Here is a 72,089-nt window from a genome sequence, read left to right on the forward strand (position 1 = left end):
AATTCTAAACGGAGAAGAGTCGTAGCCAGCAAACCGAACGGTTGGGCTAGTCAAGCGCTCCCAATTTGGGAGCCCTTCAGGGCCTGATGTTATGATGGGAACTAGCCTGTGTTAATGGGAACTCTGTGACTTTACTGGTCTGGTCTTACATCATTCACTGCTATAGTCAGTCACTTCAAATTAGACAGTAGTTGTTATGAAGTAATGAAAACAATAGTTTGTTGCTGTTATAACCCGGAGTTATGTTTGTTGTGGTGAGGACTCTTGATTTTGCTGCAAGCTGCAAGGACCAGCGGAGTGATTGATGTACCCAGAGACTACCTACACATGGAAAGAAAGATGATTCGATCGAGAGGAAAAGCGCCCCTCCATGAAAACACCATCAGTAAGGACGATCAACAGGCCAACTTGTAACGAGACAAGGTACGATCAAGGGATACCTGCCACATCGGGTGGAATCCGACGAGGTTAAGGACGCCCGGTGTGGCCGGTGCCATATCGGTACAACGTTATATCAACATGGGGAGTGGAAGGTGTTTTGTACCTATTCTGTACTTTAACCTTACAATTGAATAAAAAAACATATAATAAAACTTTAATTAAACGTGGAAATACGATTTAAAAAATAGTGCGGATCACTCTCGGCATTAGCACCCAAATAAATAAAACTGATTTATTTTTTTATTATAAATAAAAGCAAATAAAAAAAAATTCAGTTTATTTAGCAGCGTGCGGGTTTCATATTCTTTTTAGTTTCAGTCAGTTCCCGTTTTTACACACAACTCCATTTTGAACTCCATTTTGTTTCTGTCGCCAGAAAGTATCAACTAGTGATGGGACGATTCCAATATTTTTCCCGATTCCGATACAATCACCGATTCCGATTCTTTATAAATCTCTAATAATTAAAACTATAAGATTGTAATTTTCCCCGATTTTCGTAGAAAACATGTTAAATATGCAGATATTTTCCTCAACGTCAAAATACATTTTTAGGGAGCGATCTTTCGATTTTAGCTTTACTGGTATTTTAAAAATCAATAAATATTTATAGTTTTATCATTATTAGGAGCAATGGAAGATTTTACTTTAAACGAAATCAAATTCACCCCCAACCCACCCCTGGGAAAAATGGGGTGTTTATTCCGAAAACTGTTCTTAATATGGGGAGGTTCGAGGGGGGGGTATTCCGAAAGCCGTTCTTTCGTTATCAACATGGGGAGGTTGGAGGTGTTTATTCCGAAAGGTGTTCTTAACATGTAATTACTTAAAAAGCTATAAAACAAAAGTCGTAATTATTTTTATTTATTTTTACACGCATCCGTATTATTACTCAGGTGTGAAAAAAATGTCTAACATTAGCTTTTATGTTGGATGTAAAATGTTTTCATATCTGATAACCTGAAAACCTTCAAAAAGTCGATATTTTGAATGTGAATGGTGAATTAAAGTAAATGAAATGTAAATTAAAAAAATAACAATTCTTTTTTTTTTTTTTTTTTTTTATGAAACTGCTCAATTTTGAAAGTGAGCAAAAACCGGAAGTTATCTTCCAACAAACACGTGAGTCACGTGATCAAGTTTTAGACTTCCGGTTCCGGTTTTTCAAAAAAAAAAAAAAAAAATTCAAAAATAAAGCAACAAAAAAGAAAACATCATGGCCAAAAATGCTGAAAGCGAGCTCAGTTTTCTGCCAATTATTTATGAGATAATTCGGAGGTAAATATTTATTTTTTCTCATTCTTCTTAAAATCAAGCACACTTGTGATCACCATTTATTTTTTTTGCTTTTAATTTTGTTAGTATTTATCCTACATTATAGCATCGCATTAATCACAATCGTACGTAAAACAAAAATATTTTAGGTACGAAAATCTGGCATAAATAGCGCCTCTCCGCGGTTGTTCACATTTTCTTCTAATAAATTCAAGTTAGATACTTTTTAATTAATTAAAAATACCAGATTTTATTTCCACTATTTCTCCGTTTAATTCTGCAAAATAATTGTCGAAAATAACAATCCTATTTTTAACAAAAATCTATTGTAATTATGTTTTCTTCTTTACAGTTTTTTTTTTTTTTATTTTCTTTATTTAAAAGAGAATGCCTTGTTTCAAATAAGTTAAAACACAAAACTTCTTCAGATAGGTAGAAGAGTAACTTATCCGGCGCACGTATGGAAGCGATACTCCCTCTATTTTTTTAAAAAGTTTTCGTCTTTTATTTCTTCGCACGCGAAAACAAACATGGCGATCAGCGAAAACAATACGGAATACAGACCCGAATGCTCCTAAAAATCAATTTTTAAAAAGGTAAGTCTTTAGTTGATACTCTTGCGCACAGTCATTGCTCTTTCTGGTGACACAACTTGAAGAATGCGTGTTTAAAAAAAAAAAAAAAAAATCCTCTGTGTAAAACCTTTCGGCAAATGTGTAGTCTAACAGCGTAAATTATTTGACAGAAAAAATTATAAACTGTTTATTTTTATATAAAACACATTATTAGACCTTAATGCTGAAATAAAGCCCCCCCCCCAAAAAAAAAAATTTCGTTTTTATTTTTTATCGAAGCCTCTGTATTGCTTTTAAGGGTTTGTATTACTGTACACATAGATTCGAAAAAGTTGTCAAAAAAACAAATATAGAACAAATAAATGTTATCAAAGGCAAGATAATTTACTTTTCTACCTAACTGGATATATTTTTTGTGTTTTTATTCAGTGTAACATGTTTATTCAGCTCGAAAAACATGCAGTGTTTACCGATGTATTGGAAAATTCAAAATGGCAGCCAACTCTCTCTCGGAGAGGGTACGTTTGGGAAAAGGTATTATAAATAATAAACTAGACAAAATACTGTTAGAAATTCGCTCAATATATGTTACCGTGACATAAGTTGACATGTAATCGGTTGTTTTCTAACAGTATTTTGTCTAGTTTATTATTTATAATACCTTTTCCCAAACGTACCCTCTCCGAGAGAGAGTCGGCTGCCATTTTGAATTTTCCAATACATCGGTAAACACTGCATGTTTTTCGAGCTGAATAAACATGTTACACTGAATAAAAACACAAAAAATATATCCAGTTAGGTAGAAAAGTAAATTATCTTGCCTTTGATAACATTTATTTGTTATATATTTGTTTTTTGACAACTTTTTCGAATCTGTGTACAGTAATACAAACCCGCTTTTAAAATTTGGCCTTTTTTACATTCTTTCATGAAGTATGTTTTGGGCCGCCATATTTTTTTTGGGGGGGGGGGTAGATTTTTAGATTAGGTCCACCTGAGCCACCTCCACAATTTTCTTTTATATGATGACTTTTAAAGGTTTTCGACTATGCTGAATACGGAAATCGCATTGAAATTTTGCAGAAATAAGTAGTTATCGAGATATAAAAACTTGTTTTATGCATTGTATTCTTTGGCGGCCATCTTTGTTACGCACGTGCGTGCGCCATAAACAAATCTACGCGTCATCTAAAAGAAAATTGTGGAGGAGTTGGACCTAATCTAAAAAAAAAATACCCCAGTTTCGATTGTCGTACAGTTAGTTTAATAAAAAATTGATGAAAAAATAATAAAAATGAAGTTTTTTTTTTTCTGGTTTTATTTCAGCCTTTGGGACTGATGTTTTATATAAAAAGTTTTTATAGATTTGTTTGTCAAATAATTTACGCCGCTAAACTACACATTTACCAACCTTTCTAAATGTCGTGTGACGAAACTTCAAGATAATCATAAAAATGTATATAAAATAATTGGAAAAAGCGAGGGGGAGGGCAAACTGTTTATAAAAAAAAAAAAAGGCTAAATTCGCAAAATTTGGCTTAAAAACATGAAGTGGTTTTGGTTTGGTTCTCAAATGGATGATCGAACTGCTTTTTGATAATCGAGTAGACTAGTTTCCATTCGATAATAATCCACTCGATTTAAAAAAAAATTTTTTTTATTAGTCGAAAATAACAAAATACAGAGGGGGTACCATTTCCATATGTGTGCCAGTGCCACCTATCTCGCCTTTGGTAGCATTTATGCCTTGTATTACGTTAACAACCAGCAACGCTCAGCTCAGTAGTTAGAATTCGATGAAGCTCCACGATACTTCCCGAAGCCAGAGTTGCACCAAAAGAAGGTCATGCTGACTGTTTGGTGTGCGACCGGTCTCGTCCATTAGTTTTTTTAATGCAGATGAAACCATTAAAAAGTACCGTCAACAAATGGATGAAATGCATCAGAAACTTTAACACCCAGCATTAGTTGACAGAAAAGGCCCGATTCTCCTCCACGACAATGCCCGACTGCACGTTGCTAAACTGACCCTGCAGAAGTTGGACGAATTAGGCTACAAAACTCTGCCTCATACGCCGTACTCTCTAGATCTCTCACCTACTGACTACCACTTTTTCAAGCATCTCGACAACTTTCTGCGTGAGAAATGCTTCAAAAACCTTGGCAATATGAAAAACGCCTTGAGTGACTTCGTCACCAGAACACAAGATTTTTGCTGTACTTACATAAATACACTTTTTTTTTTTTATTGGTAAAAGTGTGTTAATTCTGATGCTGCGTATTTCGATCAATAAATTTTTGTTTAAGCCGGGATATATTCATCTGAATTTAAGTAAAAGCTGCGAGAACTTTCTTGTCAAGCTTATATTTGTATTGACCTTTGTAGCGCGATAATATTTGAGTATTAATACTTATCAATTTATCATTTGGGTCTATGGTCAAATTAGCATTAAAAAAAAATATATATAGAAAATATATATTGCCATAAATTTTTGTTTGAGCAAAGATGTTTTCATCTGAATTTGATTTAAAAACCCACAGTATTTTTCTTTTTCACCTCACCCCCTTTCTTTTTTTTTTTTTTTTTTTTTTTTTTTTTACATTTTCACCCCAAACAAGGCAAATTGCCACTTTGGTGTAGGGGGCTACTATCAGGGGAAACAACTACTGGGATACTATGTAGGGATTTGGGCAGCAAGGTGTCGGTTCACGTTACACTTGAACTTCTGCACGTCAGTACTGTTGGGGAAGCAGGGACCTGGAATGGAATTCCAGAGTCTTGCGGTTCTGGGGAAGAAACTATTGGAGTAAAAAGATCTTTTACATCTAGGGATCTCTACAGTGTGGGGGTGGGATCTAGTAGCCTGTCGGGTTTGTCGAGGGTGCTCGCGTCGTGGGGGCACAAGTGATTGCAGTTCGTCAGATCATTCACCACTAAAATACTTGTAGAAAAGGCAGAGGGATGCAACATTTCGTCGATGGGACAGAGGCTGAAGCTTAGATGCCAGTTCAGGGCCTATCAGGTTTGCGACTCTCTTTTGAACCTTGTCAAGGAGCGAGAGACTAGTAGCAGATGCACCAGCCCAGATGTGGCAGCAATACTCCATACATGGGTGAATGGTGGCCTTATAGAGGTACAGGATACTTTCGGGTGTTAGTAGTTTTCTAGCACGGTAGAGAGAGCCTACCTTTCTTGCAGCGGCCCTGGCAATGCCTTCAATGTAATTGTTCCAACTCATGTTTCCTGTGAACGTTAGGCCAAGGAGTTTGAAAGATGGACTCTCAGATAAAGAGTCGTTGGCCATTGCTATGGGTGGTAGAGAGGGTTTCTTGTAATTATTGAATGAAACTAGTTTAGTCTTGGCAGCATTGAACGCGACCAACCACTTTTGTCCCCATTCCACTACAGATTGGAGGTCTTCCTCTAGTGTTTCTGCCATTTCTTTAGAAATGTGTTCATTCGTCTTCCTGTCGTGTCTGCCATAGAGTGTAGTGTCATCAGCATATATACCCATCTCAGAGGCAATATTGTCGGGGAGGTCATTTATGAATATCAGGAACAATAGAGGTCCAAGGATAGAACCCTGGGGCACTCCCGCATTTATATCATATTGTTTAGATGTGCGACCGTCGAGGACTACCTGGATTTTTCTCTTATCTAAGAAGGATTTAATTATGTTAAGTATTCTACCAGTGATACCGTATGATCTGATTTTACTGAGGAGACCCTCATGCCATACCCTGTCAAAAGCCTTAGATATATTTAGAGCTACCACTCTGCCTTCCCCCGCTTTGTCCAGTGAATGGTATATACGTTCAGAGATCACAGTGAGGATGTCTGCTGTGGAACGGGCTTGTCTAAATCCATATTGTTTGTCAGTCAGTAGTTTAGCATCTGTAAGATGATGGACTAGAGCATGGTTAATTATGGTCTCAAATATTTTGGCAAAAAGTGGGAGGAGGCTAATGGGGCCATAATTTGATGGGTCTGTCCTTTCGCCAGAATTCTTGAATACTGGTACAACAGAAGCAGTTTTCCAACAGCCCGGAAAGCAAGCTTCATTAAGACATTTGTTGTAGAGTTTGGAGAGAACTGGAGCTACTTCGGCTGAGCACTTTTTTAATAGCACAGCTGGGATAAGATCGGGTCCACATGCTTTTGAGGTGTCAAGGTTTTTTATGATAGCATGCACCTGAGCAGGGGTGGTTTTCAGATCGTCTAGTGTGGCGTCTGTCCGCATAGGAAAGTCAGGTAGGGGGTGGTTGGAAGGGTCCAGTGTGGAGTTTGAGGCAAACCGACTGGCAAGCATGTTAGCCTTGTCGGTTGCTGAGGAGACAACCTCGTGATTGTTGGTTAGTGGAGGGAATTGTTGATTGCCCATTATTTACTACATAGTTGTAGATTTTCCAGAAGTCTCGAGTTCCTAGTTTTTGTGCTTCGATGCGCTTTTTAGTGGTTTCCGTAAATTCTCTCTTAGCTGTCGCTATTTCTTTCTTAACGTTATTTCTAGCTTCTATATACTTCAGTCTGTTTGAACTGGACTTATGTCGGTTAAACCTACGGTATGCATGCTGCTTTTGAGTAATGGCAGTTGCACAAGTCGACGTAAACCATTGGGGAGAGTGGGGCTTACTATAAAATTTCCGCATGGGAACATGCGCTTCGATTGCAGTTTTGAACCAGTCAGTGGTCTCGTTTGCACATTGTTCAGCAGGGAGAGAGAAAATATTTTTCCATGGAGCATCTCTAATTAGTTCCCTGATGGCTTCCCAGTCAGCCTTATTATAATATCTCGTTGTTTTGAGCACTGGCTCTTCAGTTTTGGGTCTAGAGTTTAGGGCGATTTCAACCATTATCACTGCATGATCAGCGTTCCCGAGTGGGCTGTGGGCCTTCGTTATGCAGTCATCGGGAACTGTGGTCAAAAACAGATCTAGAAGTGATGCGTGTTGTTCTTCCTGGTCAGGGAAACGGGTTGGAAACGTAACAATTTGTGATAGGGAGTGAGATATAGCGAAGCTATGGGTTGTGCTGCCCGCTGCATCTGTGTGAGTAGAGAATCCAAGCCAGTTTTTGTGGTGGACATTAAAGTCACCAAACACATGTATTTGTGCGCTAGTGTCGAGGGACAGTGCCGTGTCTATGCTGTCAGATACTTTGTTTATTATGGAGCAGTCCTGAGTCGAGGGAGAGCGGTAGAGAAAATAATAGTAGCTAATACTGTGTTGCACGTTTAGTCTAAAGCACATAAAGGCTTGATCATCTGTTTCTAGGTTTGTTTCTCTAGTCAAGGGAAGGGTATTACGAATGTAAACTCCAAGTCCGTGCATATGTCTGTCAGAGTCCTTACGGCAGAGTGGGAGATATCCAGGCATGTTGAAGTGGTTAGAGGGAATGGAGGAGTGTAGGTTAGTCTCACTTAGTGCTAAGATATCCGGGGTATTTGTTAAGAGAAATGCTTCAACATCAGCTAAGTTAGTTCTAAGCCCACGGATATTTGTGAATGAGAGCCTCAAGGGAGGAGGCAAGTTGAATTTGTTGTTGGTAATATCTTGCTTCTTCATTTAGCTGACATGAACATGTAATGTTATCACTAAATTTTAAGAATTATAACGAAATAATATTGAATTTCAAGTGAATAAAATGATACATACGCAGTTGTCAGGTCTCAAATAGTAACATATCTAAAAATTACAAAAAATAACGTAAAATAAAATCTCAGGTTTCTTTTACAGTCCACAGAGGTACAAAAAAGTTGTCAAAAAACAAATATATAACAAATGTTGTCAAAGTTACTTTTCTGCCTAACTGGATTAGTTTTTAGTGTTTTTATTTAATGTAAAATGTTTATTCAGTTCAAAAAACAAGTAATGTTGAACGCTGCCAGAGAACAAGAAAAGATGGCCACGGTGTCTTTTTACATCTTTTGAGGTTTCTACAATTACTCCAAAATATGAAATAAATCCAAATGGTGGTAGAAACCCACACAATAAGTTACCGTGACATTTATAGGGTGGGTTTTTATCACCATTTTTTTTTTTATGTCTTATTTGAAATAAGATGTCTTTTCATTATTTTTTATTTTTCAAATTGTAATTTTTTAAATTGGAAAACAAGAAATTAAGTTAGGCTATCAATGTTTTCGTTCATTTATTTTAAAAATACAATTAGACAAAAAAAAAAATTGTTTCATTTTGCAGCTAACAGCTCTGCAGAGAGCCTTTTGCAGGGAGACTGAACTTGAAGATAACCTATAAATAAAAACAAAGAGGTATAACAAGTTTCATTGTACACTGAACCAGAAAATGTTGTCACCATCATAAAGTTATAGCATCAATATTTTTTTTTTTTTTATGATGGGTATTATGTCAAGGAGCGGATATAAATATTAATTCTATTATATATTTTTCAAAAATCTTTCTCTTCTGGTCAGAATTTAGACTTTTTTTTTACACAGTAATCACCATGTATGAAGGCCCGGAGGCCACTTGAGTATAAGGGTTAATGGTATACATTAGTCAATGTGATTATAGCGTAGTAAACATAAGTAGTGGAAATTTTGTAAATTGGATTACTTAAGAGGGAAGGTTCATCAAGAATTTGTTTATGTTGAACTTGAAGACAATCAGATTGTAGTCAGTTGGAAAGCAGGCAATCGGAAGAGAGTTCCACAGTGTGCAGTTCTAAGAAAGAAGCTTTGTTCATGGAATCTACGTTTAGGTTTAGGTACAGATATAGAGTGTGGGAAATTATTGATAGTAGTTTCAGCTAGACAAGTGTGTTTTATGAAAGTTTGACGAGTGGGGCATAGATTAAAGCTCAGCTGAGCACTTACCATGAAAATAACAAAGCAGAGACAGGCTCGCAACTGGTTTCAGATTGCCATGTTCATGTATTGTATTGTCTACATTTATATCTAGTGGCTCTCTTTGAAATGCTTCGATAAGAAAACTCGATTGCATATAATTTAATGTTGGTACCATATAATTCTGATAAGTTACCTTTTTGATGTGTTCTATGCAATCCTAAAAAAAAATATTTACTTTTATTTTATTTGGCACGTGTACAGTTTAATGAAAACATTAAAAAATGAAAATATCGAAAAAAGTTTATATTGTACATATCCGTTTTGGATTGAAGATCTCCGGAAAAAAAATTCCACTTAATTTGATAGAGTATTTTTTTTTTTTTTACAATGGAAAAACATGTTTTTATGACAGTGCGTTGAAGGAAGACATCTCGGAAATTTTTGAACACGCCACAGATAACTCAATTTAAAGTGCCGACACTCCCTTCCCGTATTTAATACTAGCTTTTCTTCCTAAACATCGACCCTTTTGCTTGATATCATAAATCGTTTTTTTTTTTTTTTTTTTTTTTTTTTCGCTGTAAAAAAAAAAAAAAAAAAAAATGATAAAATTGAGTGAAAGTTTTTTTTTTTTTTTTTCCGGAGAACTTCATTCCATAACGGATACGTACAATTCAAACTTTTTTCGATATTTTCATGTCTCATGTCTTGATTAAACTGTACAAGTATACATTAAAATACTTGAAAAATATTTTTCTTTGTTTTTTTTAAAAAAAAAAAAAAAAAAAAAAAAAAAGCCGCATTTTTCTTTTCTTAAAATTAGCATCTCAAATTATCACATGAAAAAAAACTTTTTAATGAAAGTGGAGTTACGTCCCTTAGATGAATCGGTCTTCATGATTGTTGGTAAAGATAGAAATTGACATACTCAGATACTGTATCAACACTGCTCAAGGAGCTATTATAAACTAGTGTTTTATGTTCAAAAAAAAAAAATGAATAAATTTTAACCCAAGTTTTCTCCTGAATTTGCAAATTTATTTTTTATGGTCAGAATCTGAATCATTGATTTAAAAAAAACAAAAAAAAACCTAAATGTGGTTTTTGTTGACATTTAACATTAACCTCAAGATCTGACCTACAGAAACCACTGGACAATTAACAGGTGTGAACTGGTTTTAGTTTGCCATGTTCATGTATTATATTGTCTACATTTATATCTCGTAATTCTCTTTGAAATGCTTCAATAAGAAAACTCGATTGCATATAATTTAATGTTGGTACCATATGAATCTGATAAGTTACCTTTCTGATGTGTTCTATGCAATCCTTTAAAAGTTTAAGACATTGGCAGGATGTAAAGTTTAGATCTTGATTCCTCTTCCTTCGGTCGGACAAATTTCTATTTTGATTTAATGAGTTTACTATTGATTATATAATTTTTTAAGGGATATTTTTGTAAAAAAAGCATTTTAGTTTATTTCCTAAATTGTTTTTTAAAAGAAAATTGACGATTGTTTTAATTGCAATTTAGTGATATTTTTAGATTATTCAAATTTGTCAAAATTTAAATGAATTGATACGGAAGTTATTTTTATTTATTTATTTGTGGACTGCTATCCTCATCTTCATAGTTGTTGTTTCACTACGTTTCGGCAGTAATTGATGCCTTGGATTTTTCTACAACTTTCTGAAAAGTTGTAACAAACTGATTTCTATATAATTTGTTTGCCTATACTTCAACTCTTGGGTGTACGCCAGGGTCTCTTTTAGGGCTAATAAAAACGCTCCGTTTTTGGGACTATTTTACCATAATTTGCCCAACGTTTTCTGTGTGTCTATTTAGCAATTTTGCATAATGCTTAACTCAAATTTAAATATGTTAAGACTTTGGGGACTTTTCGGGCAAAATGGGGGGGGGGGGGAATGATGGACTTAGTCATTTGTTTTTTTTGTTTTTTTTTTAACAGGATTTGAGGTCTAGGGACTTTTGGGGCTAAATGGGCATACTGAACTTGGTCATTTTTTATGCCTCGTTCACTGTGCACTCACGGGGCACCATGCATGCTTCACTTGTTGACTTTGATTTCTCATCAACAAATCTTGCTGGTGTATTATAAAGAAAAGTCTCTTGATTAATATTTACGTAATTCCAGTTTAATTTTACAACTATACAAATTTAGTATTTACTTTAAATATTTTAAAGTTTATATAAAATTTTGTCTACTTTTAAAGATCTTGTAGTAAAAATATTGTTAATTAAAAATGTTTTTGAAATTATTTTTCATGTAAAGATTAAAAAAATTTCGTGCAAGATATTTGAAAAAATATTTTGCTGTTTTTATTACAAGATATAAAACAATGTTTAAAAGTGAAGACTATAAATTTTAAAAATATATAAAACCATTTTAAAAATTCAAAGTAACGACTAAAAGATATATTTCGGTTATAGCTTTTTATTAAATAAAATCAATCTGAAAAATATTTGGTGCTTATAATGACAAACAAAAATAAAGAAAATCTTTTATGTTGTACCTTCATGTAATGGAACGAAGATTTTATATTCCAAAAATCACAAAAAATGATCAAGTAGTTTTATTTTATTTTTGAACTTTTTTAATTTTCATTTTTTATTTTATTTTATTTTTTTTTTTTTAAACCAATCAGTGACATGTTTTTTGAGAACATAAGCAGAGGTAATCGATGATTATTGTGACAGTTTCCACGTGCATTAGGGTTGTCTACCGATTGCATTTTCTTTCACCCTCATCAAAACGGTAACATTTGATATTGAATAATAATAAAAAAAAACAAAAAAAAAAACAACTTGATCAAATTACATGATTTTTTTTTTTAATTTCTCGTTTTCCTCCTGTGACTGGTATGTACATTGTACAGACAGTTTTGTATTTTTTTTTTAATTTCTATTGCCGCCATAAGTACCAGCCTGAATAAGCACCTAATATTTATTTCAAAATTATTTTTTTGTAGTTTTAAAATTAAACTGGAATTAAGTAGAAATCAGAATGGACTTTTCCTTGCTATATACAGACTTTGCATTTCCACCCCAAATAAGGCATAGTGTCACTTTGATGTAGGGGGCTACTATCAGGGACAAAATTTGCAAGTGTACTATGTAGGAAGTTGAGCAGCAAGATGTCTGTTTATATTACACTTGTACTTCTGCATGTTAGTACAGCCAAGGAAGCAGGGACTCTGAAGGGAATTTTACAATCTAGCAGTCAGAGGGAAGAAACTATTAGAGAAGAAGGCTTTCTGTCATCTAGGGTTCTCTACTGTGTATGGGGTGGGATTTTGCTGCTTGTTTGGGGTTGGGCAGGAGATACAAGGGCTTGAAGTTTGCTGGAGCAACTTCTATTAAAATACTTGTAAAACAGAAGGGGGCAACATTTCGTTGATGGGATAGATGTTTAAGCCTAGTTAAGCCTAAGTTTGGGACTTATTAGGTTGGTGACTCTCTTTTGTACCCTGTATTAAGAGTGAGAGACTAATAGCAGATGCACCAGTCCAAATGTGGCAACAATATTCCATAAATGGGTGAGGTGCAGGATACTTTCAGGGGCAAGTAACTTTCTGCTGCGAGCCCACCTTTGCAGCAACCTTGGCAATGGCCTCAATGTATCAAAACTTAGCAAGATTTCAGATAAACATTAAGCAGAGGTAAAAAAGAAAGCATTTCATTTAACATAACTAAAAGTAATATTCCCATCAAGAAATTGCTTGTATGTAAAATCAATTTTTACACAAGTATACATTTTTTTTTTTTTTTTTTTTTTTTTTTTCCAACAAAAGAGCGATTGAACCTCCCGTTCGTCTGTCCACACTTTTCTCAATAACCACACCTTGGGATTTTTTTTTTTTTTAAATTTTACACAAATGTTTGTCATGGTGAAAGCAAATTTTTGCCGGGATGAATTTTCCGGGATAACTCTGGTATTATCCCCATCCCACCACACATCCCAGGGGGCATTATAGGAGTAAAATTGCCCCAAGATCATTCACTTATCGAGGGGGACCCTGCATGCTCAGCTTTTTTTTTTTTCTTTTTTTTTTTTTTTTTATATCTAGTTATCATATATTGGGTGATTCTGTCTGAAATGCTTAAATAAAAGTAGAATGTATAGTTTTTTGTTTTTAATGGAAATTGCTCCAAACAAGGTATGAAGCCACTTGATGTAAGGAGTTAAAAATATGGCTTAAATGTCAAAAGCTAACAAACAATAATATATTAGATGGATAGATTTTGATCCAGAAAACGGCAATTCTTTCCCTCTTTGTCAGAAACGTTGCTCGTGTAATATGAAAACTAAATAACACAATGTAAGGGAAGTGAGAATTATGAGATTGGCGAAAGTAACCCTAAGGTTCACTTTCTAATCTGTTGTTGGGTAATATGTAATATAAAGTGGTAGAAGCTAGGTAAAAAAGGCAATCATGAAAAAAGACTGATTCGTCTAAAGGATGGAATTTTACTTTTACTAAGAGATCAGTGTTTTTTGTTTTGTTTTTCCAACTACTTTATTTAATGTAACAAAAAGATAAAAAAATAGATGAATTTATGAAGATGTGACTTTTTTTTTTTTTTTTTTTTTTTTTCTCAAAGAGTTAAACTTCATGATTGCAGTTATTGTAATTTTTCTCAAGAAAAACATTTGAGAAAATGTAAGGAAAAACTTTTTAAAGTAATTATAATGGATAACTTTATTTTCCATTTTTATGTAAAAAAAAAACCAAAAAAAAAACCTCTTATTACATTAAATAAAGTAATTGAAAAAAAAAATTTTCTTTGTTTGCAACAAAAAAGAAAAATGGCCGCATTTTTCTTTTCTTAAAATTAGCATCACAAATTATCACATGAAAAAAAACTTAATAAAAGTGGAGTTACGTCCCTTAGATGAATCGGTCTTCATGATTGTTGGTAAAGATAGAAATTGACATACTCAGATACTGTATCAACACTGCTCAAAGAACTGGTATAAACAAAAAAAAATTAACCCAAGTTTTTTTTTCTTATGGTCAGAATCATTGATTTAAAAAAAAAAAAATCTAAATGTAGTTTTTGTTGACATTTAACATTAACCTCACTTAAGATCTGACCTACAGAAACCACTGGACAGTTAACAGGTGTGAACTGGTTTCAGTTTGCCACGTTCATGTATTATATTGTCTACATTTATATCTCGTAATTCTCTTTGAAATGCTTCGATAAGAAAACTCGATTGCATATAATTTAATGTTGGTACCATATAAATCTGATAAGTTACCTTTTTGATGTGTGCTATGTAAAAAAAGAAAAAAAAACTCTTGTTACATTAAATAAAGTAATTGAAAAAATTTTTTCTTTGTTTGAAACAAAAAAAAAAATAGCCGCATTTTTCTTTAAAATTAGCATCTGAAATTATGAAAAAAACCTTTTAATAAAAGTGGAGTTATGTCCCTTAGGCCGTGAAAAAAAAAATTATTCAGTCGAATCCTCCAACAAGTTTTGAGAAAAAACGCTTTAACTTTATTCTTGTTGCGGGTTTCGTAAATACATCAGCGATATTTTGTTCTGATGATATGTAATTCAAAATAATGGATTCCTTTTTCACCTCGTTTTTTATGAAATGGTATTTTATATCTATATGCTTAGATCTTTGGTTGATTATCATGTTCTGTGCTAAGACTATACTGCTTGATTATCACAATTAATTACTACGGGACTTTTAGTTAATTCTGGCTCTAAAATAGTCTTTAGGATATCTTTAAGGTAAAGTGCTTCCTGGGTCGTGTGTGTGATCGCGATAAATTCTGCTTCACATGTAGAGAGAGATACAATCTGTTGCTTTTTAGATTTCCATGAAATAATAGGCCCATTTTCTGAGAGTATGAAACAATATCCAGATATACTCTTTCGATCTTCATCATTTCCCCAATCCGAATCCAAAAATCCTAATTTTAGGGGATTTTTTTATTTTCTAAATACTAACTTCTGTTCTTTAGTTCCTTTTAAATGACGCAGGACTTGTTTAGCTCTGTTTAAATCCTTCATTGTCAGTCGTGATAATTTTTGTGACAGTTTTGTCAGGTCTGGTCGCAGTCATTAAGTATACAAGACTACCTATAATTCCGTGGTATTGTTTGTCATTTATTATTTCAGATTCTGTGTGTATATTTTTATTAATATCATTTTTGACCGGTGTAGAGCGTTTCTTGCACTCTCCCATTCCAAATTTTTGTCGAGGTATCTCGATTGATTCATCATAACAAGTCCTTTGCTTTGAGTAAATTCTATCCTCAAAAACCAGGATATTTTGCTAAGATTAGTCATTTTGAATCTTTTACTTAATTTGTTCTTAACATTGGTTAACATTATGTCACAATTCGATGCAATTAAAATATCATCGACCCATAAAACCAAAATCAGTAGTTTATCGTCTTTGTGTTGGGTATATAAGCAGGGGTCTACAGCGCATTGTTTAAATTGTTGTTTAATAATATAACCATGAAATACTGTATTCCAACACTGAGCACTCTGCTTTAGACCATATAATGACTTGTTAAGTTGCCACACACTATTTTTATTTTTCATTATAAATCCCTCTGGAGGGGTAATATAAATTTTACAGTCTATTGGGGCATTCAAATAAGCATTTTTTATGTCCATTTGATGGGTGTTTATGCCATATTGCAATGCGATTTGCAGTAAAATTCTGATTGTCGTTAGCTTTGTGGTCGGTGAAAACGTAGAAAAATATTCTATACCGTAAATCTGAGAGTACCCTTTAGCAACAAATCTAGCTTTGTACTGCTACGCCTGATGCTGTAGTCTTTTTTGTAAAGACCCATCTTGTAGAAATAACATGTTTATCTTTTTGGAGAGGCACTACTGTATAGGTATCATTTTCGGTTAAGGCATCTATTTCTTTTTTCATGGCAATTTTCCATTCATCACAATGTTCTGAATTAATTGCTTCGTTAAAGCTTTTTGGTGCATTTTCCATTGAGTAGCAATAGTCGATTTGATAATCTTTTATATTGTTGACCACAAAAAAATCGGGTCGCCTTCTATTTCTTTTGGGATATCTTTCGACTTTATCATCATCATGGATACTCTTGTCTCCGTCATTTTTATTGTCTTTGTTTGTTTTAATTATTTGAGGAAATATAATTTCATCTTCTTCATATGGTGGGTTTTTGTCTGTAAAATTAAACGTGTCTGTGAATTTTACACATCGGATTCTTTTTATTTTATTTTTCTCTGGAAAAAATACTAAATTGGCTGGACTGTTTTTATCGTATCCAAGAAATATACCTCTGTCGGCTTTAATATTCAATTTACTCTTTTTCTCTATATATGCGAAGCAAGTTGAACCAAATATGCATTCTGCTTTAATTTGTTTTTTTACCACAGAAAAATTCATCCCTTGCGTACAGACGTCACAGTTGAAGTTTTTTGATGTTTGTATTTTCATTCCATCAACTACAGTCGGCAACTTTTTGATATCAGGAATATTGCAATGTCCAAGAATTTTATGCCATGTCTGTAGATCATGGCAGGCGGTTTTCGATGGGACTACGCTATTTAAATAATCTAGTCTTCCATTTTCTTTAATGTCGAATACAGTTCCATTCGGGTATACCAGTTTTAATTTATTGGGGCTAAAGTTTATATTTGCACCTTATTTTGTGGCAGCTTGTACAGAAAATATATTTTGTTTAAATTTTGGGATTAGAAGAGCGTTTTCTAGAATACAGAAACATAGTTCACCTTTATTCTTTAGCGAGATTTTAGCATCGCCTCTTTTCAAAACGATATTATTGACTCGACTTCCATCAGCTAGTTCTACAAAATGATTTTGTGGCTTAAAGTTGGGATCAAAATTGATAAAATCAGATTCCTTTGTAATCACATGTGCCGTGGCCCCACAATCAACAAGAAAATTATTATTGTTTGTTGAAGCATTAAACGTACACAAATTTATTTTTGGCAAAGTTGCGGCTTTTATTCCTGGCATGGGTATAATTTAATTTTGGTGTTTTTGTATGTGTATCTTTAAATTTCATGATATTTGTGGATTCATTTTTTCTCTGATCATTTTTTCAGTTTCTTCGTAACTTCTGAGTGCTACCTTGAATTGGCTAAAAGTCATGGATTTTTTTTTCTGGGTTATCACAGTGGTAAATGGCTTGAAATCACTCGGTAATCTCTTAAGGACCATGGAAATTAACAGACTGTCACTTGTAACTTCACCAGACATTTTTAAAGAATTTGCAGTTGTTTTGGCTCTTATAATATAATCAGTAATAGTTTCAGCTTCCATTCGTTTTAGAGAGATCAGTTCAGTATATAAAGAAATAATTTTGGGTTTTCCTTTTGATAAATAATGCTCTCTCAATATGTTCAATGCTTTGCAGCCATCGTCCAGGGCTTCTCTCATTACCAGTGATAGACTTCGGTCATCTAAACACTGTATTAATTCAGCAAAGACAGTTGCATTTTTTTTCAATGAAGTCAGGGTCGTTTCTGTTTTCAGGTTGAGTTTGAAGTACTTTATGTAGCTTTTCGATTCGTAACTATCCTAGAAATTTAACTTGCCACAATTCGAATTTTGATTCGGATCCATCGAAATAAAGACGCACGCTGGGCCCATAACCTCTATAAGTGTGACCCATGTTTAGTTTTTAGTTTCAGAACAGTTTCCGATGGTTCGTTGTTCTAAACAAGTCTTGAGAAGTGACTGGTTTGCAGTAGACAGTTCCACAGAGCAAAATATTCTTACCGTGTCGAGACTGAAAAAAACATGCGAATTGCCACAGAAAAGGTTTAATATTTATGGAGCAATTCTGGTTTCTGATTGGTTGGTAGCAGAACGTGAATTAATTCGATTCGTCAGTTCCTAGCAGCATAGTTTATAAATAGAATCGCCCAACTGTGTGGGATCATACCCCATTCTACGTCCAAAATATTGCAACAGGTCTTCATGATTGCCGGTAAAGATAGAAATTGACATACTCAGATACTGTATCAACACTGCTCAAGGAGCTATTATAAACTAGTGTTTTATGTTTAAAAAAAAAAAAAATGAATAAATAAATTTTAACCCAAGTTTTCTCCTGAATTTGCAAATTTATTTATGGTCAGAATTTGAATCATTGATTCAAAAAAGAAAATCTAAATGTGGTTTTTGTTGACATTTAACATTAACCTCAAGATCTGACCTACAGAAACCACTGGACAATTAACAGGTGTGAACTGGTTTTAGTTTGCCATGTTCATGTATTGTATTGTCTACATTTATATCTCGTAATTCTCTTTGAAATGCTTCGATAAGAAAACTCCATTTAGCAATACACATAAAAAATTTAAATGGCTTAAAATATTGGTATATATAGAAAGAGTTTGATAAGCTAAGAAAGAATCTTTTTAAATTTTTAAAATCCAATTGAAATCAAGGAAGTTATGACTATTTTTATGGCTTGCACGTTTGTATATTTTCCCCTCTTTAAGACCATATGCGTTTTGTCACATTTTTTTTTAACTACTTTTTCAGTAAAAATGCTATATCTTTGTTAAAACACAAGACTAAGCAATGAAATTTACCATATAAGTATTTTTGTGCAAGGAATCTGAATATGCTACTGAAAATCTCCAGAAATGAATGGTTTCTAAATAATCTTCAGTAAATGCGCATAATTATGCTGCGATTGCTTAAAAATGCCATGTCTCCATTAAAAGAAAAGAAGTTAGAAAACTCAAAGTTGAATTGTAATGCATTTTATGTGCCAAAAACTGAAATCGAAATCTAGAATTGGCTAAAAATGAATATATTGCAATATTTCTTTGGTATTATTGTAGATTAATACCTTCTGTTACCCCTCCCCATCTGACCACCTCTCCAAAATATGTGATTCTACCTTTATAGACATTTGCATGTGAACAACTTGAAAAACTTTAATAAAAGATAAAAAAAATTATTTTAGAATTTAATGTAAAATGATTTCCCATTTTGAATCATTTGAGCGTTTTAGGGCAGTTACCCCCCCCTTTTTTCCTATGATAGATAAATCCTGGGAGTTTTGTTTGTTTTCTAAAAGGCGATTATGCATGGTTTTAAGAGGGTCTTTGTGCAATTATGAGAAGGTGGGTAGGTTGCCACTCTGTCTAACTTTGGGTTAATGATAGGGCTAAGGAAAATTATATGTGAACATCCTGAAGACTTGATAGAAACAAAACCAAAACAATTTTAGAATTTAGAATGGGAGTTGGTTCCAGATAAATGTAAAAGAATTCACCATTTCAAGACGATCCTAGCGTTTTAGGACAGTTGACAAATTTATTTTTTTTTTATGGGAAATTAATTATGTGCTCTTTCCTTTTTAAACGTTTTTACGCTTTTTGTTATGCTTATATGAGCTCACAGAGGAAGTTTGTTTAGTGGGGAGTTCTGCCACTTGTACTTAACGTTATTGTTAAGGCCAAAGGTTTTAGGAGGAGGCTTGCCATTCATACTTAGGATTAGACATAGAATTAAGTGAGTTTTTTTTTTTTTTTTTTTTTTTTTAAGAGAGTGTTTGATACCCATTGTGAAACTTTACAAGAATTATGACAGACAAGGATAAGTGTTATTTAAAAAAGTGACGTCCCTCTTACAGAAAACATGATGTTAAATATAAAAAAAGAAACAAGTTTTTGCTAAAGCTGACAAATTGTTAAAAAATTTGGATTTAATGTTATTTTGATTTTTTAATTACATTTCTTGTCTTTTTCTACAGTTTTTATTTTTTCACAGAGCACCTCCTACAAATATTTAAATACTAGCGGGGGTACCCGGCGTTGCCCGAGTGTTTGTTTCCGGGACGGGGGGGGGGGTTAAAAAATGTTATGGTAGGTAAGTAGGAAGGATCAAACCCGGAGTCATGAGTAAAAGTAGGAAAATAAAGTGTGAAAAAAAAAACAAAAAAAAAAAACATCTGCAACGTTAACAGTTCGGCCACCAAGAAAAGTCCATTCCAGTTGTTTGGGAAAAAAAAAAAAAAAAAAAAAAAAAACGACTACGGTAGGTCGGCGCGAACGTGAAAATATAATGTGAATTGTCCAGCACGCTAACCACTACGCCACAGAGCACTGCAGCTTTGTTTAGTGATTTTAAATAACTTCACATGAAAGAACTACGAAGCCAAACCGGTGTTCTCTTCTCAACTGTTCCTTGTGAACGATCCCCAAACGGTGTTAAGTGGTGGCAGGGGGAGGAGGAATTTATTAGAGAGAAAATATTTTACCACTTCCATTGATCTTAACCGATTTTGGCCGTGACTTCTCCGCAGAAAAAGTATAGAAATCTAAGATTATCGAGGAATTTGAGAAATAATAAGCCTATAACACACCTCAGATATTGTTCTGCCGTTTGTGCATATTATATTTGCATGAAATATCTTGATTTTTAATCCTATTAAGGTCAAAATCAGACGGGGGAAAAAATGAGTTCATTTTATTTATATAGAGATGATTGTTTTTTATTTTATTTATTTTTTGAATAATCGGGTAGATTAGTTTCCATTCGATAATAATTCACTGAGAACATTTTTTAAAGGATGAAAATTAGAAGTGTATGCCGTTCTTACACGAGAACCAAAACAATCGTATTTCACATCTTCGCTTGTTTAAATATTTAAGAAATTTCCTACTACCCAATTTTAAAAAAATATTTACATGGTTGATAAAAAAATAGCTCAAACAAAACATGTAAGAAATTTTATTTATAACCAGATTTTCAATTAAAAAAAAAAAAAATCTATCTGAAATAAAAATACACAACAAAAACAAAACGCCTGTTTATGCTCTGCTGCTACTGCTATCACTAATACTACAGAAGTCTTGATTCAAATTCATAACGATTTTTTTCAGATATCATGTTTTTAAATTGCTACATACCACTAGAGAAAGCACTGTCCAATCGTCTTTTTAACGAATAAACATAGTAAAAAGATTGTTTTATTTAATAGTCGGTGTCCGAAGAAAGATTTTTTCAAAATTTTCCATACTCGTCATTTTGAAATCAGTTTTTTAACACAACAAAAAAATGAGTGGTCAAATGAATATCGGACACTCAAAATTATTAAAAACGACATCTTTTTTGGCTAATTTCCAAATTTCATTAAAAAAATTCTTAACAGAAACACGGTATGAGTGTTTACAAATCAGGGAGGGTCATTACAAAATCTTACCGAAAATGCTGTTTTATGATGTTCACATTTTTATCACTTTATTTGCTTAAAACTCTAAAAATATATAATGTATGTTATTATTTACTAATTCATTTGAAAGTATATTCATTTCCGAACAAAACGGTGGTATTTTGAAGACTTAAAATATGACTATTTTAGTAGAAACCCCTTGAAATCTGTGATTATCCAAAGCGTTTTAGGCCCTGTCGGTGGGGCATTAGAATACACCGACTGCCCCCCTGCAGAGGGTAAAAGTCCCTCAAGGGGGGTCCTGGATATGACCTTAAACTATATCCAGTGGTGAGGCCCCAGCTTGTGGGCTTTGGGGAGTGTGGAGCCACCCTTTAATTACCATTGCTCCGAGGTCCACTTTAACCCGGAGTGGTAGTACCTGTTAGGGTTCCAACTATGGGTTAAATAGAAACCGACTTGAAAACAACAAATATATTCTATTAAAAAATTTTTTCTTCAAAATCACCGGATTCGGCATTAAATAACCCGAAAAGGGTTGATATGCCGTAAAACAAAAACAACCAACCAACCAACGAAAGCGTTTTATCGAGCCATGTGTATTGCTACTCCATTGCATATAATTTAATGTTGGTGCCATATGAATCTGATAAGTTACCTTTTTGATGTGTTCTATGCAATCCTTTAAAAGTTTAAGACGTTGGCAGGGTGTAAAGCTTAGATCTAGATTTCTCTTCCTTCAGTCGGACAAATTTCTATGTTGATTTAATGAGTTTATGCTATTATCTCTTTTTTTTTTTTTTTTTTTTTTTTTTTTTTAAGAGATTTTGTTGTAAAAAAAAAAAACATTTTAGTTTATTTCTTAAATTGGGTAAGAAAAAATTGACTATTGTTAGAATTGCAATTTAGTGATATTTTTAGATTCATTTAGATTTTGTTAAAATTTTTTAAAAATTGATGTGGAAGTTACATTTATTTGTAGACTGTTATTCTTATCTTCATAGTTGTTGGTTCGCAATGTTTCGGTAGTAATTACGGGGGATACAGTTAAGACTCAGCATTTTGTGGTTAACAACCATCTGATGAAGACCAGAGGATAAATTGGCCGAAACGTGGTGAAACAACTACTATGGTAACAGTCTGCAGATAAATAAATAAATATACAAATTACTCGTTTCAAAGGATTCCAATAATAAAAAAAAAAACAATATATAATGAAAGTTATTCTTATTTTATTTTTTTTATTCGATTAAATATTTGCCATGGAAGGCATTTTCAAATTACTAATTGAAGGTTTGAACATGCACTTTGCTAATTTATTCTCTCTTTCCCTTTAACTAACATCCCCCTCTCCACTCTTTCATCTCCTTCTCTTGGCCCTTTCTGTCCATGGTCCACAAATTGTAGCAGTGTGAGACAATACAAACACGCCAGGAATTTGGGATCATATTTGTGCTTCAATGAGGTGTCACTGTCAGGCCTTTTTCTTTCTTGTTAATCAAGTTTTTTTGGAACTATATTACTAGGGACTTTGTTATTTTCACTTATAGAACATAACCCCAAAGTTACACCATTGATTTTTTTTTTTTTTTTTTTTTTTTTTCAAACTGTTTATTTCAGACAAAATCAATTTTAATCAATAACTTTCAAAATGTATTTGCTATGCGAATCTGTGTTTAAAGATAATGCAAAAAAAAAAAAAAAATAGTTCATAATATTCATGGTCAGATGGTTGACCAGTTTCAACACTGGGCACATCGCTTCTTTAGGCTTTTCATAAAAAAAGTATGATTATAGTCTGTACTACTGCATTCTTTGAACCAGACGGAACTGCATTCATTCACTCGGTTTTCCCCTGGAACATGATATCAACGACCGGATTATGCCAAGCGTCACCGATGAAATCAATGCTATGTAAAAGAAAATAGCAAAATGTTAAATATAAAAACATCCCAAAAAAGAAAAACTTACTGTAATTTTAAATTTTTATTAACTGTGAAGAAAAGATTATAAGTGTTTTTTTTTTTTTTTTTCATTTATTTATTATTTATTTATTTATTATTTTTATTTATTTATTTTTTTTTATTTATTTATTTATTTTTTTTGCCAAATAAATAATTTTAAGCAAATGATTATGTAAAATACATTTCACAATTTATGGGGATTTAATGTTAAATGTGATAGGTTAGTAGAACTTAATTTAAATAATTCGTAAACTTGGGAGAACAAAAAGAATATATATATATATATATATATATATATATATATATATATACTCGAGTTTTTTTTATATTCAAAAGTAATGGACTAATGAATTCAACGAGGTTGTTAGATAGTGCTCAATAAAAAGAGCTGATAATACTTGTTTATTGTTATATAAACATGCTCACATCCCGCTGCTACAAACAGCCACTTGTTTCAATCAAACAACAGATATCATCAGGCAGCGACTTGACTATTCAAAAGTTCAATGAATAATGGATTTTTATTTTAGGTAGGAACTCTTTAGAAGTTGGAGTTAAAAAACTTAAAACACAGGACTTTAAGTCGCTGCCTGATGATATCTGTTGTTTGATTGAAACAAGTGGCTGTTTGTAGCAGCGGGATGTGAGCATGTTTATATAACAATAAACAAATATATATATATATATATATATATATACACACACACACATACTCATCAGTAATTGGGCTCAGAGTGAAAGGAAGAAATCGATTTTTCAATATTTTTCCATGAATTTTTGTTGATTTTAACTGAAAGTTTCTATTTTGCAGATCATTATTATTATAGCATATAATAATGAGTGAAAAAATTAATGCTAAAAATGGTAAGACTGCATCTTGGCAAAGATATAAAAAAAAACGAATTGCAGGATTAAGCCATTCCAAAATGACTTACAAGCAGATTTTTTATATTTTAAGAAAAGAAAAAGTGAAAATATCTCTTTCTGTAGTGAAGTGAATTGGTCAAAGGTCAAAGGTCAAAGGTTTGAAGTCAAACGCTTGGTAAAAGGGAAATCTGGATCTGGTCGCCCTAGAGCATTCACTTTGAAAGGCGACCACAGACTTAAATTAACTTAAATTAACTTGCTTTGAAGGATTGAAAGAAAACTTATGTTGACCATAGCAAAGAATTCAAAATAGGAGCTGGAAATTCTCTTTCTGGATATACAATATCTAGACGAATGAAAGAAATAGGATTTTCTTCTAAAAGGTGTGCAAAGAAGCCATTTTTATCTTAGAAGAACATCAATGAAAGAAAGATTTTTCTCATGTTATGGCAAGAAAGATACAGATTGGTTCGGGGCTGTTTTCTGGTTAGATGAATAATTGTCATTGATGCTCCCGATGCTACAATCGAAGAACTGGAGAAAGATTTTCACCAAGTTGCATAAAAACGGGAATGGAGAGATAATGATATGGGGGAACTTTTACTGCAGCAGGAGTTGGGGAACTTATTAGATGTGAGAAGTCAATCAATTCAAAGGTATACATTCGAATATTAGAAACAGAACTGTTACCAAATATCCAGAAGCTGGGAATATCTCAGAACATTATTTTTCAACACGATAATGCCCCTGCACACACTGCTGAAGTCACAAAAAAAAATGGTTTTTTGATAATTCAATTAATGTAATATTTTGGCCAGATCAAAGCTCTGATTTAAACCCAATCAAGAATATTTGGTACATAATATCTCGTGCATTGGATGGAAGAACTTTTTTGAATAATGACAAACTATGGGAAGCTGTGCAAAGCGAATGGAATAGAATCTCCTCTTCACAGTGTTCCACTTTGTCTAAAAGTATTGATCTTTTAAAGAAATCAAAGGGAATACGATTCCATCCTAAGCATTTATTAAAGTAAATGTCTTGTTCTGTGTAATTAGTCTCATTTAAGTTTCCTTGTTCAATATAGCTTTTAGTGCAATAAAATTTGTTTGGCTCATTTTTTTTTTTTTTTTTTTTTTTTTTTTTTTTTTGCTCACGAGTGTGTGTATATATATATATATATATATTCAAGCAAATATTATTGAATGCAACGGAAACACTTTGCTTTATTTTAATTTTTTGATTTTCTGTATAATCTTTTTTATATTAAAATCAAAAATATTAAAAGTTGTTGCTGCGAGTGCGTTCGTCCATGAATCATCTAAAGGTGTTGAAGTAAAAGTGCGAAGGAGCGAAAATGAGAACTGGTACAGGCTAATACAGGAGAGCCGAGCATGTAATTCAATGAAAGGAGATTTATGATATATTAATAGATAGACTGAGAGATAGTGCGTTTGCCATTTACGTTTGACAGTTCTGTGAATGGAAGTGTTTCTATAAACATTGACACATATATTTCTTACCTATTTTTGAGATGATGATTTTCAAAAGTTCTTATAATATAAATGGAGAATATCTTTTCTGTTGAAAACATAACTCGAAGACGCAGATACAAAAAGATGATGATTCCGTTTATTATACCATATGATGTGACCGGTCAACGGCTTTGCATCAAGGAATTCAAGTCTTACATGATTCTTCTTCTAACCTCCGCTTCCAAGGTTCTACATCAGCTCTCTCTGACTCCTCTCTTCTCCCCTGACTGACTGACTCCGACCGACTGAGTTTGACTGACTATATTGAGACCCATGACATCATTGCATGACCAACACGTGCATATCAGACACATGGCATGACATGCCTCCATGTTTAAGCATGCATTGTTACTCATGTGTTTCAACTCCGGTTTCTCTAACCTACTTTACAAATATGTTTTCCATTGTTCTGATCTAGATTCCTTGTTTTAATTTCATTTCAATAACAGAAACAAAATTCATCATTACATTCCTTTCTCTATAAACAGATATCTAACTATTTTGTGATAGCTAAACAATGGCAATTCCACATTCCTTATTTTCACTAACATTCTGTATTTCAATAATATTATGTATTCTGTATTTATTTTAACTTATGATTAGAATTCTCAATTCCAGATCTTGCTTCGCAAGTTCGAATCCTTGACTATCCTATTTCATATTTACTCACAAGAACAGGCGGCTGTTCCATAACACCACTCCCTACACCGTGGTCAAATTTTGTAAGTAGAATGCCTGGTAGGTCAAACAAGAGTCCTTTCACGCACTGCGATCTTGGGACGAAGGCATGGTAAACTGATCTCTCCCTGTGATTTCACGCTAATTTTTTTTTTTTTTTTTTTTTTTTTTCTTATATTTTCTGGAATTCATTTAAATTTTAAGCATTGCAAACATGCTGACTATTTGTACTGAAATCTTAGCTCTTAAATTCTCCACATCTTCATCAATTTGTCCGGCTGTATTTTCTCTTTAACAAATGTGTTTGAAAAAGAGAACAGGCCTAAAAGAACATTTTTATTTATTTATTTTATTATTTTTCTTGTTTTATCCTTTGTATTGTTTTTTTCTTCTGTTTATCTTACATATCCAGGTACTTGTAATAAATATTTTACTTATAATAAAACAAATTAATTATTAAAACATTAGTTTTCTCACCATACTAAATAACATACACGGCTTCTCAATGTTAGAGAGGAATTTTATTTCTAATTTTAAGCTTTTTTTAGAATAGAGCTAAACTTTAAGTATGACGCTAAATATTATCATCCATGCGAGGCATAGATATGCCTGGTGTAGAAACCATGCACATGATAACTTCCTCTCAGAGTTGATGGACCAATAGAACTTCTCAGATCATCCATCTAGGAGAAAGAAACTGATATTAAAACTGGGGGAAAGAGGCCTCCTCAGTCATGGTTGACAATCTTCCTAGAGCTGGTGACTCCAACAAATTCTCGAAACTAAGACCTATAACTCTTGACTCTCATTCCTTAACCTCTGAGTCTCATCCATACGCATATATATATGTGATTCGCCTGATCTTCAAAAACAACATTCAAGCAAAGGCACACGGTCCAGTTTTATAATTGTATAGATATTTTTTGATAATAAAAAGTAGAAACAGGAAAACTCCCTCTTTTCCTTTCCTTTCTTCCTCTTTTCCTTTCCTTTCTTCCTCTTTTCCTTTCCTTTCTTCCTCTTTTCCTTTCTTCCTCTTTTCCTTTCTTCCTCTTTTCCTTTCTTCCTCTTTTCCTTTCTTCCTCTTTTCCTTTCTTCCTCTTTTCCTTTCTTCCTCTTTTCCTTTCTTCCTCTTTTCCTTTCTTCCTCTTTTCCTTTCTTCCTCTTTTCCTTTCTTCCTCTTTTCCTCTTTTCCTTTTTCCTCTTTTCCTTTTTCCTCTTTTCCTTTTTCTTCTTTTCCTTTTTCTTCTTTTCCTTTTTCTTCTTTTCCTTTTTCTTCTTTTCCTTTTTCTTTTCCTTTTTCTTCTTTTCCTTTCCTTCTTTTCCTTTCCTTTCCTTCTTTTCCTTTCCTTTCCTTCTTTTCCTTTCCTTTCCTTCTTTTCCTTTCCTTTCCTTCTTTTCCTTTCCTTTCCTTCTTTTCCTTTCCTTTCCTTCTTTTCCTTTCCTTTCTTCTTTTCCTTTCCTTTCTTCTTTTCCTTTCCTTTCTTCCTTTCCTTTCTTCCTTTCCTTTCTTCCTTTCCTTTCTTCCTTTCCTTTCTTCTTTTCCTTTCTTTTCCTTTCTTTTCCTTTCTTTTCCTTTCCTTCTCTTCTTTTCCTTCTTTTCCTTTCTTCTTTTCCCTTCTTCTTTTCCCTTCTTTTCCCTTCTTCTTTTCCCTTCTTTTCCTTTCCCTTCTTTCCCTTTTCCTTTCCCTTTTCCTTTCCCTTCTTTTCCTTTCCTTTCCCTTCTTTTCCCTTTTCCTTTCTTTTCCCTTCTTTTCCCTTTTCCTTTCTTTTCCCTTTTCCTTTCCTTTCTTTTCCCTTTTCCTTTCCTTTCTTTTCCTTCCCTTCTTTTCCTTTCTTTTTCTCTTTCCTTTCTGTTCTCTTCCTTTCGTTTCTGTTTTCCTTTTCTCTCCTTTCTCTTCCTTTTCTCTTTTTATTTATCTCTTTTTTTTTCTCTTTTTTTCTATTTTTTCTATCTCTTCCACTTTCTCTTTTCTTCTTTTCTTCCCTGTATTTCTTTTCCTTTTTTTTTTTTTCTGCATTGAAATCACTTTCTATGAAAATTTAATTTTTAACATTTTTTTTTTTTTTTTTTTTTTTTTTTTTTGGACAGTATAGAGAAAGATTCCCATGATGTTCACCAGAAAATTACAGACTTAAAGAACCGATTGCAACGTGGACGTGAAATTGTGGAGAAGATGCCCGGCATCCAGCACACCAAAGAGGATCAAATGAAACGCATAGACGTCCTCCGTAAACAGCTCATCACGAAATGCGAACTGATAAAAAAATACAAGAACTTTCCGTCGTTTAATTTGTCCCGATAGCTTATAAACCCAGTGTACTCAATGCAATCTTTTTAGAAAAGCATCAGATCAAGAGAAGCAATTTTAAAAATACCCCCCCCCCTTTTTTCTTTTTATCCTTCTCTTGTTTTTTAAAAAAACTGTGACAATGGAAGAGCATCCAATTTTCCAGCAGGATCCTGCACACTGGATGCAATATATCGCTAAAAAAGTTTGCATTCTTACCGAAAATGGAGACGAACATAGCGGCCGGGTCTTTACAGTTGATCCAGTCTCTTCTTCTTTTGTCTTAGCTCAATTCTCTAAGGACGCTAAAACTGAAATTGAGATCATCATGGGACATGCTGTGAAAAAAGTTACTATTTTGGATGTCGACGGTCTGGAAGAAAATGACATTGAGGATGAACAGACGATCCGTGGAAAACTAGATTCTTTATTTGTTGCCAAATTGAATGATCAGTGGTCAGAATCTGACCTTGCTATCCGGAAAGAGCAGCTGAAAAGCTGGTTGTTTAAGAATCGGTTACCCGTGGACGAGCAAGACGACTCTAGTCTGTGCATTGCAAAGGTAGTAACTATTAAACCACCTTACACGATTGACACTTGCACAAGCCTCAATGAAATTATCCTGGCCAAAATTCAAGGACTTATAAAAAATATGCCAAAGGAATTGGAGGAATCCTGAGGGCTTTTTTTTTTTTTTTTTTTCTCTCCACATTGTGTCACTGAGATATGATTTCATTGAATATAACTCCATTACTAAAGTGTTTTTTATTTAATTTTTTTTTTTTAAGAATATTTGATGCTTATCCAGAATACCCCCCCCTTAAAAACAAAAATTAAGAAAAATCTGTACGCTGTGCATAAACTAACATATTCCAAAAATTATGTAAATTAATCAGTTATTTTTATTAATTTTTTTTTTTTTTATAAAGAAAATCATTTTTAAGCAAATCTGAGTTTTTTTTCCCTCCCCAATGTTTTCCATCTTAAGAATCGCTTTCTAAAATCTTACAAATTTGAATTACCTTGAGTTCTCACCCTTGTTCTTGGCCTGTTTTCAAGATGGTGCTGTTTGCTTAACCACAAAATTTGATTTTCTTATTTTAAGATAAAACTACCTGATCAATTAATATAATTTTTTATTTACAATAGTTTCTTTCAGACACAAGTACATTATACAGATTTTTCTTTTCATTTTTTAATATCTGGGTAATTCTGGCTGAGCACAACTTTTTGAAAAAGGATTAAATGGATAAAATACCTCCAGAATAAGCAATGACCAAAAGGACACATTTTACCTCAACACAAATTTTTTTTTTTTTTTTTTTTTTTTTGACTTGGTAACAATACAATATATTCAAGAAGGAGGGTATGTATAAACGGTTTCAGTAATAGCCTAAGAAATATATAGTTTTATTTACAAACACATTTTACAAGGCTCATTCCCAAAGTAAAGTCTCCTATTTTTTCTTTTGAATCAAAAAATTAAAGCGCTACAAAGACGGGAATGATGCCATTAAAATGAGCAATCTTTTGTACCACAGAATTTATTTTTCTACATAGTCACTACCATTCTCAATGCACTTTTGCCAGGAATTTAATGACCCACATCCATGTGAGGGGGGTTGCTTTCTTAGTCTTATACTGTCAATATCTGCAACAGGGAGATGAAACTTTCAGAATATGAATGCATATATTCAATCATAACAATGCAATTTACAATCCCTCTGATCCATTCAGGCAGAATATATAAAAAAAAATAGGAGGCATTACTTTTGGAACATTTTTCGTACTCGTCTTGCTGAAATAAATATCCGCACCGAAACTCAGAAAAAATGATCGAGAAGATCACTTACAAAAAAAAAAAAAAAAAAAATCTATTGTAGCTTTTCATTCAATCATCGGAACATTTTATTAAAATCAAAGACTCTATTGTATTTTTTTAATCAGTCATTGATAGGATCAGAAGTACCAAAAAATAAGACTGCATTATCTCCCCTGTTTTTAGATTAATCTTCAATAGTATGTAATACGATTAAACTGCAATTTATAAAATTGCTTTTTACTTGTAATTAATCTTCTGCTTAATCATTTAATTTTTTTTTGTATTTGTAAGTGATGATACTTTAACATGATATGCAAGTCCATTAAACTTTTTTTTTTTTTTTTTTACTTGAAATGCAATTTTTGTTACTAATAGTATATAAAGTCCGAAACGTTTTGTCTTGTAAACTTTGCAGATTTATTTATAAAACTTAAGCAAAAGATTTTTTTTAATATTATGTAGAGATGGCATCACACAATTTGAAAAAAGGTTATTTTTAAAAAAGTACTAAATTGTATTTAAAAAAAAAAAAAATATAATATTGGAAGTAGTAAAACCAAAAGTCAAAATAAAAAAACAAAACAAAAAAACAGCAAAATGTCCTTTCGGTTATTCCTCATTCTAGGGTGCTTCAAGTCCATTTGATTATGTTTATTTTTTTTAACTGGATTATGAAATAAAATTGAATAAAATAAGATCAATCTTTTACTTCTATTTAAATGTAACTTTTTTTTTTTTTTTTAGATCTGGGATCTAAGCCTTTCTTTATGACACGCATTATGTATCCATTGTATCGTTTCCTCATGTTTTTCTTTGCCTGACTACTACATCAACTATTCTACATCTATTTTACCCAAGAACTCTCATCCATTCTTTTAACATAGCTATACCAACAAAGTTTCCTGTTTGGCATACATCTCCCTATACTGTTCACACTTAATCTTCCTCAGAGATCTAAGCCTGTTTTTAAGACTCATAAAAAAACGAATTGCTTAAACATTAAATGATAATAAAATATTTTATTCTTTAGAACTTTATATACTCCCGAGATGATTTGCGAACTGAGATCGTCTATATCTTTTATTTTACCAACTTATACAAAGTTCACGCTATTTCCTTCTGTCACATGTTTTTTTGGCTTTTTCGTATAAATAAAATGAAAGTCAACGTCAACGCCCTTTCGTGCCGGGACATCTTGAAAGCAATTAGCTTTAATCAATGTGGGGAAAACCCTTCATATCAGAAAATTGCTATTCATTTTGAGAGTTCCTACTTTTTCAGGGGAGCTTGGTTTCCCCAACACAATGAGGAAACAAATAAGCAGAAAGCTGAACTGGCTTTCAGTCAGTGTTCATTTCTACACCTGTGTGAACTCATTCACTTAGCAAGTCAACTTTTAATTGACATCATTAAATTTGAATGCTGTTCACTTCCTATGTCTTCTTAGCGTAGCAGTAAGATGTCATGTTTTCTTTCACTTTTTTTTCCCCGCCTTTGCGTCACATGTTCGTCACGGGTCCTGTGCCTGCTTGTCTACTAACACTTTTAAAAACACCCGGGCAACGTTCGTCGCGGGTTTAAGCCTCCCTCCCTACTAAACTGTTTTTTTCTTTCACACTTCCAAACACCCTGGCAACGCTGTGTACCCCCGCTAGTCTATAATAATATAGATCTCGCTTGTCTGCTTAAATCTATGTTTGTATATCTGCCTAAAACTTTTGACAGAAGCGACGGATTTTCATGAGATTGGTATCATTTTTAAGCTCGACCATTTGGACAACAAATATCGAAAAATTGGCTAAAAACATTAATTCCTTCACCCTAAAGTGGGCACTTTTCTACAGGGAGGAGTCGCTTTTTTTCGCCAATATTTTCGAAAGTCATCCCCTCTTTTCAATTGACTAGCCTTCATTCAAACTTTCATTACTTCCAGTTTGGCAATGGACATAACAGCAAAGACGCCCCCCCCCTTTTTAAAATTTTTTTTCTTCCAACGTTCTTTTCCTCTTTCGCAGTACGGGTTCGAGCCTTCCTGCTTACTATTTTTTTTTTTCTCGACACACCTCCAAACACCTGGGCAACGCCGGGCACCAGGCTAATCTATAAATATAAAAGCGAAAATGTTTGTGTGGGTGTGTGTTTTCGTGTATGTCCAAGAAAGGTTTCTTTCCGAGAACCGATTGGTCGCCTCACAACTTCTTAAAACTTTTTATATCACGCCTAAATGATAATATCTACAAGTTAACAACCGAGGTCGCCTGTCTATTTAATTTGCCCGACTTTGAAAAGATAAATAGTTAACAATTTTTGATCGCCGCATGTGCATTAAGCTTTTTTGTATAATAATAAAAGCGAAACGGAGTTTAAGACGTCGTTCCCGGTGCGATCGCCGGGAACGTCCAAAAGCAATCAGCTTTGATCAATGTGTAGTTTCTCCTTATATCAGACAATTGCTATTCAATTTGGACAATCCACTTTTTATGGGGAGCTTGTTTCCCCTCCAACATCTTTGGGGGAAACAAAAAAAAAATAAAAAAAGCATTCCCGCAGTAAATAAAATACTACCCCACAGTTAAAGTTGACCTCATTAAATCATTAAAACGGGCAACTGCCAATTCTAAATACTTAAATAAATTCAAACGTGTTTCCGTTAGTATTTTGTGGTGGCCCAGTGGTTAACGTCGCACTTTTTTTTTTTTTTTTTTTCACACTTAATTTCCAACTTTGCCTCAAGGGTTTGAGTTCGATCCTTCATACTTACCTACCAAAACCTTTTTTTTTTTTTTTTAATTTTAAACCCCCCCTCCCCCACCGACACAAACACCCGGGTAACCACACACACCTCCAAACACCCGGGCAACGTTGCGTACCCCCCACTAGTCTATAATATAAATCTCTCCTGTCTGTTTAAATGTATGTTTGTATGTCTGCCTAAAACTTTCGACAAAGGCAACTGATTTTCACAAGATCTGTATCATTTTGAAGCTCGCCGTCTTAGACGACAAATATCGAAAAATTGGCTAAAAACATTAATTCCTTCACCCTCAACTGGGCTGTTTTCTACAAGGAGGGCTCGATATTTTGCGAGACATTTTTTGCAAGTCATTGGATCGGTTGGATTGACTTTGCCTAATTTAATGTTCTGAACTTCTGGTCGCGTCATGGAGACAGCGGCTAAGACGTCAGGTTTTCTTTTACTTTCTTTTCCGTCTTCGCATCACGGGTTCGAGCCTGCCTGCGTACTACCACTTATTTTTTTTCTTAACACACACCTCCAAACATCCGGGTACCCGGGCTAATCTATTATAGAAACGGTAAAATGGGCGCACCAAGAAAGACTTTTTTCGCTCGGCTTCTCCCGTCGGTTACTATTTTGGAGAAGTTTCCTTACACTTCCTAGATTATAATATCTCAAGTTGGAAAACTGACGTCGTCTCTATCTTTATTTTGATCGACTTATAAAAATTCCTGCTGTCCTGTCCTTTCACATGTTTGTTTGTCTTTTTCGTATAAAAGCGAAACTAATCGAAGTGATGGTCTTCTCGGCCGGGACGTCCAGGAAGCCAATTAGCTTTGATCAATATGGGAGGAAACCCTTCATATCAGACAATTGCTATTCATTTGGACACTGCTTGAGTTCCCCTTTTTTTTTGGGGGGGGGCTGTTTTTTTCCCCAACATCATGGGGAAACAAATAAATAAAACAGCAGAAAGCCAGACGTTAATTTCTGCACCTGCGTGAACTCCTTCATTTAACTATTGATTTCTGCAAGTCAACTTTTTGATTGACATCACTAAAATTGAACGCTTTTCACTTCCTGTCGCATCATGGCATAGCTGTAAGAGTTCAAGTTTTCTTGCACTTTCTTTTCTGCCTTCACGTCTGCCTGCCTACTAACACTTTTTTTGCTCAACACACCTCCAAACACCTGGGCAACGTTGGTCACCACCGCTAGTAATTTAGAAAGAAGTTTAACAAAATAATAAAACGTCGGTTTTAAAAAATAAAAACAAAACTAGAAAGCAAATACACTACCAAGTGGTAATTAAGAAAATTAGGTCTATTTCGAAAATAGCCAGCAGTATTTATCATAGATCGGTTGAGCTGGCTTCCCCGTACGAGGAAGTGTCTAGGGAATATAAAGTTCACAATCGGTCTCCAATCGTATGTATATCTCTGTTAAGGGAGATGACGACGTTAAGTTTAACAAGATTGAGTGTGTCAACGTGATTATGCAGTATCATTTTGAGAATAGGTATCTAAGATTGTTTCAGTACTGATGCCATCAATTCAAAGTTTTACCAGAAACTAATTTCTCTGAACAAATGCTTTTTTTTTTTTTTTTTCTAAAAAGTTATTGTATTTTGTAATGTTGCTTCTAAACAATATGAACCAAATTTTTTTTTTTATATTAACCCTGACCTTTTTTTTTTTTTTTTTTTTTTTTTTTTTCAAGTATATAACTTTACTAAAAAAAAGTATCAAAAAATTACCAAAAAGAAATGAGTATATATGCCAGTGACATTCACTCTGTGCAGGTTGAACTAGCTTCCTTCAAAGGAGGAAGTGATGAAGAAATATTAAATTTGCAAGCACTCCCCAATTGCTCATATAGTAATAAATGTATCCAAAAAATTGTGCAGAACTTGACCTTTCTAAGTTTTAAAGAAATGAGGAAATTTTTATTTTCTTCAAACACAAAAAAAAAAAAAATAATCATTTTTACCATCTTTTTAATTATAAAACCCGGATCAGCTTGCTTGCTTGGATGTTGAAACCATCCATCCGGTTTCAAAAAGTTTGTTTTTTTAACTATTTTTATGGCCGCCTGGTCCATATTTTAATTTTACTGAGATTTGGGAAATTACTGCTGCTATTCAAAGCATAGACAAGGTCAACAATATATTTTGTTGTTTTAATGTTTTACTTAGAAATAAATGTAATTAAGCTCAAAAAACAAAAAAACGGATTTAAATATAAATATACAGTATATAACTCATAACCATATTTACTGCTTTTAGTAGTGCTCCTCTGGATTCAGATGATATTTTTTTTTTTTTTTTTTTTTTTCAGACTTTACTTAAAAAATATTTTCATTTCAAAGAATTGGGTGATGGGGGGGGGGATAGAAACTTGGTTTTAGTAGGGCCCCTTTAATTTTAATTAGTGCTTGCTATAGTTCTTTGGAGACTTCCTGAATTTTTTTTTTTTTCACTCTCACTTAAAAAAAAATGTTTTCTCAAGACAATATAATCTCAAAATCATTATTTTGAACATTTTTCATCTTACCGTTTAAGGACCAATAGGTAGACTAGTATTTAATAAAATCTACTTATTTGTCCACCACAAATTTTGTGTGGAAATCTGTTTCATTTAGACTTCAGTTTCTTCTATGCATTTATCAGACTCTCATAAGATTTATTAGTGTGATACTATGTTTGATTGACATTTTTGAGTGCTGTGGAGGGGGAGGGGGAGGGGATAGGAACTGGCAAAGGATGAGTGACAAATGATATAGCTTTTTTTTTTACGATGGATGGTGAGTTAGACTAAGGAGTTGGGTAAAGTTTAAATTCAGGGTGTGACCAGTGACCAAATGATCAATAGATGCTTGTAGACAGACGTTCATGTGGACCAGCATGTAGAGGGTTGATGAGGACACACACACACCCATAGTCCAACTGCAAATCTAAAGTAAGAATGGTGGAGTTATAATCAGTTAACATACTTCCTAACTTCCAGTGTGGCTGCTATCAGGAAGTGGTGACAAAGAAAATCAGTTCCTTCGTTTTTTTGTTTTTTTTTCTCTCACATATTTTTGTAATTTCACAAACATATTTCTTATAAAATTTGAAATAAAATAAAATCTATATATATATAGAAAAGTGGAAGTGTCTGTGTACATTTCCCTACGCAATAACTTTGTCAATTTTAAGCCTACAGATTCGAAAATTGATATACAGGGTATTGAGATTTGGGAAAATCAATGTGATTGGTTTTCAGACAGAAATTTGGCGATTAAGGGGTCAAAGTTCAATGATTTGACCTTTGAGAACTCTACCAAACTCCTCCTACAATTTTGGGTTTAAACACTTGAAATTTTAGATATAGGTTCCTTGGACATGGATAACTTGATTTGAGCCCAAAAGAATAAATGTTAAGGGTCAAAAAAGAGGTCAAAGGTTTTTAAAAAATTGACCTCTGCGGTCTCTTCCAAATTACTCAGACAATTTCTGGTCTAAATATTTGAAATTTTACATAAAGGGTATTCAGAGATAGGACAAGCTTTTTCATCAGTTTGGGTCGAAAATTTTTAGTTACCAATATATAAATGTATGTCTGTTTGCATGTCTGCCTTAAACTTTCAATAGAGGCGATGGATTTTACCAAGATCAGTATCGTTTTAAAGTTCGACCTTTCATACGACAAATATCGAAAAATTGGCTAAAAACATTAATATCTTCCTCTTCAACTATGCACTTTTTTACAGGGGGGGAGGGCACTTTTTTCGCCGATAATTTTTAAAAGTTATCCTCTCCTTTAGATTGTCTAGCCTTAATTTTAAAAAATGTCGCTTCCGGTTTGGCGGTGGTCGTAACAGCATAAACGTTAGGTTTTACCCCGTTCTTTTCCTCCTTTGCGGTACGGGTTCAAGCCTGCCTTCCTACTACCACTTTTTTTTTTTTTTTTTTGCTCAACATACACATACAAACACCCGGGCAACGCCAGGCTGAAATGCTAGTACTCCTATAAATTCGTTTTCTTTTTTTTTTCTTGCGTGTATTCATATTCATATTCATATTAAAAACCCTCTTTTCTATTTATTTAAAAAGAAAATACAATTTTCTTATATATGGCTTGTGGAAATGCTTTTTGTAGCAAAAGATCTAGCTAATTTGCATATTCTTTTAAACATTCATTTTAATTAATTCCCTATTAGTTTTTTTTTTTTCTGTTTTCTTATGGGATGATCATCTTTAGTTAACTATTACGTGTAATTATATTCATGGAGATATTCTACATGATTTATACTTGCATAATATTTGCGTGAAAAGTTTATAAGAAACACATTGTTTCCATATATATTTATGTATACGTATATATTTTTGTTTAATCTATCTTTCTATATATATAAGTGGATGTGTCTGTGTGTGTACATTCCCTACGCATTAACTCTGTAGACTAAAAATTGACAGACTCGAAATTTCATATACACGGTACTGAGATTTGGGAAAATCGATGTGATCGGTTTTCGGCCAGAAATTTGACTGTTATGGGGTTAAAGTTCAACGATTTGACCTTTTGAGAACTCTACCAAACTCCGCCGACAATTTTGGGTTTAAACACTTGAAATTTTAGATATAGGTTCCTTGGACATGGATCTAACTTAATAACTTGATTTGAGCCCAAAACAATAAATGTTAAGGGGTCAAAGTTTAAAAAACTTACCTTTTTTTGCTCAGCATACACCTCCAAACACCCAGGCAACGCTGGGCTGAAATGCTAGTCTTTTATATTTTAATTTTATTAAAAGTGCGAATAAGAACTAATTGTGTTATTTTTAGCTGTCTGTGTTTTTTATTTTTGTTTGTAGATTTTGCTTTATTTTATTTTTCATACTTGTGAACCAGTGTACTCTCTGTCAACGGTGGTAGCCAGTATAAACACGACAACGACATTGCCAAAACTAGAACGATGAAAGATGGAGAAAAAAGTCACAACACAATGTTTCGGGTCGGCGACTTGGCGGTGGGACAACGTCGTGTCATATTAGAATTTGAATTTTTCTTTCTCCTAATTTAGTTGTGAATCGTGTCAAAGACCTTGATTCTCTCTAATGTTGTCTCACTTGATCCCTCATCACATCGGCTAGGGCGTCATAGGAGCTATGTTAGTCCTTTGTCTCTTGCTTAACGTAAGTACTGAGTGGTCTCCCCTGTTTTGGCAGCCATAAAAACATCACTGACAATTTCATTCTTAGCTCTCCAATAGTAACCAACAAATCTCTGAGGAAGGTGGCCATAGAGTTTCTCTCTTTGTGGAATGTAGGAGTAACTATTAACCATTCCGGTGTACGGACTGTCAATTCTCTTCTACAATCTTTCGGTAGAAGTCCAATATTTTCATATACAAGAAATGATGTAAGAATGGTGGGTTTATAGTCAGCTAGCATACTTCCTAATTTCCAGTGTGGTTACTATCAGAAGTGGTGACAAGGCAAATCAGTTCCTTCATTTTTATTTATTTTTATTTTTTTCCCCCCTCTTATGCCTATATCTCCCCTGTGCATGTACTCCTTATTATATTTTTTTCTGATCATTCTTTTTATTATTGGAAAGGTTTTTCAGGTTTATTTTAAGTAAGAATTATAAGGGTGTTTTTTTTTTGGGGGGGGGGGGAGGTAAACATTTTAGAATATTTTAAAACTTATGTATTCGATGTTTTAGGGATTTTGTTATTTGGACTCCAATAATTTAATTTTTATACTTTTATAAACATATTTATTATAAAAATTCAAATAAAAATTATTTGTAAAATTTAAAAAAAAAAAAAAAAAAGCAACATATTTTTAATTTCACAAACATATTTCTTATAAAATTTGAAATAAAATAAAAACTTTTATATTTTTGTTATTAAAAGCGCAAGTAAGGACGAATTGTTATTTTTACCTGTATAATCTTAATTTTTATTGTATACATTTCAATAAAGTCTTTTTCTTATAATTTATTTCACTAAATCGTTTCACAATAGAAATACTGAAGAACAATGAAAGTGAAGAAACTGATTTGCCTTGTCACTGCTTTCGGTAGCAGCTTATAAATGTATATCATACATATTTCATTTTATTTATTTATATATATATATAAACGGCTATATGTCTGTCGGTTTGTTTCTGTATTTTCAAACTTAATCTCCTCTGAAACTAAAAGTCTCAGAGCGGCGCTAGGGGCCTCAAATGATTGGGTTTTTACGGACCATTCAGCTGGTTAAAATAGTTTTTAAGGGGTCAAAAATGGGTCAAAATTGTAAAAAAAATCATTAAACATTTTCTACAGTCATCTTAGTTTATTTTTAATTGGTTTATATGTCAGAGGTTGGAGCTTTGTCGCCAGTACAATGATAACGTCACCAGTTTTGAATGCTACAGTTTTGGTTTCGATTCTAACTGATGACACCTAAATACATTTTTACTTTTAAAATCACGACTCCATAATAATATATACGAAATCTAGATGAATTAAAATATCACATTAAGCATATTTTATGCCCGGGCAAAGCTGCCCCCCATTCCTCGCTAGTATATATATATTTATTTGAAAATTGAAGTTCGTGCATATCCATTGATTTTGAGCTACTCATTATGTTTAAATAAAAAAAATTTTTGTCATTTTGTTGTAAATGTTCTCATACACAGAACTGCGATCATTATTGATGTTACAGTCCCAAAAGGATTTTGACCTTAACAGAGCTGAACAGGGAAAAGATAACAAAATATCAGGACCTAAAAAAAAAATGATCTAAAAATGACATGGTCTCTGAAAGAAAGAAATATTATACCGGTTGTGGTAGGAGCAACTGGCTTAATAAAGAATCTTCAGAAATACTTAGAAGCAATCCCGAGAAGAAAAAAGTGTTGCGAAATACAAATAGCTGCCATAAAGGGAACCGCATCTATTCTTAAAAGAGCCCTCAGATATAAATTTAAATCATAACAGAATCAAGTGTTTGTTCCAGGAGGGAGCCCCTTGATCTCTTAAAACTTACTGAAGTAAAAAAAAACAAAAAAACAAAGTCACACACACACACACACATGTGTGTGAGGGAGGAAGATATAAAAACATGTCAGTGGGCTAGAACATTTTCATCCTAAATTCTATACCATTATACAAAATGTAGAAACTATGCATAAAAAGAATTCTGTGAAATAGTTAAATGAAACCAATCATCTGATAAGGTACCTTAAAAAATGAATAATTAATGAACACTCGTTTTTCAAAGGAATATGCAAATTAGTTAACTTTTACAAAGTCATTCGCATATTCATGACTTAGTATATCAAGTAGAAAAAGTAGGCTTTTAATACCGATGTCAATGAGAAAAAAAAAAAAGCTCAACTTTATAGGTATAAGATAAGTATAGATTATTCCTAATTTTATAGGTATAAAGATTTTTTTTTTCTTTTTTTTTTTTTTTTTTTAAATCTTATTCACCCCCAACAAAGTATATTGCTACTTCAATGTAAGGATCAACTATTTGGCACCATGTCTACAAGGGACTATCCAAGAAGATGAGCAAGATGCTTTCTTTTTTTTTTTTTTTTTTTTTTTTTTACATAGGCGTCACCACTTATCAAGGCCGATCGGCCACTCAAGGATAAGGGTTAAAGAGTGTAGAGCAGTCAAAAGGACAATATAGTAATCGATAGTAATGGAAGTTCGGTAAATTTGTTAACTTAAGTGGAACGGCTCATCAGAAACTAGTTCACGTTGGACTTGAAGACAACCATATTATAGACAGCAGGAAAAAGGAAGACAATTCCACAGGCGTGCAGTTCCCCAAACAAGGCATAGGGCCACTTAGTCGTGAGGAGCTCCTATTTGGGACCAGATTTGTAGAAAGATTATTAATGGAGTTGGGCAGCAAGATGTCTGTTCATATTACACTTGAACTTGTGCATGTTATGGAAGCAGGGAGGAAATTCCAAAATCCATCAGTTTGGCGAAAGAAGCTATTAGAATAGAAGGCTTTCCAGCAACTAGGAACCTCTACGATAAAAGCGTGAGATTTTGCTTCTAGACGGGTTTGTCAGAGACCAATATATATATAGGTCGAGGGTGTACACATGCTATGAGTTCAGAGCATATTCCATTAAAGTAGTTGTAAAACAGGCACAATGTTACAACATTGCAGTGATGGGACAGAGGTTTGAGCCTTGTTGATGGTGCGTTTTGAGTAATGCATTTACTATGTATCAGTGGTGATTGTAGCATTATCGTACACACATTAGTTTAGACTACAACTTCTACATTTATCTAGCTTAAAAATCATCATTCTAACTTTTACAAGAATGTTCCAAAAGTAATGCCTCATCATATTTTTTTATTCCGCCCAAATGGATCAGAGGGGACTGCAAATTGCCTCGTTATGGTGACTGACACTTATGCATTCATGACCGAAAATTTCATCACTCTGTTACAAATATTGACGGTGTGAGGCCCTAAGAAAGCAAACCTTGTCATGGATTGTGCGGCAGAAGCAGAGATGCGTCAATGAATTCCTGGCAAAAGTACATTTGGAATGATGTTGACTATGTAGAAAAATAAATTCTGGGACACAAAAGGTTGCTCGTTTTAATGGTACAACACCCGTTTTCATAGCTCTTCAACTTTTTTAGTTAATAAAATAGGAGGTTTTTCTTTTGGAACAACCCTGGTACTTGGGCTTGAACAGATATTGTTAGCCATGAAAATGAATATGTATTCATTTCAGTTCATAAATGGCGGAGATCATCTTTATTTTATTAATTTAAAAATACAAGTCTAATCAGCAGGTTTTGTTTTTTTAAATCTTATCGAAGCATCTAATTCTTTTGCAATATGGCAGAATTTTATCTGTGTTTTGTAAAAAATAAAATCCAGTTGCTTATCAGTAATTTTAACCTAAAAAAACAAAATCTGGTTTCATCTGGATCACATATCAAAAAAAAAAAAAACTCACAACAAATGAAAATGAGATACGTGTGTGTGTATGTATATGTGTGTATATCTTCTATCTATCTATACTCCTATAAATTCGTTTTTCAAGCGTGTGTATTGATATTCATATTAAAATCCCTTTCTCTATTTACTTAAAATGAAAATACAATTTTGTTATGTATGGGGCGTGAAATTGCATTCACTAGCAAAAGATTTAGCTAATTTGCATATTCTTTTAAACATTTATTTTAATTAATTCCCTATTAGTTTCTTCGGTTTTCTTACGGGATGATCATCTTTAGTTAACTATTACATGTAATTATATTAATGCAGATGTTTTATATGATTTATGCTTGCATAATATTTGTGTAAAAAGTTTATAGTAAACGCAATTGTTTCCATATATATTTATGTATATGTATATATTTTTGCTTAAAACATTTTGCCTACCAAACTCCTAGAGTTTTTGGTCTACAGACATGGAACTTCATATATAAGGTATTTGAATCCATCCAAAACTTTATATTTGGGTTTTAGTCTGGAAAAATCGGTGCAAAATGAAATTTGCCAGGTGAAGGTCGAACGCCGCCATTACGAACGCATAACGTAGTAGCTATTGGTTCATGTTTTAAATTTTAGCCTTGCAGTAAATATGTCTTCATAACCCAGTCATTGGCGGCAGAGGCAAAAATAAGTTGTAAGCTGAAGGTTTTGGTTTCGATTCTCGGTGGTGGCGCACGAGTCTTTATTTTTTTTTTTACTTTTTAAATCATTACTATATATTGCGTCCAATATAATCTATAATATAAATCTAAGCTGTTTGTTTAAATGTATGTATATATGTGTGTATGTTTGTCTGCCTAAAACTTTCGACAGGCAATGGATTTTCACGAGATCAGTATCGTTGTGAAACCGAACCTTCGGATGACAAATACGGAAAAATTGGCTAAAAACATTAATCACTTCACCCTTCAACTGGGCTCTTTTTCGCTGATGTTTTCGAAAGCTATCCTCTCTTTTCGATTGACTAGCATCACTTCCGGTTTGGCGATGGGCGCATCAGCAAAGATGTCATGTTTTTCCCCGTTCTTTTCCTCCTTTGTGGTACGGGTTCGAGCCTGCTTTCCTACTACCACTTTTTTTTTTTTTTTTCTCAACATACACCTCCAAACAACCGGGCAACACAGGGCCGAAATGCTAGAATATATATATATATATATATATATATATATATATTTGTGAAAGTGTGTGTCTGTACATTTCCATATGCAATAACTCTGTCAATTTTCAGTATAAAGACTCGAAATTTAATATGCAGGGTAGTGAGATTTGGGAAAATCTTTGTAATCTGTTTTCGGCCAGAAATTTGGCTGTTTAGGTGTCAAAAATTCAACGGTTTGACCTTTCAGAACTCTACTAAACTCATCCGCCAATTTTGGGTCTAAACACTTGAAATGTTAGATATAGGTTCTTTGGACATGGATCTAACTTAATAACTTACAATAAATGTTAAGGGGTCATAATAGGAGTCAAAGTTAAAAAAAATTTGACCTCTGCGGTCTCTACCAAATTACTCAGACAATTTCTGGTCTAAATATTTGAAATTTTACATAAAGGGTATTCAGAGATAGGGCAAGCTTTTTAATCGGTTCAGGTCGAAAATTTGAGCTACCAATATATAAATGTATGTATGTTTGCATGTCTGCCTAAAACTTTCGACAGGGGCGACAAATTTTCACAAGATCAGTATCATTTTGAAGCTCGACCTTTCAGATGACAAACACCAAAAAATTGGCCAAAAACATTAATTCCTTCACCCTCAACAGGGCACTTTTCTACAGGGAGGGGGTCGCTTTTTTCACCAATATTTTCGAAAGTCATCTCCTCTTTTCAATTGTCTACCTTAAGTTAAACCTACGTCACTTCCAGTTTGGCAGTGGTCGTAACAGTAAAAACGTCAGGTTTTTCCCACTTTTTTTCCTCCTTTGCGGTACAGGTTCGAGCCTGCCTTCCTACTACCACTTTTTTTTTTTTTTTTTTTGTTTTTTTTGCTCAATATACACCTCCAAACACCCGAGCAACGCCGGGCTGAAATGCTAGTATATATATAACAAATAAAAATTTTGTTATTGGAAATTTATTAAAATTTTCAAAATAAAAAAAAACCTATAAGGAAGGTATACAAAATTTTAATTATTCGACAAGTATAAATAAACAAGAAAAACCTCAATCTATGGAGTTTTAAAGCATGCAATTCTTCTCATCAGAGGAAAAAGGTTTGCAAAATATACAACAAATTTTGCAGGTTAATGCATTAAAAGAAACAAACAAATGAAATCAATCATATTTACTTAAAAATAGTCTTTTAACAGTAAATGACAATTTATAGCAGTTCAATAAGATTAAGAAAACAAGAAACGGGGGGAAAAATGGGAAAAAAAAAAATGATATGATAAAAATCTAATGACAAAGACGGTAAAATCCAAAACAGGAAAAATCCAAAATGGGTTCATTGAAAATCCATTGGTAATCCATACACACCAACTAGGCAGTAGATAAGAAAAGTTTACTAGACAAAGGCAAATGGAAACTTCAATTTAATGTAAATATTAATATTTATATATTAATCCCAACCAAATAAAGCTCAATACCACAACAATAGGAAGTAGAGCTTGACACAAGAATCATAAATGAAAACTGTAAATTAAAATTTACGTGTAAAATTTATTTTTCAACAGAATACCTTATTCTATGGAGTTTCAAACAATGCAGAATTCTTCTCTTTAGAGAAAAGAAATATGTTAGCTAATTTATGCATATAGCAAAACTAAAATTTTACTGGTTTTAGCATTGTATGAAACTGCATTATATGATAGTGGGCATAAAATGCAAAAAAAAGATATTTGTAAAATGTTTATAAAATATAATAAATATAAATTTTACATGTAAACATTAGTTTACGGTTTTCATTTGTGCTTCTTATATATATATATATATATATATATATATATATAGACTATTATATAAAAGGAGCTTTGTGTGCAAGTACGTTCCCTATGGACTCCAAAACGTCTGGTTCGATTTTTATGAAATTTAACACGAACGGACTTTATGTGCCTGGCAGTGTTCTTAGGTTGTGTACCAGAATGTTTTCAATAAGTATCAATAATCAAAATAATCCGATGAAAAAAGGAACAGCCGATTTTGACCAAAGTTAATACCTTACACAACCTAGCATCACAAGTGCGTTATACTTTCGCATTTTGAACTTTCAAGCCATTATATATAAAAATAATTTTATTAAAAAAATAAAAAAACAGAAAAAAAACAGTAGTTTCTCTACAGTGCAATATAAACCACAATATATTTTGGACTGTCACTGTGGGGAGGCATGTAAAGTTTCCTTCCGGTGCATCATGATGGATCCCCACCGAGAGCAAACAATTTAATCTATTTGATTGAAAAATTGTTAATTTCACAGATTTCAATGACAATAAAAATTTGTTGATCATCATTCAATCCCGGGAAACGTCAGGTCTCCTGCTAGTGTGTATATATATATATATATATATATATATATATATATATATATAATCTCCTCAAAACCTCTGGTCTTCATGGAGGGGAGGACTAAAACTTGTTATCTTATTATAAATTTTCCTACTGTCTGTGTGTGTGTGTAACGCGGTTTATCTCAGCCTACAGGCAACCCACCCAGGCAAGTTAGGTACCGAAATGAAGTTTATGACCCAGCGGATGTTTAATGATATTTATATCCATGTTTGGTGTATGGAAATTCAAAAAAATAATGATTTACTAAACAACATTTTATTTACTGGATATTTTTCCGGTACAAGGATCCAAGTTTGCCCAGTTGGGCAAACTTGGATCCTTGTAGTTTCAAATAATCTGAAATAATAGCAAAAGGAAGACTTGATTCCAAATATTTCTCATGTTATATCTTCGCACTTTTGGAATTAATGTACATAATATTCATAATCGTACCCTATTTCCAAAACTGAACTTAACAAGGTTCTTCTCTTCTTCATGAGATTCCACTTAGAGTTTATGGACTATAACTTAATTATAACTCAAAGGTTTTCCTTGAAAAGAAACAGAATATTTCTCTGTTGATCCCTTTTTTATGACCCCTGCATGCATTTAACACAGTTCAATTTTTTCTTTTTCTGACTTTTTTTTTTACAAGATAGTCACCATTTATCAAGGTCCAAAGGCCACTTGAGGATAATGAATGTAAGGTGGCAGTTTAGTAATCGTTAATGGTGAAAGTTGAGCACAATTTGATTATTTAAGGGGAAGGCTCAACAAGAACTTGTTTACATTGGACCATATTGTAATCAGCTACCATATTGTAATCAGCTGGGAAGCAGTGGAACAGTGTTCCATAGGCAGGCAGGTCTAGGAAAGAAGCTTTGTTCATGGAATCTGCATTTAGAATTAGGGATAGTTAGAGAGTAGGAAAAATTGTTGATAGTGGTTGTAACTAGTTGAGTGTTTCTGGAAAAGTTTAGCAAGGTAGGACCATAGACTGGAGTTCAGACGAGCACCTTTCATGAAAATAACGACAGAGCAAAGACAAACTCACAACGTCTCTTTTGTGGGAAAGAGGTTGCAGGGAAGAGAAAAGGGGATCACCTACTAGGGTTTAAAACCGGTTTTGAATTCTATCAAGGCAGGCTAGGGCACGCCGAGCAGCCCCTGCCAATATGTGACAACAGTATTCCATTTTAGGACGTATTTGGCTCTTATACAGGTAGAGGATTTCATTGGCAGTGAGATACCTACTGGAGTGGTACAATGATCCATTTTTCCAGCGAACTTGACAACAGATTTGATGTATGTATTCCATTTCCGATCAGGAGTGAAGATCAGTTCCAGAAGTTTGTCAAGACATGGTGCCACCTCAAACGAGAGCCATTCATTCCAATGGGGGCGTGGTGGGGGTCAGAGCAATTATGGTGAAAAGAGAGAAGCTTGGTTTTAGATACATTTTGTCTCTGTGGTACATCAACTTTTTTCAGTCTGTCAACATTATCACTAGAGCTGTGACAACAGCATATTCTTTTCATTGTTTTGACTCTCGAATATATATCCAACGCAATTAGACAGTTAATCAACCAAGAACCACATCACTGTATATAAAAGCATATAAGATATGAAACGGATACACACTCGAGAGTCAAAACAATGAAAAGAATATGCTGTTGTCCTAGCCCTAATTATCACAATTAGATCACATTCCATTAAAGTACTTGTAAAACAGACATTGAGAGATGTGGCGATGGGACAGAGGTTGGAGCTCGGCTGATAGTGCGGGGCCTATTAGATTGGAGACTCTTTTTTTGGACATCCAGGGGGAGAAACTGTTGGTAGATGTATCAGCTCAGATGTGGCAGCAATACTCCATGCATGGGCGAGTGATGGCTTTGTAGAGATATAGGATATTGCCAGGTGTGCATAATTTTCTAGCACAATTGCTAGTAGTTTTGCAGCAGCCTTGACAATGTCCTCAATGGATTTGTTCCAATTCATGTTGTCTGTGAATGTTATGCCGGGGAGTGTAAAGAATAAACTATGACACAATAAACAGATGCAAGCCTTATTGAATCATTAACTGTTTTTTAATTATAATTCGTTTGTAGTTGGGGGGGGGGTTGTTTTTTTTGCTAATTTATAGTAATTATTTGTTTGTGTTAATCCTGTAATAAGATAAGGAATTCGCTTTTCTTTTCTTTTTTTTTTTTAATTTATTTCTGGTTTATATATTTTAAAAAACAATTTTTAAAAACAATATTATTATATTCCTTGTTTTATTTGTACATCCAGAAAATTTATTTATACATCTAATAACATACCTCTCCACCATGGCATCATATAAGTGTTTGGCCCTTTTCCATGATGTTACATATCAGATGTTGACCGAGCAACACCGAAGGGATGCTGGTCGATGATTATTATGATTATTCAAGCCAAAAATATGTTTTAGAATAAACAAAATATTTCAATATTTATTTACATTTAATAGTGACCAGAAATGTTAACTTAAAAATGGTATAACAATTTCGTTGACAACTTAGAAATAACGACATGTAAAAATATCAGGTGATTATCTTAGTGACGTATACTAATGACGTTATTTAAAAAGAGAGATGGTCTTTTTGAGATTATGTGGAAATTATTTAGACAGAGTTGAGGAACTGACTGGTCATAAGGGCTAAAGCACTCAGAGATACCAGGGGTCCAACACCTATCAAATGTCAAAATCAGTGTTGCAACTTCCCCAAAAGGAAAAAATACCCTGAAATAAAAAGTTGCTGAAAATAAAACCCGAGGTTCTGTTGTTCTTGTGGAGAATTTCCATTGCCACTTTTCTTTCAAGACAAGACCAAAGAATAGACCAGATATGTTCCCAATTGGCCAGATGTTGAAATGAGTTCAAACTAAAAAAATTATGTTAGAAACCCATTCAATATGACTGTACTATGAAGACATGTTTACTGCAAGACTAAAAATTAAAGTATGAACCAATAGCTATTACGTTATGCATGCATATTTGTAATGCCGTTGTTCAATCTTCGCCTGGCAAATTTAATTTTTTTTTAATTTTCACACTTTTGCACTGATTTTCCCCAGCTAAGACCCAAATATAAAGTTTCGCTTGGGTTTGAATACCCTATATATCAAGTTCCATGTCTGTAGACCAAAAACTGACAAAGGATTTGGAAGGCAAAATTTTCAAAAGAAAAATACATACACATACATAAATATGTATGGAAACAGTTTTGTGCGTACTATAACCTTTTTACGTAAATATTATGCAAGTATAAATCATGTAAAATATCTGCATGAATATAATTACACGTAATAGTTAACTAAAGATGATCATCCCATGAGAAAACAGAACAAAACAAAAAAAAACAACAGGAAATTAAATAAAATGATTGTTTAAAAGAATATGCAAATTAGCTAGCTCTTTTGCTGATGAATGCAATTCCATGACCCATATATAACAAAGTTGTATTTTCTTTTTAAATAAATAGAAAAAGGGGTTTTTAATATGAAAATCAATACACAAAAATAAAAAAACACATTTATAGTAGTATAGATATTCCCCCTTTTTTATCTTCTGCTTGTTCTTTCAATAGTTAGTCTGTACGTTACGTTTTGAAAAGGCCAAATACAATTTTTGAAGGCCAAATTGCTTTAAAAAAAAGGCCGAATTTACAAAATTTGACTTTAAAAAAGCCAATCTGGCAACCCTGAACAATAATGAGAGTGACCGCCCTTTGATGTCGCCTCATTTTCGATTACCATCGTAGTAATAATAAATGATCATTGTTGTCATGGTGTGAGAAAGGAACTCGTAGTAATTTTGACATGTAAGAAAGAGATCAGAGAAACTTTACGTAAAAAAAGGGACATTAAAAAATAACAGGGCAAAAAAAAAAAAGAATATTGTCTCCAAAGAGGTGCTGGAGTGAAGGAGTAACTTAAAGTTTGTCTCTTACAATGTGATTTTATTATTATCAGTTTGAGAACAAAGTTCTTGCGGAAGTTTTAAATTTGATTTCGATAAGTTTTCGTTATAATACCTTTACTTTATATATCATTTTAAAGAGCGTTTTTTTTCTCTGCCTTATCATTTAAATTACAATCGTTTTTGTTGTGTCTGTATCAATAACAACACGAACGCAGAAAGTAAAGGTAAAACAAATATATTAAGACGAAAATAAAATACATATTTACAAAGGTGCAGTTGTACTGCAGTTGGAAGATTGTCCGGCAGAGGGCGTGTTAAAGTCTTTCATGGAGCAACCGGCACATGCGTCTTGCCTATCCGGCGTTCGAACACAGCTCCCCGGTCTTGCTGACTTGATACCTTTATCTATATCTTTTCACCCACGTATGCTAATTAGTGGGCGTCTCCACAACAGTTTTAAAACAATTATCTTTTCTTTTCAGAATGATGAATTTGCACAATTTTCTTATTTCGATTCAAGCTAGGCCGAAAAGTTACTGAAACAGCTAATGATATCAACAAAGCGTTTGGCCAATGAACCATTACTAAATGTACAGCATAATGGTGGTTTAAGAAATTTTGTAGCGGCAACAAGAGTCTTGAAGATAATGAGCATAGTTGTCGGCTATCGGATGTTGACAACGATCAGTTAACAGCCTTAGTCAATGCCAATCCATGCACATCTGTTCAAGAACTTGCTTCTGAATTAGACGTAACATATATGACGATTTTCAACCGCTTGGGAGAGATTGGAAAGACAAAAAAACTTGTTAAATGAATGTCTCACGCATTGAATGACAACCAAAAGAAACGTTATGAAGTATAATTTTCCCTTCGTATACGCAACAAGAATGACCCGTTTCTCAACCGGTTTGTGACTTATGATGAAAAGTGGGTTCTTTACAACAACCAACGATGTTCAGCTCAGTAGTTAGACACTAACAAAGATCCACAACATTTCTCAGAGCCAGAGTTGATGGTACGCGACCTGTCTCATCCAGTACAGTTTTTTGAATGCAGGCGAAACGATTACGGCAGAGAAGAACTGTCAACAAATGGATGAAATGCATCAGAAACTTCGACAACAACACCCAGCATTAGTCAACTGAAAAGGGCATCACAATGCCCGACCGCACGTTGCTGAACCGACTCTGCAGAAGTTGAACGAATTGGGCTACGGAACTCTGCCTCATCCGCTATACTCTCCAGACCTCTCACCTACCGACTACCACTTTTTCAAACATCTTGACAACTTTCTGTGTGAGAAATGCTTAAAAAACCTAAGCGATATCAAAAACGCTTTCAGCGACTTTATCTTCACCAGAATGCAAGATTTTTACTGTACTAGCATAAATATACTTGTTTCGCATTAGCAAAATCTGAAAATCACTGCTTCATATGTCCACGATGTCATAAAAAACCGAGACACCTCCAAGGCATGTGGGCCTGATCTCATCTTTGCTATACTAATTAAGAAATGCTCAGCTGAACTAGCCACTGTAGTCTCTAAACTCTACAACAAATGCCTTGCTGAATCTTGCTTCCCTAATAGCTGGAAGATGGCCTCTGTCATACCAGTGTACAAGATTTCTGGTGAAAGGACTGACCCTCTCAATTATCGCCCTATCAGTCTCCCCCCCCCTCTTCACTAAAATCTTTGAGATGCTAATCAATCAAGCACTAGTCCACCTCCTTGCAAAAGCCTATCTTCTTTCTGACAAACAGTACGGATTTAGGAAATGTCGTTCTACTGCATATATTTTAACAGTCATCTCTGAATGCATATACCATGCACTGGATAAGGCGAATGAAGCTAGGGCTGTAGCCCTTGATATATCAAAAGCCTTTGACAAAGTCTGGCATGAAGGGCTGCTAATGAAAATCAAATCATATGGTATAACTGGACAAATACTAAATGTAATTAAATCTTTCTTAGACAATAGGACCATCCAGGTTGTCATTGATGGACGTTCATCCAAGCAGCATAACATTAATGCAGGAGTGCCTCAGGGGTCGATCCTTGGACCACTATTATTCCTGTTATTCATCAATGACCTCCCTGATAGGTGGGTATATTTTCTGATGATACAATGCTCTATAACATGCATGAGGGAAGGACGGATGTACACAAATCCAAGACAATGGCTGAATCATTAGAAAATGACCTCCAGAGCGTAGTTGAATGGGGATGTAAATGGATAGTGACTTTTAATGCTAGTAAGACTAAGCTGCTCTCTTTTAACAATTACAAGAAACCTCTCTGACCACCGATAACCATGACAAATCACACCCTACCTGAGAATTTTTCCTTCAAACTCCTCGATTTAACATTTGCAGAAAATATGAACTATCACTCACGTTTGCTAATAAATAAAAACAGTTCTGAGCAGTTGTGTCCTAACCCTCCCAATAGAATGGCTCTTCTATGTTTCCTTGAGATAAAGGACGAATTTATTGATAAATACAAAAGCATCTGGCATAACAACTATTTATTGTTGTTTAGGGAAGCCGATGCTAACATAAGGGGCAGCTGTCTCCCGAAAGTCTCTGTAGGCGAGGTTGTACTTGTTAAATCCCCAAATGAATCTCGTCCTTATTGGAGTCTAGGTGAAATACTTAGACTGATTGTCGGCAGTGGCGATAAACTTTGCTCAGTTTGCGTACTAAAGAATGGGTGTGAGAAAATAATGTGAGAAGTAAAGGGTGATCCAGAATCTGCTTCAGCAGAATTTATCGAAGAAGGGGGAGACCTTTCTATTGCCCTGGTGTGCTGTGACTCATGTGATAATTGGTATCATTTTAATTGCATTGACGGTTCATGAGCAGTATACCATATGGGAGTGGGCTTGTCCAAATAGTGTGAATAAAATATCAAAATAAAAATCAAATTTCATGCTGTGTCATTATTGTTTAAGGCTAAATGGTAGCCTTTTTCAATCTCCAAAAAAAAAAAAATAAATAAATAAATAAATAAATAATAATAATAATAATAATAATAATAATAATAATAATAATAAAGGGAGATAATTTAAATGTTAATAGTTTCTTGCTAATTAATGGGAGAATCAAGTTAGGTTTCTCTTGTCTTCCTTTATTCCTTTTCACCCTATGTGAAGTAGCTAAATTACACAATGACGATTGGGCCTAACCTCTAATCTATTGATTATGAAAAGGGCTCAAGCCTCTTTATAAATATATGTATATATTTTTCACCTTTTTTCCTTTCACTGACAATAGTGAGAGTAATATTGTTTGAGTAAAGTATCTCATTGAATCTTATAATCAGTAATTGTAGTTAATTGATTTGAGATGTAATCACTTTCTTTCTTGTAGTTAACAACTGATCTAGATGGTCTAGATATTTTTTGTATAAAATCATTCAGCGGCAGACACACACATTTGAATTCAACAATAATAAAAAAGAAAAAAATAATTAACTATATTAAAGTTAAGTTCCTTGGGACCAATCTTGTTACCTGCCTCTTTACTGACAGTTTTTAAATTCATTCATTTCAATTCAATAATGAAAAAAATAACTGTATTAAAGTTAACTGCCTTGGAACAACCTTAATTACTTGTCTTGGTGGCAGTTTTAAATTTCTGCATATTTTAATAAAAAAGTAATGAATAACCATTACTTTTTCCTCCTTTCTTTGGCAGTGTGTCAGAAATTTGACAATTCCATCATGCCTCTCATTGTATTGTTTTGAATCAATCAGGTTGGTCGATTTTATTCTCCGCTTTCGTGGGCTTTTTGTATTTTGTGTGTTTGCTTTAGTTTCAGCGACTGGGCGGATGGGCGGAATCTGTTTCAGTTATATCAACCAGCCAAATCAAACAAGAAGGACATTGAAACTCATCCCCCGCAAGAGGCAAGGAGCCTCCAACTTTCATCTATTATACCTAAATAATTAGGCACATTACCATAAGTCTGCTAGAGACTTGAAACAGTTTATTTCATGCCTAAATATAGGCACATCTTCATTAAGTCCGTTAAGATACTTTTATTGGTATAATTTCCGCACTAACATTTTCATGGACTTCTGCACTATGCTTTCAGTGTGCTGTGAATATTGGATCCTTTACATCAGAAGGCATCTTATCTACCTCATCTATGGCTGCAAACCCTTATCTTGGAAGACAATGAACCTGCTTCCAGTTCCTGTTGAAGAATCAAAGACATTACTAGGTTGTTAATAGTTCTGTTTACAGAGGCAAACGATGGGCATTCCCTTTTTTTTTTTTATCAGTCTGAGCTTCAATCTATGCTCCCCCCTTCGCTAAACTTTCACAAAAAACACTTGTCTAACCAAAACCACTATTAGTAATTTCCCACACTTTTTATCTGGGCCTAAACCTAAACGTAGATTCGATGAACAAGGTTTCTTTCTTAGAACTGCACGCCTTTGGAACTCTCTTCCGTTTACCTGCTTTCCAGCTGACTACAATCTGATTGTCTTCAAGTCCAACGTAAACAAGTTCTTGATGAACCGTCCCCCTAAGTAATCCAATTTACCAAATTTCCACTACTAATCATTATTACGCTGTAATCCCATTGACTAATGTATACCCATTAACCCTTATCCTCAAGTGGCCTCCAGGCCTTGATAAGTGGTGAGTCCTTTGTAATAATAAAAAAAAAAACGGGGATCAATGAAATTTGTATTGAATTTTAAAGGTAGGCCTTTGTTGTGATTGGAGCAAAAAACAGTAAGAAAGACGTTGTGCCGAGCATGCCCGGAAGCGCACAAGCGTATGAGTCGGGCCGTTTCAATTACAAATCAAGTCCACCAATGAACTACACCCATCTTACCCCAAAGTGAGGACTTAGTTTCACCCAACGGCTACGAAAAGAACGAACCGATAAGTGATTTGCGGGTGCTTTGTAATGTGTCTCGTGTTATTGCATTTTCGTATCGTGGCGTGTCGATTCGGCGGTGGTGTTCGAAATTTCGTGGACGAATTTGTTAACCATTATTGAGGTTACGCTAGTTTTAAAATATGGTTTCACATAGCAATCTAAGTAAAGACATGTCGATGGCTAAGTGGTTAATGACATGAGTGAAAATCTGGTGTGCGAAGTTGATTCCAAAGGGGGGGGGGAGAAAGAATTTCATCAAAACCCACACTTGACCTCGTGTCTAGCCTCCTTGAGAGGGGGTAAATAAAATAACATATCAAAGTAAACGTTTTATCAGTTGATGTAATGGTTGTAGTAATTTATTAACGTTATCGACAGCTAATATTGTAGTCGACACAAAAAAGGGGTCGATGTCATAGTTAAGTGGTATTTGAGCAACAAACAGTATCCATGATTGTTGATAACAACATATTTTTAGTTTGTTTAAAATCTCATTATTTTGCAAAAAAGCCCGATAATAAGCAACGTTATCTGTACTTTAACAATTACGTCAAAAGTATGTCGAAAATATTAAAAACATCGTCATATGATGAACAAAGACTTTAATGATAACTAGCGGGACCTGAGGAAATTCCACAGCGGACTCTTTCATACGTAATAGATTGATGTTGGCATTCTGTGGATGTTCAACGTAAATGGAGACGCCCTAATATTATTGTAGCTCTTTTGTTAAAACTGCAAAAGTATTTATCTAAGCTAGCAGGGACATCCGGCGTAGCCCGATCGTAAAATACGCTTAAATATGATACTTTAATTTATGCAGAATTCGTATATATTATTATAGAGTCAATTTTCTATCAATTGTTATCTCTCTATCTATATATCTATAAAAGTGAACGTGTCTGTGTATCTATGGCCTCGGTTTTTATAAAAGGATTAGGGGTAGGAAGGACGCCATAGAGGTCACAACAAAGAATACATGAAATGAACAACGTTGGAAGTATGTAGATTCTGACTCCATATAATTAAAGACAGACAAATATTGAAGGTTGAGAACCGATTTTATTTACTACCAACAGTTTGTATTAGAAGAGGCAAAGTGTTCGTAGGATGGAATGTGATTTAACGAAGAATGGAGTGTCCGATGGAGATATCTGACAGTTTGTATTACGGTGAAATGTTCGTAGAACGTTTGCAGGTATGTACGATTTAACAAGGAATGAATGTTCGTAAAACGTTTGTAGGTATATATGAATTGACAAGGAATGAAGGTTCGTAAAGGTAACTTATCTTTATCTTTTGGACGATGGAAGTGGTAGGGGTAGGCCGGTCATCCTGCTATCGGTGATGCGTGCCCTAGCTTGTAACTGGAAAGCGGGTGACTCCTTTCATCAGCAGCTAGCAGCCCGGCGTCTTCGTCTTCTTTTTCCTCCTCTCTCCTCTGGTTCCCTAAAAACCCTCGTTTTATAGTGGCAAACCGGCTCCCAGTGACTGTGATATTTGAAGTGTTTATTTTAGGCGCGGAGCTCTGCCATTGGTCGATAACTATTTTGTGGTTATCTTATTTTTTCTTCTCAAGCGGAAGCGATGCGTGGAGCCATGTGCAAAAGACGATTTTTCATTTTGTCTCTCATGGTGGATGCGTTAACATCCGGTTCGCTGCTAATTCTCATCATGTTCCCACACACATCACCACCCGAAATAGCGGAGCTATTCCGAGAGTGTCCACGACAGACTTGGGGTTTCTGGTCCTCATAAAAGGGTCTTACATTATTGTGTGTTCTTGTAGTAATGCTGGTAGAAGCTAAATTTCTGTTGGCTCTGGGTGGTGGTGCGGTAACATTGTGCACATACTTTGGTCTCAGAAAAGGAACTATTTCATCCGCCAATGTACCCAATTCATATACAGAGGCATTTTTTACCGCTGCTATAACTGGGGTTATTTCGGTGGGCAGTGCCTGAATGAATTTATGGCGCACGAGTTCCTCTCCCACACCTACTTTACGAGCTGTCGCCATCAGTTCCTGTAAATATGTGGACGGCTTTCCTGTCATAGCTGTAACGCCAATAAGTCTGTTGTACAACTCAGGCTTTGATTGTTCATGCATATTTATCACGGCCTCTCTCAGTTGCGTATAACTTCTAGAAACAATGATGGTGGTGGGTAGGTTTGAAATCAAGTCAGGGGGGGGGGAAGATTTGGGAGGACATGATAAAATCTTGTGGTCTCGTTGGATATGTTCCTCAGTTCGAATTGAGCCTCGCATATGGCGAACCATCCGTCCACAGCAGCATGCATAAATCCCGGTATCTTTACAGAGACCGCTGACACAGTATCCTCCATTGCGAAATTTGTGGGTTACTCGTTCAGTGGTTGACAAAAATGTTTAATAGCTTAGCAGATTGCCGTTCGTCCTGTTAATGTAATTAAACGTCATTTTTCTTTCTTTCTTTTTTTTTTTTTTTTTTGTGAAGGTTGGTGTTTGTATAATTGTTCGCCAATTCTTATTTTAGTCACGTAAATTATTTTGAGCAAAGAAAAAACAATGGGTTCTCGTAACTTCAGCAATAATACGTCTGTCCTTTTATTATTATTATTTATTTATTTTTGGAATGTGCGATTTCATCGTGGTTGGCGGGTTCACCATTTATGGCCTCAGTTTTTATAAAAGGATTAGAGGTAGGAAGGATGCCATAGAGGTCACAACAAAGAATACATGAAATGAACAACGTTGGAAATGTGTAGATTCTGACTCCATATAATTAAAGACAGACGAATATTGAAGGTTGAGAGCCGATTTTATTTACTACCAACAATTTGTATTAGAAGAGGCGAAGTGTTTGTAGGATGGAATGTGATTTAACAAAGAATGGATTGTCCGATGGAGATATTTGACAGTTTGTATTACGGTGAAATGTTCGTAGAATGTTTGCAGGTATGTACGATTTAACAAGGAATGAATGTTCGTAAAAGGTTTGTAGGTATGTATGAATTGACAAGGAATTGGTCGATAACTATTTTGTGGTTATCTTATTTTTTTCTTCCCAAGCGGAAGCGATGCGTGGAGCCATGTGCGATTTTTCATTTTGTCTCTCATGGTGGATGCGTTAACATCCGGTTGGCGGTTCGCTGCTAATTCTCATCATGTTCCCACATATCTGTCTGTCTGTCTGTCTGTGTGTCTGTGTACATTTCCCTACGCAATAACTCTGTTAATTTTCAGTCTACAGACTCGAAATTTGATATACAGGGTACTGAGATTTGGGGAAATCTATGTGATCGGTTTCGGCCAGAAATTTTGCTGTTAAGGATTCAAAGTTCAACGATTTGACCTTTGAGAACTCTACCAAACTCCTCCGACAATTTTGGGTCTAAATACTTGAAATTTTAGATATAGGTTCCTTGGACATGGATCTAACTTAATACCTTGATTAGAGTCCAAAACAATAAATGCTAAGGGGTCATAATAGGGTCAAAGTTAAAAGAATTGACCTTTTTTTTTTTTTTTGCTCAGCATACACCTCCAAACACCCGGGCAACGCCGGGCGCTCATGCTAGTATATATATAAAAGTGAAAATGTGTATGTGTGTGTGTGTGTGTGTGTGTGTGTGTGTGTGTGTGTGTGTGTGTGTGTGTGTAAATTTTCCTACCAGATAACTGTAAATTTTCGGTCTACAGACTTGAAATGTGACATAAGAGATATTGAGATTTGGAAAAATCTTTTGAATTGGATTGGATTTCGGCCAGAAATTTTGCTGCTAAGGGGTCAAAGTTCAACGATTTGACCTTTGAGAACTCTACCAAACTCCTCCGCCAATTTTGGGTCTAAACACTTGAAATTTTAGATATAAGTTCCTTGGACATGAATCTAACTTAATAACTTGATTAGAGCCGAAAACAATAAATGTTAAGGGGTCAAAATTGGGGTCAAAGTGAAAAATAAAATTTGATCTCTGTGGTCTCTAACAAATAAGTCAGCGAATATATGGTCTAAACATTTGAAGTTTTACATAAAAGCTATTCAGACAAGCGCAAGCTTTTTAATCTTTTTTTTTCCTGAAAATTTGGCTTCCAAGGAGTCAAAGTTCAAAAGATTTGATCTTTGTGGTTTCTAGAAAACTATTAAGCCAATTTTGCATCTAAACATTTGAAATTTTACATAAAGGGTATTCAGATTTCAGCAAGCTTTTTGGGCAAAAATTTGGCTGGCAAAAGGGCAAAGTTGAAAAAGCTGACCTTTGCAGATTCTACCAAACTCCTTCGCCAGTTTTGGGTCTAAACAGTTGAAATTTTAGATGTAGGTTACTTGGATATGGGTCAGACATTTTAATTTGATTTGAGCTGCAAACAATAAATGTTAAGGGGTGAAAATTAGTGTCAAAGTAAAAGAAAATTTGACCTCTGCGGCCTCTAGCAACTTTTCTCTATGGTAGTTAAGGAAGCCTATTATATAGAAAGGCTTTACCATACATGTGAACACTTTTTAATATATACATATGCATATAAATCTATGAACAGTACATAGGGTCCGAGCAAAGTCGGGCTGACCTGCTAGTATATTAAAAAGTTGTGATTTCAAAAATAAAAAAAATATATGTCCATATGACTTGGGTGCATCAGCTTGAAACCAATGCTTTTGAAAATATATAACTTGAGTGCCATCAGCTATAATCGAAACCGAAACCAAAACTTATAAACAATTATTGGTAAAAATTTTTATTACAAGAAATAGAAGATCATAGCAATTAAATGACAGCAATGCGGAAGAAAAAGATATTTTTTGTTTCTATGGTAAAATATGCTTTTTCAATTATATTTTACTCTTTGCGTATACCAATCCTTTTTGCTTAGAAGCTCAATGTTTTTTTAAATATAACAACAGAGCATATATAAATGAATAACATTATAGCTACATTCCAAGATCCAACTATTTATTTTTTATTAACAAAAAAACTCTTTCAGCATATCAAAATTTTAGTACATTTTTTTCCAGATCTTTTTTGTTATGCAGAAACAATTAATTATTTCTATGTCAATATCGAATCTTCTTGTGTAGTTTTTTTTTTTTTTTTTGCTTAGAAAGAAAAATGTGTGACAATATAATGTTGAAAAAAAGAAAATTCATAGAATACTCAGCATGGCATATTTGTTTAGGTAGCCATCTTGGTTCATATTGTAAAGCTAGTTAGGTCTTAGTCAAAGTTTGAACTAAAACTGTTCTAAAAAAAGTTTTAGTCTAAAAAGAAATTATTTATATTTATTTAATAATATTACTTTATTTATCTAATATTTATTATCTGTATTATGTTAACTAAAGTTATATATATAAAATAAGTTTACATAAATTGTGGATGTGGATGGCTCTATCAAAGTTTTTCTCCTTTGGATCGAGCACTGTCGTTAATGTATTTCACCCACTGCTTATTTTAGTGATTAAGCGAAGTCCACTATCTGTTTGTTCACAAAGAATCAGCTCGAGCACTGTTAAGCGTTGGGCAGATGTTTATCTAATAGACATTTGATGGATCGGGTTTGTATTACTGTACACATAGATTCGAAAAAGTTGTCAAAAAATAAATATATAACAAATAAATGTTATCAAAGGCAAGATAAGTTACTTTTCTACCAAACTGGATATATTTTTTGTGTTTTTATTCAATGTAACATGTTCATTCAGCTCAAAAAACATGCAGTGTTTACCGATGTATTGGAAAATTCAAAATGGCGACCGACTCTCTCTTTAACACGGTAAGTTTGGGAAAAGGTGTTATAAATAATAAACTAGACAAAATACTATTAAAAAACCACCGAATATATGTCAAGTTATGTCACGGTAATATATATTGAGCGAGTTTCTAACAATATTTTGTCTAGTTTTATATTTATAAAACCTTTTCCCAAACTTACCGTGTTAAAGAGAGAGTCGGGCGCCATTTTGAATTTTCCAATATTATCCAATGCATATTTTTGTTTAATATCCGGAAAGATACTTATTTGCGGAAAATTTAAATGCGATATTCCTTTTCAGCACACCCGAAAACCTAGAGAAAACAAGTTTTTTAAAGTGTTGGTCTACCAAAACAAAAAAAAAAAAAAACACCACCCCTAAAAAAAATATCATACCTCCAAAAGGTAGCCATAAAGTGGGTGCTCATTTTAAGTTAAATTAATATAGAAAAGTGATCCTATATTTTTTTAACTATAATTTCTTCATATCTTGGAAAATACTCGTTTCCTGGAGTTTTAAACGTTATTATTGTTTTCAGCGTTTTAAGATTTTTTGAGGGTGGAAAGATGCTGCAGCTTTGTTGAAACATTTTATGGCTGTAAAAAAGTGTCAAAAATAGGCTTCGGAGGATGGATGATTCACTAATGTGCGACCTTAAGGGCAAATGTCACATCGCCTACTACACAATTCAGGTCATTACCTTTCCAACGAGCCTTCATTTGTTAAATTCTGATCAATAATCACTGAGAGTTGGAACTTATAAAATTGTCAAAAAAAAAGTGTGCATGTGTGTGTGTGAGTGTGGATATATCTACAGGGTGACCAAAAAAAACAGAGGATATTCAATTGTTTTTCTGGGCATTTTACAGTCAACGGAGAAAAAAAGGCCAAAGACCCTAGTGTTTTGATGTGATGTTTTGAATATAATAAACTAGTTATGACAAAAGTTTCATTTCATTCGGTCAAAACACTAGGAAACGGGGTTTAATTAGAGTTGGGCCCGTTTTTTTGGCGGGGGTCCTTTTTGAAGATTATAATACTATTCTATGGTTAAATTTTTTTTATGACAATTGATAAAAAAGAACTTACATTTTCAAACCAATAAAATATGCCTAAATTTGCTTACATTTGTGAAAATAGTGTCCTAGCAAGCAGCTTCAGTTTTTCTGCTCCGGTTGCCTCCCCTGTGGTCTTGCCAGGCAGCTAATATATATATATATATATATATATATATATATATATATATATATATATATATATATACACACACACAGATACATATATATATATATGCAGATACACATACACGTTGCTACACTGGTTCCCGTCAGATCACCAAAGTTAAGCAACATTGCACCTGATCAGTACTAAAATGGGTGACCAAGTGCTGTATGTACTTTCTGCTTATCTCAACATTGTTTCCAGTTATCTAGCACTTCTTCTTGCCACTGGACTTAAGCAGTGCTGATTCAGAAGTGTGGTTGGGATTGCGCAACCCTTGCCTCACAATTACACATGCAGCTAATCTTACAGGGGATATCCTTTATCTCTTGAGACTAAATGAACATATATATATATATATATATATATATATATATATATATATATATATAAAGGGTGACCCAAAAAAACGGGTCCCGTGTACACTTTATGTGATATCTCCTTTATTTATTCACCGATTGCCCTTATTTTACAGGAAATGGCAGAATCAACGACCGTGAGTACACCAAGACCCCAGTGGGAGCTGGGACAAAGAATACACTGTGTTAAATTTTACTACAAGACAGGCTCGTTTAAGAAAACCCAGGACAGTTTCATGCGTCAGTTCAAATGCGAAAAGGCTCTATCCAAAAGCAGAATTCAGAACTGGGTGGACCACTTCGAAAAGTATGGGACCGTGGAGAACCTCAATGCTGCCAGAGAGAACCGTTCAAACCACTCGGGACGTCCCAAGAAGCGAACAGCCGAGCTGGTCGAAAGAGTGAGAGAGTCTCTTCAGCAGAGTCCGAAATGCTCTGTGCGTAAGCGAAGTCAGTCCCTCGGTATGTCCCGTGAGACTTGCAGGAGAGTGCTGGTGAACGATATCAGGGCTTACCCATACAGAATACAGATGCTGCAGACCCTTACAGCCTCAGACAAGAAGCAGAGGAGGGCTATGGCAGTCAAGATGCTCGAGAAGATCGAGAAGACACCAAGTTTCCTTAACATCCATTGGATTTCAGATGAAGCCCACTTCCATCTTGATGGAAAGGTGAACTCCAAGATAAATGTCTTCAGGGGGTCCTCCAGACCCAATGAAGAAGCCACCAAGCCCCTGCACTCTCCTAAGTGCACGGTGTTGGATGCAATCTCGGCCAGAGGCATCATCGGACCAATCTTCATCAAAGAATCTGGCACAGCAGTGAGAGTCACCAAGGAGCGGTATGTGGAGGTCCTCAACACCTTCAAGAGTGAGCACCAGACCATTTACCCGTCGCTCATGAGCAAGTTCTGGTTCTAGCAGGACGAAGCAAGTTCTTACACCTCATACCTGTCCCGAGATTGGCTGAAAGAGAACTTTGGAGGCTGAGTGATCAGTCTCAAGACTGATTTTGAGTGGGCACTCCATAGCCCGGACCTAAGCCCCCCAGATTTTTTTCTTTGGGGCTATCTTAAGGAGAGAGTCTATGCAGGGAAACCCAGAACCATCACGGTACTCAAGGAAGTCATCAGGGAGGAGATGAGAGCCATTACCAATTTGGTCTGTAAGAATGTCATGGATAACTTTGTGCTGTGCCTCAAGAAATGCACGGAGTAAAATGGAGGCCATCTAGAACAACGGAGAAAAAAAGGCCAAAGACCCTAGTGTTTTGATGTGATGTTTTGAATATAATAAACTAGTTATGACTAAAGTTTCATTTCATTCGGACAAAACACTAAGAAATGGGGCCTAATTAAAGTTGGGACCCGTTTTTTGGGGGGGTCACCCTATATATATATATATATATATATATATATATATATATATATATATATATAAATACACACATATGTATATATATACACACATACACACACATATATATATGTATGTGTGTTTGTGTGTGTGTATTGATAGATGATATATCCAAGAGTTTCAATTTCCTCTTCTTTTAGTGATTGGGTCACAGCGTTGCTCTTCTTACTCTCAGTGGCCGTGGTCACAGACGGTTTCTCAGACCAAGCTTACTGTAGAATCTGCATGGGCAGAGAAGGGAGAAAAAGCTTGGCATAGGAGGCGGGGCTGTTCTGCCTGATTTTTTTTTACTCATCTCATAATCTCCACTAATCTTCTTTCCGTTTTATATTGTTTGGTACCAAACATGATGGATCAGCGCCACAATGGACGAGAACAAGCTCTCTTGATAAACACTGTACTCAGAGCTAGCCGCAGGAAAAAGATCCATCAACCTCCTCCTCCTCCTCCAACAATGCACAGGTTAACTCAAAACCACCCTGAAAAACACTGGATATGACTGGATTTGATATATATATCATCTCATAATTTTAGGAATTTAAAATTTGTGATTTGAAAAAGTTAAATGTCAAATATAGAAATTTTATTGTATGCAAGACAAAGAATACAGTATAGTAAAATATATTTCCTTAACCCGTGAGGGCCCTGTCGGTGGGGCATTAGAATACACCGACTGCCCCCCTGCAGAGGGTAAAAGTCCCTCAATGAGGGTCCTGGATCTGACCTTAAACTATATCCAGTGGTGAGGCCCCAGCTTGTGGGCTTTGGGGAGTGTGGAGCCACCCTTTAATTACCATTGCTCCCAGGTCCACTCTGACCCGGAGTGGTAGTACCTGTTAGAGTTCCAACTATGGGTTAAATAGAAACTGACGTGAAAACAACAAATATATTCTATTAAAAAAATTTTTCTTCAAAATCTTTGGATTCGGCATTAAATAACACGAAAATGGTTGATATGCTGTAAAACAAAAACAACCAACCAACCATTAACCCATGAGTTTTCAATGTTTATACATTTCCTCGGAGGAAAAATATTAGCAAATATTATAAAAGGTTTGCAGCTAATTTTCTAAAGGTAATACACATAGAAAATTAAATTAAATGTCCAATTTCCCTTATTCTATGTAGCTAAAATGATTTAAAAACTTTAAAAACATTTAATTTAATTTTCTGTTTATTACCTTTAGCAAATTAGGTGCAAACCTTTTATATATATATTAGAGACTGCCAAACTATTGTGAAGATTGGACCACATGTTTCCGTGACATCAGATTTGTGTGTACTATACAAACTATGGAAAAGCAGAAGCAACTTAATGATTTTTTGAAATCTTTGCTTATCCTCTTCAAACTGCAATTAATAATTAATCTTTGTTATAATTTTGTTAGGCTTTAAGATTTACACAGTTTAATGATTAATAATATTATAAACATTTGTATATTAAATATGAAATACGGTTTTACTGAATGTTCTTTTGGTCACCTACGGGCTTTCATATTTTGTTTGGTAAATAGAGACAAACAAAATATGAGGGAGTCTACAAAATGCTTAATATTGTACAATAATATTTTCAAATTGGTTTTAATCTGGCGGTAAAATAGCTGACAAGAGTCATGTTTATATTCAACCTTAATATTTAAAAAAAAATTTAAACACAATTAATTAAAAATCTATGTTGAAACGGAACATTTTGACATAATGGAATTTTAATCGTTTTAATCTTTTAAAAATTAATTAATGTTTACGAAGTTTCTTTTTCTTGGCAATTCAACTGATTATATTAATCCGAAAAAACGCTATTTAAAAAACATAATAATATTAAGTTTATATCAATTTTTTAATTGCAACTTCAAGGTAAATTTTTGTTCAATATGTGCATTTAAATTTTTAAAAAATAAATATTTTTTACTTATTTGAATTCTTATGTTTCATAATAAATAGAAATTTCGATAGATTTAAATATATTTTGTTCGAATTTCGAAAAAAATAAATAGGGGGGGGGGCGGACACGCACAAAAAAATAATTCCCCTCGTATATTTTACGAAAACTGCCTTTTATATGTAATTTCCTTCTAAAATGCATAAGTATAAAAAATTTCACGAAAATCTGACCATTAGTTGATTTTTGCTAGATTTATTAAATACGGGTATGTTTTCACGTTCAGAATGTCTACTACATGGGGACGTTATTTTAAAGTGCCAATTATGTAAACACGATTTTCGTCTCGCAATTTCATTATTATCGTTCGATGAGAAAATTTTTTAAAAATTATTACTGGTTTATTTTGCCTTTCTTTTAAATGGTACAAAAGTTATACTGATAATATTAATTTATAATAAAGTTACATCGTGTTACATATAGGGTGCGGTAATTCTGTGGTGAATTTTGGCAGTCCGTAATATATATATATATATATATATATATATATATATATATATATATATATATATATATATATATATATGCAGTGTGTGTGTTATAAGCGGAAATAAGGGAAAGTAAAATAAGGATTCTAGACGTAAGACTTAATATCATTGTAGTTTGATTGGTTTTAATATTCATAAGGAGGCTTCAAATTGAAAAAAACTGTTCGGTTTGGAGAATACATTTTAACCATCCTTGGAACGGTATTCTTCTCTCTCATATATATATTATATTAGTGTTGGGACGATTAATTATAATCGAGAATTGGAAAAATCGGAACTTTTGGGGGTATCGGAATCTGTATTGGAATCGGGAAAATTCGAGTCTCCTTTTCGATTCCAACTCTTTTATTTTAGGCTGGAAATAATAAATAAACAAACACATATGTATTTATTTATCAGAAGAATATTTATTAATAGTACGAAAGTAAGGGACGCATAACCAGGATTTCTGGGTGCAATTTAATTATTTTATCCGTAAATTATGGTAAAGTAAATAATCAAGAGTTCATTTACTTTTATTTAAGAAACGTTTTCGAATGTTCACACTTCTTTTACCAGCTAGGTGATAAAAGTAAATAAGATACTCCTCAGAGTTCTCAGTTAAATTAAAAGTTAAGCCGCTCTTGAAAAATTTTATATTTCATTTTGATTGCGTCGACCTGGTCTAGTGTTGCTTGGAGTGGTCATCTTTGAAATAATCTTATGTTTTATTGCATTTTTATTGCAGCAAGTGAAAAACGCAAATAAAAATCTCATAATGAGTTTATGAAATCCTTGGATAAAATATAGGCACCGCCAAAACTGGGGGGGGGGCAGGTAAGTACTTTTTGACGGACCGTCTTTTTAAAAATCTACCAAAAATCAGGTAATTATCCAATCAAAACGAAATTTTCAGCGATTATTAAGAGAAGAATGAACTTTATAACAGTGTACTTATTTTTCATAAACGATATTTATATATATTTTTTGTTGGGGGGGGGTCCAAATATGCTTAAAATAATCATCTGAAACCGAACAAAACATATTCCGTTGTTGTAAGAGACAGGATTATAGATAAAAAAAAAAAAAAAAAAAAAAATTGTTTAGTAAACAAGTTTTTTTGTTTTGTTTTTTATATATTATATATAAAAAAAAATGAACATTTAGAAAATTATCAAATTATAAAAAACTAAATTATATCTACAGTTAAAATCACCCCAATGAGATTCTACTTTTTTAGGCGATTATGTGTGTACACACTGAAAGAGAAAACAAATAATTATGGTAGAATATAGAGTGGGTTTAGTTGCACATATAACTTTGGCATAAAATGATTCCCTCTTTCCATACCGTTCTAACTTATAGAGTAATTAACCATTTTTTCACAACTAATCATAAGTCTTACCGACAATGTCATAAAACCACTTGTAATCGCTTTATTTTTCGCATTACCGCTCAAGCTTACTTAAGGTTAGTAGTACGAAAAAAGACGTGTTTTGGCACAATGGCATATTTCATACTAGATTTTGATCAGGAACTTTTACATGACTAAGATTTTCAAACAAACAAAATTGACTACATCCTTAAAACTGTTGCGGACCAGGATATGAAATACCCTAACGCGCTACAAGAAAAAATAATGAAACAAATTGAATGAAATAAACAAAGAACTCAAATGCTGGAATAAAATAAACATGTCGTTTATTTTCAGTTGAGAAATGAAAGTCTTGGGCGTACACGTGTTCATTCAGCCGTTGACGACTACGCGCGTGGAAGGAAAGGGGAATGCAATAGAGAAACGTGAAGTGGCAAGCCGGCCTATAGAAAGAGAGGGTTAAGCTCAGTAGAGCGTCATGCACATGTCTGTTTTGATGGACCAAAACCGAAGGGGGAGATAGAGTGATAAAGTCAATCCAGGTTATGGAGATAGAAAGCGTATAAAGTGTACGTACGGTCTGATAGCTTTTTGTCCCACATAGTAGCAAGTGGTGTGAGGTACGCACGTGCATGCCGAAACAGCGGTAGCTGGTGCGCCGACCACCCACTTCGGAAGGCAGGTTGGAAAAGGGCGAAGCTGCTTATTGCTCTTTCTTTTATAGGTGTTTCTGGTGGTCTTTTGTGCATGTATGGATTTCCTTTGAAAGGGGAAGTGACGTCGTCCATGTGTGCGTACGTTGCGCGTGTGTGTATACACGTGAATGTGAATGTATGTACGCGAACGTGAATATATGTACGTGTGTGGATGTCGGCGCGTATGTTTGTGTGCGCGTATGTATATGACAAGTAATATAGCTTGAAATGTGAACGCCTGTTTTTGTGTGAGACTAGAAAAGGCTCGTGCAAAACGCTGTCAGGTCCGAAAGAGCAATCATTTTCCGTTAACTGTATATGCAAAACCGACTTTTCGTTTTATTTATTATTTTTTAGTATCGCATTTGTATTTCTGGTGGATTAACATAAGTTTCAGAATTCTAATGATAACTTTATTTCTTTCCAAACAAAAATTGCAAATTAGCGAAAAAAGAGAAAACAAGTTGGTACAACGTTTCATTAATGTACGAGGAGCGTGCAATAAATAATGCCCCTGACCCACTTCCCATAGCAGTAGAGCAACGAAACTTGACAAAGTTATTAGTCTTTCTCTACATAGGAACCACCCAGAGTTATGCATTTCTCCTATCGTTTGATGCAGCTCTGTAGACCGTTTTTTAGAACACCCCAGGTTGGTCCTCCAACCACGACGTGACTTCAGAAATCAAGGCTGCATCATCTGGGAAACGCTTTCCTTTCAAAAACAACTTCATGGCTGGGAAGAGGTGAAAGTCAGAGGGTGCAAGGCCAGGAGAGTAGAGAGGATGGGGAAGAATTTCATAACCACATACCTGTGTTTCTGATCTAGCGACATGCGAGTTGTGGACCGGAGCATTGTCCTGCAGGAGGCGGGTACCTTTGCTGATCTTGCCCCGCCTCTTGATTTTGATAGCTTTCCTTAATTTCCTCAAAAGTGAAGCATAATAGGCTTCTGTAATTGTGGTACCCTTTGCTAGGAAATCTGTCATCACTACTCCGTCCTGATCCCAGAAGACTGTGAGCATGACCTTGCCAGCGGAGGGCTGCACCCTTGCTTTCTTTGGAGGTGGTGAGTCCAAGTGCTTCCACTGCATTGACTGGGCTTTGATCTCTGGATCATAGTGATGGACCCAGGTTTCATCCTGTGTAATCAGTCTTTGAAAAACTTTGACTCATCTTCTTGGCACATCTTCAAATTCATCCTCGAGCACTCGACGTGTTCTCGCTTCTGGAATAGTGTGAGCAGCCTGGGAATGCATCTGGCAGACACCTTATGCATATATGCAAATGGTCATGAATGATAGTTTCCACAAACTCTGTACTAATCTTGACATCTTGGGCTATTTGGCGAATAGTAATGCGCTGATCTTCCAAAATGGCAGCCTCAGTTTGACGGACAGATGCCTCATCAATGGCAGAAGGAGGTGCGACCAAGTCTGGGAGCTGTTTCCACAGACTTCTGCCCATGTTTGAATTCACGATGCTAGCATTTTACAAGGTCATATGATGGGACATTATCACCATAAGTTTATTTCATTTCATCGAAAGTCTCCTGTGGTGTGTGTCCTTTCAAATACAAAAACCGGATCACTGCTCAACATTCAACAGGCTCCATTTCACACCTGACTCAGTTCAAACACCTGTAAAACAGAAACCACAATTAGTTCAGAGCTGTAATTTGCCACATAACCCATAGAGATATAAATCATTGCACATGCAAAATTTCAGCTAGATCAGACAACTGGAAGTGAGCCAGGAGCATTACTTATTGCACGCCCTTCATAATCATCAAAACAATTTTTCACCGTAATCTCCTAAAAAAGTAGAATCTTATTTGGAGAGATAATGCTAACTAAAGATTTTAATCTACACATTTACGATTATTATTATTATTATTAGTAATATTTCTGTGTTATGTTTTTCATTTTACAATAAAACAAACGAATCTATGATGATAACCGATCAAATTTAATAATTGGGATACGAAATATGAACATTTAACAGGGAGAAGTTAGAGAATAGCCCCCCCCCCCCTCGAAATTCTCACGTTGAGAATGATTTTCTAGGAAAATATTTATATAGGGGAAGAAAGATTTTGTAAACTATTCTCTTTCTACAACGTCATCTTCTTGTGCATACAAACCATCGACTATTTTTCATTATGAAAAAAACAAAAATCAAATAACAACCTTGCAAATCAGCTTTGTTTTAAAAAGAAATATAAATCTTTATGTGCCTCTGTTATTGATTTCTGATTAATTGATTGATTGATTGATTGATTACTGTTTGTTATGGCTTGCAATAAGCCACAAAGAAAACAGAACATCGGAATAGAGTTTAAACAATGTATTACTGGAACAACAACGTAAAAAGGTTACAACTGAAAAGAGTAGTAAACGTCACAGAGCAGGCGAGGGTCGCTCTGGTGTTTAATCCAAACCTGGGATCAAAAGGTCTATGGTTTATATAAATGGATAGAACAGTCCATTTGGAGGGTGATTCCCCCACAACAACCCCCCTACCTGGGATCAAAAGGTCTATGGTTTATATAATGGATAGAACAGTCCATTTGGAGGGTGATTCCCCCACAACAACCCCCCTACCTGGGATCAAAAGGTCTATGGTTTATATAATGGATAGAACAGTCCATTTGGAGGGTGATTCCCCCACAACCCCCCCCTACCTGGGATCAAAAGGTCTATGGTTTATATAATGGATAGAACAGTCCATTTGGAGGGTGATTCCCCCACAACACCTCCCTAGTTGTGAAAATCAGTATTCCTTCCTTTTAAGGCAGACCACTAAGGGGTCTGTGCACTTCCTCTTTCTGCCGGAGCGTCTCGGTTCTGACATCCCTTTTGGAGGGTCTATGTCAAAACAGTCATACACAGTTTCAATCACCTCACTGCCGTCCTGCGGTGGTTCTTCTTGATACTCGTAGAAGCGTTTCCTGATTTGGTTCAGGTGCCTCTTATGTTGGAACTTTGGGCCCTGAATGATGTATGTAACATGGCCGATTCTTCGTAAGATCATGCCCTGTTCCCAAAAAGAAACGTTATTTCTAAAATGTCTAAAATACACGTTATCTCCGCTGTTAAACCGTTTTGTTGGCATTGTAGAGATTCTGTTGTGTACTATGTGCTTGAGTAGCAGTTTATCAAATACGGATTTTATTTTCCGTCCAAACATGATTTCTGCTGGGGATCCCACATCTGGTTTGTTCGGATTTCTTGTGATTCTCTAAACCTGCAGAAATTACTGAAGGGCCTTTTCTGTCGGTGTACCGGACGCCTTTTTTAATGCCCTTTTAAGCGTATTGACGAAGCGTTCGGCCTGGCGGTTGCTTCTGGCATGGTACTGGGGTGTCGTAATATGCTTGACTTGATACATCTCGTAGAATTCTCTGAACATTGTTGAGGTGAACTGTGTAGCGCTGTCGCTAACCAAACAATCTACAACCCCAAACCGAGCAAACAATTCCAATAAAAAATTTGTCGTTGTTGCTGTGGTCGGTTTTTTGCATCTTAGTACCTCTGGCCATTTAGAGTAAGAGTCAACTACTATCAGGTAGTAAAAATCCTCCACAAGTCCCGCATAATCGATGTGGTTGTTCTCGACCATGGTTGTTCAGCCTTAGGCCAAGGTTTATATGTTATCGGTGGTGCTTTTGCAGCCAAAGCACAACCTTTGTATCTGTTCACCATGTCAGTAATATCTTGGTCCATAGCTGGCAAATAAACAAAAATTCTCATTGGGCTTTTCATTCTGTTTATTCCTGGATGCCCCACGTGAAAATCCCCGAGAATTCTTTTTTGAAACAAGTTATAAGTTTCTCCGTTTCAGCTGGACGGGTATCTATTTTTTTTTTTTTTTTTTTTTTTACACAGTGGTCATCACTTATCAAGGCCCGGAAGCCACTCAGGGATAAGGGTTATAAGGGTCTTGCAGAATGTGGATATAGAAAGATCCCAGAGACGAAACTCCTCCATGCTGTCAGAACCGAACAGATTCTCACTATCTTTTAGCACATGCAATCTTATTTTTTTTGTTCCCCCCCCCCCCGTAAAGTGACGTTTGTAATTAATTCACCTTCAAAATGAATTTTTGTACCATTAACGGCAGTTGCCATTCTGTTAGTTTTTAACATAGTCGGCTTTCGTAATATTTTCCACGTTTTGAGATTTATTATTGAAAGATCTGATCCACTGTCTAATTGGAATTTGATAGCCTTGCCGAAAATGTTAACCGTTACATATTTGCGTAGATTTTTATCTACGACATCCTTAAGTTCTGGTTGGACATACACGGCTTCTATTCTAAGTTTTCCTACAGTGCA

The 72,089-nt window shown here is 34.3% G+C and overlaps 2 protein-coding genes across 2 annotated transcripts; both read left to right on the forward strand.

The window, feature by feature from the left end:
• The first annotated feature begins 1,581 nt into the window (after positions 1 to 1,581).
• On the forward strand, positions 1,582 to 31,152 carry LOC145291963 (mediator of RNA polymerase II transcription subunit 9-like). The gene is made up of 2 exons (XM_080137900.1): positions 1,582 to 1,719; positions 28,435 to 31,152. The coding sequence occupies exons 1-2, from the start codon at positions 1,658 to 1,660 to the stop codon at positions 28,646 to 28,648; spliced, it is 276 nt and encodes a 91-aa protein (XP_079994026.1). The 5' UTR covers positions 1,582 to 1,657; the 3' UTR covers positions 28,649 to 31,152.
• Positions 28,776 to 31,152, forward strand: LOC145291962 (gem-associated protein 6-like). The gene has a single exon (XM_080137899.1). It carries the CDS (start codon positions 28,776 to 28,778, stop codon positions 29,310 to 29,312), a length of 537 nt encoding a protein of 178 aa, XP_079994025.1. The 3' UTR covers positions 29,313 to 31,152.
• Positions 31,153 to 72,089: the final 40,937 nt, after the last annotated feature.

This window comes from Euprymna scolopes, chromosome 13 (assembly GCF_053919585.1).
Source record: "Euprymna scolopes isolate OS-2025 chromosome 13, ASM5391958v1, whole genome shotgun sequence".
Lineage (NCBI taxonomy): Eukaryota > Metazoa > Mollusca > Cephalopoda > Sepiida > Sepiolidae > Euprymna > Euprymna scolopes.

What these genes read in the sequence shown, in the direction of transcription:
- LOC145291962 (XM_080137899.1), top strand. Translation starts at nt 28,776, where the DNA reads ATGGAAGAGCATCCAATTTTCCAGCAGGATCCTGCACACTGGATGCAA.
- LOC145291963 (XM_080137900.1), top strand. Translation starts at nt 1,658, where the DNA reads ATGGCCAAAAATGCTGAAAGCGAGCTCAGTTTTCTGCCAATTATTTAT. An exon ending in ATTTATGAGATAATTCGGAG is followed by an intron (nt 1,720 to 28,434) that starts GTAAATATTTAT and finishes TTTTTTGGACAG; the next exon opens with TATAGAGAAAGATTCCCATG.